Below are 72,089 nucleotides of genomic sequence, written 5' to 3'. Positions count from 1 at the left end.
GATACTGGTGCATCGCATTCATACATATCAAGGGGATTCGTAAACAAGTTTAAGATGTCCACCCAAGTTCTCAAAAGCCCCATGTTAGTAACCTCGCCAGGAGCAGAGTATATGGCCATCGAAGGATGTTTTAAGATACTGTTGGCCATTGGAAGGCATGTTTTCCCCTCAGACCTCATTGTTTTGGAATCGCAAGGTTTGGATGTGATTTTGGGAATGGATTGGCTATCGTTGTATGGAGGAAACATCGATTGTGCCAACAAGACTACTTTTCTTACCACCCCGGAAGGGAAAAGGATCAAGTATGTATCCAGGCATATGCCGAAGAGGACTCAAGTGAATTCCTTATCAGGAGTTCTACAGGAGGAAGTACCAGTGGTGAAGGATTATCCGGATGTATTTCCAGAAGAGTTGCCAGGCATGCCACCAGATAGAGACATTGAGTTTTTGATTGAACTTTTGCCAGGCACAGGGCCAATATCTAAGAGACCGTACAGGATGCCCGCAAAGGATTTGGAGGAAATTAAGAAGCAAATCAAGGAGTTACTGGATAAAGGCTATATTCGCCCAAGTTCGTCACCTTGGGGATCACCAGTACTTCTAGTAGAGAAGAAAGATGGATCACTAAGGATGGTTGTTGATCACCTAGGATTGAATGAAGTGACCATCAAAAACAAGTACCCACTGCCGATGATCAATGATTTGTTTGACCGCCTGCAAGGAGCTAAAGTATTTTCCAAGATCGATCTACGATCAGGATACCATCAGTTAAAGATTCGAGAGCAGGATATACCCAAGACAGCATTTACCACCAGATATGGATTGTATGAGTATACCGTTATGTCATTTGGACTGACTAACGCACCGGCCTATTTCATGAACCTGATGAACAAAGTGTTTATGGAGTTTTTGGATAAGTTCGTCGTGGTGTTCATTGATGATATTTTAATCTTTTCCAAGGATGAAGAAGAGCATGAGGAGCATTTACGATTGGTACTTGAGAAGCTCAGGGAACATCAGTTATATGCCAAGTTCAGCAAATGTGAGTTTTGGTTGAAGGAAGTTGGATTCCTTGGACATGTTATTTCTGGAGAAGGAATAGCAGTAGACCCTGCCAAGGTTGACACAGTGACAAGTTGGGAATCGCCCACGACAGTTGGAGAAATCCGGAGTTTTCTTGGACTTGCAGGATACTACCGGAGATTTATCGAGAATTTCTCAAGGATTGCTAAGCCCATGACTGAGCTATTGAAGAAGGACACCAAATTTAGTTGGACTGAGGAATGTGAAGCTAGTTTCCAGGAGTTGAAGAAACGATTGGTTACATCACCAGTGTTGATTCTGCCAGATCCACGCAAGGACTATGAAGTTTATTGCGACGCTTCTCATCGAGGACTTGGAGCAGTGCTTATGCAGGAAGGAAGAGTTGTTTCGTATGCTTCACGACAACTTAAACCCCATGAGAAGAATTATGCTACGCATGATTTGGAATTAGCAGCCGTGGTGCATGCATTGAAGACATGGAGACATTTTCTCATCGGAAACCATTGTGAGGTGTACACGGATCACAAGAGTTTGAAGTATATTTTCACGCAGAAGGAGTTAAATCTCAGACAGAGGAGATGGTTGGAGCTCATCAAAGACTATGATATGAGATTGCATTATCACCCCGGAAAGGCTAACGTAGTAGCAGACGCGTTGAGCCGCAAGAGTCATATCAACACCCTCATGACAGGAGAGTTACCTCAGGAGTTAGCCGAGGACATACACGAGCTATGTTTGGAGATAGTCCCTAGAGGCTATTTAGCGACATTGGAGATTCAGCCTACCTTGATGGAAAAGATCAGAGAAGCTCAGAAGACAGACAAGGAGATTAAAGAGATAAAGGAGAAGATGAGCAAAGGAAAAGCCAAGGGATTTCGTGAGGATGAGCACGATACCTTATGGTTCGAGGACCGCGTATATGTGCCAAATGATCCGGAGATCAGGAAGTTGATTTTGCAGGAAGCCCATGATTCACCGTACTCGATTCACCCAGGGAATACCAAGATGTATTTGGATTTGGAGAATACTTTCTGGTGGACCAGAATGAAGAAGGATATTGCGGAGTTTGTAGCAGTTTGTGATGTATGTCAGAGAGTGAAGGCAGAGTATCAGAAGCCAGCAGGATTGCTGCAGCCATTGCCGATACCCGAATGGAAGTGGGATAAAATAGGCATGGATTTTATCACAGGATTGCCCAGGACCCGTTCAGGCTATGACTCGATATGGGTTGTAGTCGACCGTTTGACGAAAGTGGCTCATTTCATTCCAGTAAAGACCACTTACACCAGTGCTAAGTTGGCAAAGATATACATGACCAGGATAGTATGTTTGCATGGAGTTCCGAGGACCATTGTATCAGACAGAGGAACCCAATTTACCTCGAAGTTTTGGAAGCAGTTACATGAAACATTGGGAACCAGGCTGGAATTTAGTACGGCATTTCACCCGCAGACAGATGAACAGACCGAGAGAGTCAACCAGATTTTGGAGGACATGTTGAGAGCATGTGCGCTAGATTATGGATCAAGTTGGGACGACAATTTGCCATATGCGGAGTTTTCTTATAACAACAGTTATCAAACCAGTTTGAAGATGGCCCCTTTCGAAGCTTTGTACGGAAGGAGGTGTAGAACACCGTTGTTGTGGGACGAAGTTGGAGACCGTCAGTTGTTTGGACCAGATTTGATTAAGGAGTCTGAACAAAAAGTGAAGTTGATTCGCGATAGGCTCAAGGTAGCCCAGTCCAGGCAGAAGAGTTATCCTGATTCTAAATGCAAGGAGACAGTTCACGAAATCGGAGACAGAGTGTATCTTCGAGTATCACCACTACGAGGAGTAAAGCGATTTGGAGTTAAGGGAAAGTTAGCGCCTCGTTTTATCGGACCATACAGAGTGTTGGAACGTATGGGAGAAGTTGCCTACAAGCTGGAATTGCCCGAAGGATTGTCTGAAGTACATGATGTATTTCACGTTTCGCAGTTGAAGAAGTGCCACGCAGATATGGTTGAGATACCACTGAGAGATACCGTGCCACTGGAAGCGATTCAGTTGGAAAGTGATTTGACTTATGAGGAGAAGCCAGTTAAGATTCTCGAGTATGCCAGCCGAGTTACCCGCAGCAAGGTTATCAAGTTTTGCAAAGTCCAGTGGAGTCACCACACAAAAGATGAGGCCACCTGGGAGCGAGAGGAAGATCTACGGAAAAACCACTCCCACCTGTTTTCTAGCCAACCCGATTCTCGAGGGCGAGATTCATCTTAAGGGGGGTAGGTTTGTAACATCCCAAATTTTCAATTTGGAATGTTATACATAGATCATCATTTGCATATCATGTTTTGTTGTATTTTGACAAATCCTCGATAAATCCTAAGCAACTCAAGGACCCTCGGAGAGAGTTGGGGATTTTCTCGAATTTTCTTATTTGATTTTTCAAACAAGGATTGGGATTTTTAATTATTTTCCTCTCCGAAAAAATATTTCATTTTAAATAAACGAGAGGAGAAAATATGACTTCTCCAAAATATTGAAATACTGGAGGAAAAATGTTAAAAATCATTATTTGGAATTTATCGGATTTTATTTGCAATTTTTATTGCATTTAAAAATATGCATGTTTTCAAAATATTTATTTTTGATTTTAAAAATGTTCACCCTATTCTAGATTTTCTAACCAGACGGGGAAAATTTATTTCATATTTTTTTGATTTTTATTTATTTTTCTACGCAATATTTTCCACGAAACATATTTAAAAAAAAATACGCACCCGCGCCGACTGGGCCAAAGGCCCAGCCGACGGCCCGCCCCGTCGCCTTCCTCCTCCCGCACGCCGACCGCCCGCCGGAGTCCGCTCGCCGCACGCCGCCTCGTCCGGCCCCTTCCCCAAGCCCCCCTAGCCCCCCCTCCTATATATATAGCCGCACCCCCCTCTTTCCTCACCCCGCGCCGCCGCCGGAGGAGCACGCCGCCGCCGCCCGCAGGAAGCCGCCGCCGCCGCCGCCTTTTGCCTCGCCGCCGCCGCCGGGAAGCCGCCGCCGCCGCCCCCTCGCGCCCCTCCCCGAGCCCGAGCCCGCCGCCTAGCCCCGCGCCCGCCGGAGCCCTCGCCGGAGCGAGCCCCGTCGAGGTACCGCCGCTGCCTCGTCTCGTGTTGACCGGTTTTCTGAAAAAAAAACCTTTTGTTTTTAAAAAAAAACCCTAGATCGGTTTTTTTTCGGTTTTCTTATTTCACGAGCGTTCACCGAACCGTTCGTTTTAACGAACGCGTTCGTCGGTTTTTTTTCTCTGTTAACGAACGTCCGTTATTTAACCGTTCGTCCGTTTTTCTTTTTCGTCGGATTTTCTCGTTATTTTCTCAGATTCGATTTCCGATCGAATTTTCGAATCTGTTTAACTTCTCGCTCGTTTATCGGAATCAGGTGATTCAAGCGCCTAGAGTTTCGTCTCGAAATTCTCTTTCCGTTTAACCTACTCAAACAATTTTTTGCTACAGTAAAATTTGACCTAGATCCAGATTAGCAAACGAAGTTTCTTTCTTTCGCCGTTTGACTTTCGTTGCTTCTTTCGAGTTGATTCTTTTTGCAAACCGGAGTTCTTAAGTTGAACTTTCTGGTTGGATCTTTCTTTCGAGTTTTACCTGTGCATTAGATGAGTACTGATTGTATGCTTGTTTGTTTGCGATAGAGTACCCGGAGTGTGCCGCTTGTTACTTCGACTCGCTAGGTTTTGCGGATCATCAGCAAGGCAAGTAACACTTTGATCATACCCCGTTCATACCCAGTTTTATTGCATTAGATCTATTTCCTCAAACACATTGCATGATTAGGATCTAAATAAACTGTGGGTATTGGGAAGTAGTTGAGGTAGTACCTATTACCTGTTCTTTATCAAACCCTTGGGAGTTACTTCTACGTTGCTTTTATTATCGCCATGCTATGCTCGTAGACGTGGATTGGGTTTGAGCGATATTCATGACAGATGTGAGATGTTAATTAATGGTTCAACTTAAGGTGGCAACTAAAACTCACATCTGGGTGGATTGAGGCACCTGGAGAACCCAGTGTTGTCTGTATGTATAAGGTCCGCCACCCAGGCTCAAAGGGATCAGAAGATTATTCATGCTAGAAACTTCCGTGTGCAGCCGCAAGCTATTATGGGCTCTAGCATAGCTGAGTAGGTTACAGGATCTCTTGAAGAGGTGGACTAGCAGATGTAGGGGAAAGTAGGTGTACCGGTCCATCCAGAGTAGAGAGTGACTGTTTCTGAAAGACTGTGTCTCGGTCATCCGTTTCTCAAACAACATGTAGTGCGAGAATCAAGCGGAGGCGATCGAGTCTTGTGGGGAAAAGTGCACAAACCTCTGCAGAGTGTACAAACTGATCATGATTAGCCATGTCCCCGGTTATGGACAACTTGAGTATCTAGTACCTGGATTATCATTTGAATCTCATCACCGTGATACTTATAATTAATTTTGTTGGGTTAATGATGTTACTTAATTGGGATTGAGTTGGAGGTACCTTCTCAATGTTTCAACCACCATGATAGTTAAATAAAATTTATTCCTTTGAAGTAGGGAAAAATTGGCTTTTCGCAAAAACTGTAACCATAGAGCCTTTACACCAGCCATATATGCATATAGTATAGCATTATCATTGTTCATTGTTCTCTATGTGTTGCTTTGCCAGCATATTCTATGTGCTGACCCGTTTTCGGGCTGCAACGTTTCATGTTGCAGACTTTTCAGACGACGAGTAAGGAGCCTTAGGTCGTGGTCTTATACTCAGTGATGCCGCTGGAGTTGATGGACTCACTTATCTTCCAAGTCTTCCGCTGTTATCGTTATTAGATGGCCTTAAGCCATGTTTATCATACTTAATCTCTTCAGAGATTTTCGATGTAATAAGTGTGTGATTGCTACTCTGTTATAAATCCTCCATTTGTACTGTGCGTGTCAGCATTACTGATCCAGGGATGACACTGGTGCACAGCAGCACAGGCCATTTGAGGTCTGGTCGCTACAGACACACATTCTAATTAAAAGAAGTGTGCGCGATGGTAATAACGAGCGCGCACGGTTGATGAAACAAGACGTGTGCTGACATCGCCTATTGCGGTGCACCCTATGGTGCAAATGCCACGTACGCGGCCGAGAAGGCATGCCCATGTTAGGCCGTTCGAGAATAGTGCCACAATTAGAAATTATAGAACCGTCAATAAATTTTGAGCCCGCGTCCCGTCACATTCCAAATTACTACCACGCTATATTTAATTGCAAACCATTCACACCGATCAAAACCTAAACGGTTTCCCACTTAGGAGCGTATTAGTACTCGGTTATAAATACTACCTACTCCAAGATGACTGCACATTCTTCCTCAACTCCTCATCCACAAAAACAAACAAGTGATTCATCATTGTTCCCTTGCGTCTGCCATGGCCCGCATGAGTTCTGGGTCGAGAGATTACTACCAGGGAGAGGCGAGCATGGAAGCGGAAGCACGAGAGATGTCCTGCCTTGCCGCGAAAGCAACTGACATGTCCCGCCGCGCTACCGTAGCAGCACAGAGGTCCCGCCGCACCGCCGAAGTAGCATAGAGATCCCGCCGCACCGTCGATGCAGCAGACTGGTCCGGCCGCGCAGCGGAAGCAGCAAAGATGTCCCGCCGCATCGCCAATGCAGCAGAGATGTCCTCCCGCACCGTGGCGGCATGGGCAAATGTCTCGCGGGCAGGCGAGTACTCTCACAGGCACATGCGAGCTATGCTCGATGACCTGATGGGTCGGATCTCCGACTGGATGAAGCTGCAGGATGAGATGAATGCCTCATTTGAAAATGCTACCAGCGTCATCCGGGGACTAGGGGAGGACAAGGTAAAGCTCCGCACCGAGCGCGACCTGAGGACACGAAAGAGCTCATCGCTGCTCGCTGCGGGAACTAGTCTCCGTGGCCTGCATCAACGCATCAAGAAAGTAGAGATCAACGAGCCAAATCGTTGTCTGTGTCTTCCTTCTTCTTTTGCCCTTGTGTATTTCGGGTGTTGCTGCATGTGGCTTTTTTAGTTATCTTCCTAAATATGTAAGACAATTATTATCCACTTTCATCGTCCTTATATTCATCAGTCTTGCTATAACTCGCAGTCGATGCTATATAGGTCCGTCGGATCTTACATCAAGATCTGTGCAAAACTTTCTTTTCAGATTTTCTTTTCTCTCTCTTAAACCTCAGTTGAGTGAGAAATGGCCACGCCATTAAACAGGGGCTCGGGCGCCATTAATGGAGACGTTCGGAGAGAGGTGGGCGGCGGATAGAGGTCAAAGGGCTCTCCTCCCGATGAGCACGCGCAGGGATCTGATCGCATGCCTCCCGTACTAAAATAGCTACCCCGCACGTCACCTCCTAGCCAATAAAAAAGGGAACGCGTGGAGGCACGTAAATGGTAAGTAGAACGCCCACGGTTTCGATAATACTTGTGTTTCCGATTGTAACATGACAACACTTGTTCCAAAATGACTTTGTTGATTGTTAATGTGTGCGCCTTCGCAAATCGGACAAAAAATTTACCACAGCATGTTGGTGCCATGTCATGACAGCATGCCAAGTTTCATGATTTTCAGGCGAGTTTTCGATTTACGGGAATTTTAAAACTAAGTTTCTCGATGTTTCCGGTCGAGCCAAGACGCCCAGATGTTTGAATTTCATTCCCATTTCTTGCATGGGACCTAGAAATTCGCCCAAGTACACATAAATGATTTTTCAACTAACTTTAGCGCACTGGAGCATGTGCTTGTAGTTCAAATTTGAATTATGTGCATTAAATGCCTGGAAATTCAATTAATGTATAAAAAAGGCCAAGCGAACCCAGAATAATTCCACAATTTAGCACGAAACTCCTATTGGTCTAAGCTGCCCGTGTAAAAAAATCCAGGCGGGAGAAGGCAGTGTATGTCATTTCACGCACGGAGGTGACACGTTCTGTCGGGGATATACCCCGCAGTATGACCCGACCGGATATATGACCCGGCCGGGACTTGGCGACTCATTGGTGACCCGCCCGGAGCTTCGCAAGTCACTGTTGACCCGGCCGAGTCTGGCGATGAAGGAAATATGCCCTAGAGGCAATAATAAAGTTGTTATTTATATTTCCTGATATCATGATAAATGTTTATTATTCATGCTAGAATTGTATTAACCGGAAACTTAGTACATGTGTGAATACATAGACAAATAGAGTGTCACTAGTATGCTTCTACTTGACTAGCTCGTTGAATCAAAGATGGTTAAGTTTCCTAGCCATAGACATGAGTTGTCATTTGATTAACGGGATCACATCATTAGAGAATGATGTGATTGACTTGACCCATTCCGTTAGCTTAGCACTTGATCGTTTAGTATGTTGCTATTGCTTTCTTCATAACTTATACATGTTCCTATGACTATGAGATTATGCAACTCCCGAATACCGGAGGAACATTTTGTGTGCTACCAAACGTCACAACGTAACTGGGTGATTATAAAGGTGCTCTACAGGTGTCTCCGATGGTACTTGTTCAGTTGGCAAAGATCAAGATTAGGATTTGTCACTCCGATTGTCGGAGAGGTATCTCTGGGCCCTCTCGGTAATGCACATCACTATAAGCCTTGCAAGCAATGTAACTAATGAGTTAGTTGCGGGATGATGCATTACGGAAACGAGTAAAGAGACTTGCCGGTAACGAGATTGAACTAGGTATTGAGATACCGACGATCGAATCTCGGGCAAGTAACATATCGATGACAAAGGGAACAACGTATGTTGTTATGCGGTTTGACCGGTAAATATCTTCGTAGAATATGTAGGAACCAATATGAGTATCCAAGTTCCGCTATTTGTTATTGACCGGAGATGAGTCTCGGTCATGTCTAAATAGTTCTCGAACCCGTAGGGTCCGCACGCTTAACGTTCGGTGACGATTGGTATTATGAGTTTATGTGTTTTGATGTACCGAAGGTAGTTCGGAGTCCCGGATATGATCACGGACATGACGAGGAGTCTCGAAATGGTCGAGACATAAAGATCGATATATTGGAAGACTATATTTGGACATCGGAATAGTTCCGGGTGAAATCAGGATTTTACCGGAGTACCGGGAGGTTACCGGAACCCCCCGGTAAGTGTATGGGCCTTATTGGGACATAGTGGAGAGAGAGAGAGGAGACTAGGGCAGGCCGCGCGCCCCCTCTCCCTCTTTTCCGAATTGGACTAGGAGTGGGGTGGCGCCCCCCTTTCCTTCCTCCCTCTCTCCCCCTTCCTTCTCTCCTAGTCCAACTAGGGAAGGGGGGATCCTACTCCCGGTGGGAGTAGGACTCCTCCAGGGCGCGCCATAGAGGACCGGCCCTCCCCCCCTCCACTCCTTTATATACGGGGAGGTGGGCACCCCATAGACACACAAGTTGATCATTGATCTTTTAGCCGTGTGCGGTGCCCCCCTCCACCATAGTCCACCTCGGTCATATCATAGCGGTGCTTAGGCGAAGCCCTGCGTCGGTAGCTTCATCATCACCGTCATCACGCTGTCGTGCTGACGGAACTCTCCCTCGAAGGTCTACTGGATCATGAGTTCGTGAGACGTCACCGAGCTGAACGTGTGCAGATCGCGGAGGTGACGTATGTTCGGTACTAGGATCGGTCGATCATGAAGACATACGACTACATCAACCGCGTTGTCATAACGCTTCTGCTTACGGTCTACGAGGGTACGTGGACGACACTCTCCCCTCTCGTTGCTATGCATCACCATGATCTTGCGTGTGCGTAGGAATTTTTTTGAAATTACTACGTTCCCCAACAGTGGCATCCGAGCCAGGTTTATGCGTAGATGTTATATGCACGAGTAGAACACAAGTGAGTTGTGGGCAATACAAGTCATACTGCTTACCAGCATGTCATACTTTGAATCGGCGGTATTGTTGGATGAAGCTGCCCGGACGGACATTACGTGTACGTTTACGCGAGACTGGTTCTACCGACGTGCTTCGCACACAGGTGGCTGGCGGGTGTCAGTTTCTCCAACTTTAGTTGAATCGAGTGTGGCTACGCCCGGTCCTTGTGAAGGTTAAAACAACACATACTTGACAAAATATCGTTGTGGTTTTGATGCGTAGGTAAGAACGGTTCTTGCTCAGCCCGTAGTAGCCACGTAAAACTTGCAACAACAAAGTAGAGGACGTCTAACTTGTTTTTGCAGGGCGTGTTGTGATGTGATATGGTCAAGACATGATGCTAAATTTTATTGTATGAGATGATCATGTTTTGTAACGGAGTTATCGGCAACTGGCAGGAGCCATATGGTTGTTGCTTTATTGTATGAAATGCAATCGCCATGTAATTGCTTTACTTTATCACTAAGCGGTAGCGATAGTCGTAGAAGCAATAGTTGGTGAGACGACAACGATGCTACGATGAAGATCAAGGCGTCGCGCCGGTGATGATGGTGATCATGACGGTGCTTTGGAGATGGAGATCAAAGGCACAAGATGATGATGGCCATATCATATCACTTATATTGATTGCATGTGATGTTTATCTTATGCATATTATTTTTCTTAGTACGGCGGTGGCATTATAAGATAATCACTCTATAAATTTCAAGGTACAAGTGTTCTCCCTGAGTATGCTCCGTTGCGAAAGTTCGTCGTGCCGAGACACCACGTGATGATCGGGTGTGATAAGCTCTACGTTCACATACAACAGGTGTAAGCCAGTTTTGCACACGCAGAATACTCGGGTTAAACTTGACGAGCCTAGCATATGCAGATATGGCCTCGGAACACTGAGACCGAAAGGTCGAGCGTGAATCATATAGTAGATATGATCAACAGAGTGATGTTCACCATTGAAAACTACTCCATCTCACGTGATGATCGGACATGGTTTAGTTGATATGGATCACGTGACCACTTAGATGATTAAAGGGATGTCTATCTAAGTGGGAGTTCTTAAGTAATATGATTAATTGAACTTTAATTTATCATGAACTTAGTCCTGGTAGTATTAGCATATCTATGTTGTAGATCAATAGCTCGCGTTTAGCTCCCCTGTTTTTTATATGTTCCTAGAGAAAACTAAGTTGAATGATGTTAGTAGCAATGATGCGAATTGGATCTGTGATCTGGGGATTATCCTCATTGCTGCACAGAAGAATTATGTCCTTGATGCACCGCTAGGTGACAGACCGATTGCAGGAGCAAATGCAGACGTTATGAACGTTTGGAAAGCTCGGTATGATGACTACTTGATAGTTTAGTGCACCATGCTTTACGGCTTAGAACCGGGACTTCAAAAATGTTTTGAAACGCCACGGAGCATATGAGATGTTCCAAGAGTTGAAATTAGTATTTCAGACTCATGCCCATGTCGAAAGGTATGAGACATTTGACAAATACTTTGCCTACAAGATGGAGGAGAATAGCTCAGCTAGTGAGCATGTGCTCAGAATGTCTGAGTACTACAATCACTTGAATCAAGTGAGAGTTAATCTTCCAGATAAGATAGTGATTGACAGAGTTCTCTAGTCACTATCATCAAGTTACTAGAACTTCGTGATGAGCTATAATATGCAAGGGATAACGGAAATGATTCCCAAGCTCTTCGTAATGCTGAAATCGACGAAGGTAGAAATCAAGAAAAGCATCAAGTGTTGACAAGACCACTAGTTTCAAGAAAAAGGCAAAGGGAAGAAGGGGAACTTCAAAAAGAACGGCAAGCAAGTTGCTGCTCCCGTGAGGAAGCCCAAAGCTAGACCGAAGCTTGAAACTGAGTGCTTCTACTGCAAAGGAAATGGTCACTGGAAGTGGAACTGCCCTAGATACTTGGCGGATAAGAAGGATGGCAAAGTGAACAAAGGTATATTGGATATACATGTTATTGGTATGTACTTTACTAGTGTTTATAGCAACCTCTCGGCATTTGATACTGGTTCAGTTGCTAAGAGTAGTAAATCGAAACGAGAGTTGCAGAATGAATAGGAACTAGTTAAAGGCGGGGTGACGATGTGTGTTGGAAGTAGTTCCAAGATTGATATGATCATCATCGCACACTCCCTATACTTTCGGGATTAGTGTTGAACCTAAATAAGTGTTATTTGGTGTTTGCGTTGAGCATGAATATGATTTGATCATGTTTATTGCAATACGGTTATTCATTTAAGTTAGAGAATAATTGTTGTTTTGTTTACATGAATAAAACCTTCTATGGTCATACACCCGATGAAAATGGTTTGTTGGATCTCGATCGTAGTGATACACATATTCATAATATTGAAGCCAAAAGATGCAAGGTTAATAATGATAGTGCAACTTATTTGTGGCACTGCCATTTAGGTCATATTGGTGTAAAGCACATGAAGAAACTCTGTGCTGATGGGCTTTTGGAATCACTTGATTATGAATCACTTGATGCTTGCGAACCATGCCTCATGGGCAAGATGACTAAGACTCCGTTGTCCGGAACAGTGGAGCGAGCAACTGACTTGATGAAAACAATACATACTGATGTATGCGGTCCGATGAGTGTTAAGGCTCGCGGCGGGTATCGCTATTTTCTGACCTTCACAGATGATTTGAGCAGATATGGGTATATCTACTCGATGAAACATAAGTCTGAAATGTTTGAAAAGTTCAAAGAATTCAGAGTGAAGTAGAAAATCATCGTAACAAGAAAATAAAGTTTCTACGATCTGATCGCGGAGACGAATATTTGAGTTATGAGTTCGGTCTTCATTTAAAACAATGTGGAATAGTTTCACAACTTACGCCACCTGGATCACCACAGCGTAATGGTGTGTCCGAACGTCAAAACCGTATTGGATATGGTGCGATCTATGATGTCCCTTACCGACTTACCACTATCGTTTTGGGAATATGCATTAGAGACAGCTGCATTCACGTTATATAGGGCACCATCTAAGTCCGTTGAGACGACACCGTATGAATTGTGGTTTAGCAATAAACCTAAGCTGTCGTTTCTTAAAATTTGGGGTTGCGATGCTTATGTGAAAAAGCTTCAACCTGATAAACTCGAACCCAAATCGGAGAAATGCGTCTTCATAGGATACCCAAAAGAAACTGTTGGGTACACCTCCTATCACAGATCCGAAGGCAGATCTTTGTTGCTAAGAATGGATCTTTCTAGAGGAGTTTCTCTCAAAAGAAGTGAGTGGGAGGAAAGTAGAACTTGATGAGGTAATTGTACCTGCTCCCTTATTGGAAAGTAGTTCATCACAGAAATCTGTTCCTGTGACTCCTACACCAATTAGTGAGGAAGCTAATGATGATGATCATGTAACTTCAGATCAAGTTACTACCGAACCTCGTAGGTCAACCAGAGTAGGATCCGCACCAGAGTGGTACGGTGATCCTGTTCTGAAGGTCATGTTACTTGAGCATGACGAACCTACTGAGGGAGTCCTGGACTAAGGGGTCCTCGGGCGTCCGGCCTGTTATCTATGGGTTGGACTGATGGGCTGTGAAGACACGAAGACCGAAGACTATACCCGTGTCCGGATTGGACTCTCCTTGGCATGGAAGGCAAGCTAGGCGACCTATTATGAAGATTTCCTCCTATGTAACCGACCTCATGTAACCCTGGATCTCTCCGGTGTCTATATAAACCGGAGAGCATAGTCCGGATAGGACAGATTCATTACCATATTCACATAGGCTAGACTTATAGGGTTTAGCCATTACGATCTCGTGGTAGATCAACTCTTGTAACACTCATATTCATCAAGATCAATCAAGCAGGAAGTAGGGTATTACCTCCATAGAGAGGGCCCGAACCTGGGTAAACATTGTGTCCCCCGTCTCCTGTTACCATCGATCCTAGACGCACAGTTCGGGACCCCCTACCCGAGATCCGCCGGTTTTGACACCGACATTGGTGCTTTCATTGAGAGTTCCACTGTGCCGTCGACGAAATGTTTGATGAACCCTTCAATTGTCAATAATGACGCTATCCAGGGAGGGACCTTCCTCCCCGGACAGGTTTTTGTGTTCGGCGGCTTCGCACTGCGGGCCAACTCGCTTGGCCATCTAGAGCAGATCGATAGTTACGCCCCTGGCCACCAGGTCAGGTTCAGAAGCTTGAACTATGTCGCGGATATCCGTGGAGACTTGATCTTCGAGGGATTTGAAACCGCGGCGATCGCTCCCCCTTTCCCCGATGAACATGACTTAAATCTGTCATCGGAGCACACCCAGGAGATGGATCCTGTTGCTGCAACGGCCTCAGTACCGAAGCAGATCATCCCCTCCGAGGCCATAAAGTCCGCGGCGTTGAAGCCACACACGGACTCGACATCCTGCAATGCTGGCATCAATGGAACTCCGGACTCATCTCCGGCTACATGTTCCGGATCAAGTGCGCCTGCGGATACCGAGCTGGATCGGTTATCGATTTTCGAATTTAGCCCCGCAGACATCTTCTAGCATTCGCCTTTGGGTGACGTACTAAATTCTTTGAAGAACTTGTCCTTGGAGGAAGACTCACAGCCGAACTATGTTTGGTTCGAGCTAGAGGCGGACGACGAGGAATTTTGCTTCCCACCCGCCACCCACTTCATAGCCACCGTCGACGACTTAACCGACGTGCTTGACTATGGCTCTGAGGACATCACCGGTATGGACGACGATGCCGACAATGAGCAAGGCCAAGACCCGCCATTCACTGGACGTTGGACGCCCACCTCTTCGTACGATGTATACATGGTTGATACACCCAAAGGATCTGGCGACGACAAAGAAGAGCCAGATAAGGATAAACCTTCTGAGACGCAGTCCAAGTGCCGACACCCCAAACGCCGTTCTAAGCCTCGCCGCTCAAAACATAGCAACACTGGTACCGGAGAAAATAGCACTCCGGGCGACGCCGAAAACAATGAAGACCCTGTCGGTGCTGCATCCGAACAGGAGGAACATGACGAAAGGCAAGACAACCCTGATGAGCAGGCCATAGAAGATGACTTGGGGGACGATAGTTACCGTCCACCCTCCGAAGAGGAGACAAGCCCCGGCAACAAAGATTTCATCGTGCATGAGGACCCTCTGGAGCAGGAGCGCTTTAAGTTTCAACTCATAGCCACCGCAAGGAGCCTGAAAAAGAAACAACAGCAGCTTCAAGCTGAACAAGATCTGCTCGTCGACAGATGGACTGACATCCTGACAGCGGAAGAATACGGCCTCAAGGGCCCAGCCAAGAGCTACCCGAAACGCAGACTGCTACCTCAATTTGAGGAGGAGGCACCGGAGCACACATCTCCCTCGCGTAATGCGGAATGACCACCACGTGGTCGAGATAGGGCGGCCAACCGGCCACCACGCGGTCGGGATAAAGCGACAACTCAGGTCGAACAGCAGCCTGCCCAACCGCCCCGCAAAAATAAAGACGGAAGAGTTCGGGGTCACACGTATGACCTCCGGCAGACCCTGGACAGTAGAGCAGGACATACAAGATCGATCTACGGATCGCGAGGATGTGCCTCGAGGCACGAAGACAGCTACCTATTCGGACGTGACAAACCTAACCACGCCCGGTCCGAATGCCGCAGACGGACTCCATCAGAGCTACGCCACGACACGGCCCGGTACAGAGGTGCCACACACCCTCTCTACTTCAGAGACGAGGTACTGGATCACGAATTCCCCGAGGGATTCAAGCCCGTCAATATCGAATCATACGACGGCACAACCGATCCCGTAGTATGGATCGAGGATTTCATTCTCCATATTCATATGGCTCGAGGAGATGACCTCCACGCCATTAAATACCTCCCACTCAAGCTCAAAGGGCCAGCTCGGCACTGGCTTAACAGCCTGCCTGAAAATTCTATCGGCAGCTAGGAGGACTTGGAAGAAGCTTTCCTAGACAACTTCCAAGGAACCTATGTCCGGCCACCAGATGCCGATGAATTAAGCCACATAGTTCAACAACCCGGAGAATCGGCTAGGAAATTCTGTACTAGGTTCCTAACCAAAAAGAACCAGATCGTTGACTGCTCGGATGCCGAGGCCTTGGCAGCATTTAAGCATAGCATCCGGGACGAATGGCTCGCCCGCCACCTCGGCCAAGAAAAGCCAAGGTCCATGGCAGCCCTCATGGCACTCATGACCCGCTTTTGCGTGGGAGAGGACAGTTGGCTGGCTCGCAATACAAACACGGCCAATGAAACAAGCCCCTTCGAGGTAAAAAACTGCGTCGGCAAGCTACGGCGCAACAGAAACAAACGCCGAAGCAATGGCGATAACACCGATGACACAATAGTTCATGCCGGATTCAGTGCCTCCAAGTCCGGCCAACGAAAGAAGCCCTATAAAAGGAGCAGCGGAAAACCATCCAGCTTGGACCGCATACTCGATCGTCCCTGCCAAATACATGGCACCCCAGACAAACCGGCCAACCATACTAACAGAGATTGCCGGGTCTTTAAACAAGCCAGCAAGGTAAATAGCAGAAACAAAGAAGGGGAATCGCAGAGTGAGGACGATGACGAAGAGCCCCGGCAGCCAAACACCGGGGGGCAAAAGAAATTTCCCCCTGAAGTCAAAACGGTGAACATGATATATGCTACACATATCCCCAAAAAGGAGCGCGAACGCGCACTCAGGGACGTCTACGCGGTAGAGCCCGTTGCCCCGAAGTTTAATCCGTGGTCATCATTCCCGATCACCTTCGACCACCGAGACCATCCGACTAGCATCCGGCATGGAGGTTCAGCCGCACTGGTCCTTGACCCAATCATCGATGGATTTCACCTGACTCGAGTCCTAATGGACGGTGGTAGCAGCCTCAACCTGCTCTATCAGGATACAGTACGTAAAATGAGCATTGACCCCTCATGAGTCAAGCTCACGAAGACTACCTTTAAAGGAGTCATACCAGACGTAGAGGCCCGTTGTACGGGCTCAATAACACTAGAGGTAGTGTTCGGTTCCCCGGATAACTTCCGAAGCGAAGAACTAATCTTCGATATCGTCCCATCTCGCAGTGGCTATCATGCACTGCTCGGACGAACCGCATTCGCTAGATTCAACGCGGTGCCGCATTATGCTTATCTCAAGCTCAAGATGCCCGGTCCACGTGGCGTCATTACGGTAAACGGAAATACGGAACGCTCCCTCCGTACAGAGGAGCACACCGCCGCCCTAGCAGCAGAAGTACAGAGTGGCCTTCTCAAGCAGCACTATAATCCGGCTGCCGAGCCCCTGGACATCATTAAGAGGGTCCGGACTACACTACAGTAGGACAGCTCGGCTAGTCACAAGCCAAACTAGCAATTTGGCCTCCGTCCCAGCCCTGACGAGGCAATGGTGTTAGTACCACGCACATTTAAACTACGCACTCGAAACCCCATGGGTACGGACGGAGGCACAACTCGCTCGCGATCCACAGTACGGCTTGATAGACCCTGGGATTCGCACGCTCCTGCTTTTTCTTTTTACGGGTTTTTCTTTTCTTTTTCAAGGTCTATACGGACGACCCGTTTGCAGAACACACCATGGAGGCCACGAGCTCTGGCGTATAAGGGAACCCCCAGGTGGTCTCTAATAAATGATTAATATACTCATACCTGCATGCAGCTCGCCCTTGGTTATGGCATGTTAAATAGCCTTACTTGCTTATCGCATTACTGGTACAAAGTACGCCTCGACGTACTGATTACATCACAACGGTGAATAAATGGTGGCGTCAGCTCATTACTTAATCCTTTCTGTTTCCTCACCTCAGTATCTATTACTCATTGCACACGTACATCATGGTACAGACTAGTACGCCAGGGGCTTCATTATACCCCGCATCACGGCAATAAAAGTCTGAACACTTTTTCAGTATAGTTCGGCACCCCGAACTTATAGCATTATATGCATCGGCTCCGAATCATGTCTTTGGTCAATAATTGGGTTGCCCGGCTCCTGTGCTTACTACCTTACGTTCCGCTATATCGGCTAGGGTAGTAAAGGGAGAACTACTACGATTGTGTCCCGGTTCTTCCGACGAGCACCTCAGTAGAGAAAGCCGAAAACTGACTGTCATGATGCGGCGAGAGCCGGTCAGCTGTTCGTGAGGTTCCAAATTGTTGGAGATTTTTTCCGCTTCTTGTGAAGAATCGGTTCTTCCGATTTGGCGTGTATAGCGCCCCTAATTCAGCCTTCCGAACACCAGGGGCTCCGCCAACTTTATTAATTGTCAAACTCCTATGGCTAAGTGGGGGCGGTAAAGGCCGCATAGTCTGATTGCCTTGTTCGTTGCGCTAAACACCTCCTTTAAGGACCAGAATGTGGAGTAAAGAGTGTTTAGATTTATCCCGAACACCCCCGTACTATCTACGTGGGGGCAGAAGCCGACGACTGGTCATCCCTCAGATTAATAAATGGCCGCACATGACGTAAAATTTAAAATCATAAACATTATACTACATAACATCTTTGTTCCATATTACATGGCAAGATAATACACATGTTCTTATGGGAATATAATATCCTTCGAACATTGCTCCACCGCAAGGCGGGACCCCTCCAGGACACCATCAAAATAGTGCTCAGGTCGACGATGCTCCTTGCCCTCCGGCGGTCCTTCGGCCATTAGCTTCTTGGCATCCAGCTTCGCCCAATGCGTCTTGACGCGGGCAAAAGCCATACGTGCACCTTCAATGCAGACCGACCGCTTCACGGCTTCGAGCCACGGACAGACACTCACACGCCGCTGCACAAGTCCGAAATAGCTGCCGGGTGTAGGATTGGCAGGCCACAGCCGGACTATCAGGTCCTTCATGGCCAGCTCTGCCAACCTGTGCAGCTCGACCAACTGCTTTAGCTGGTTGCTGAAGGGCACCGGATGTTCGGATCCCAGATATTGGGACCAGAACAGCTTCTCCGTAGACATCCCTTCTTCGGCTCTATAATGCTCGGCCGCGTCCAACACACTGTGCGGCAGACCTACAAATGCCCCTGGAAAACCAAAATTCAGGACAAGTACAAGGGACGTTTTCTCTACATACTTGCTCGGCATGGTGAAAGACTCACCCGCCGCAATTTTCTGGGCCACTTGAATCTCCTGGAGGGCGCTCTGGGCTTCGGCTCGTGCATCCTGCGCGCTCTGGCGAGCCTTCGCCAATTCGGACTCCTACGCCTTAAAATCGCGCTCCAAGGACCCAAATTTCTCTATCGCGCCTTGGAGCTGTTGCTGCGCCTCGCCAATCCGGGCCTCGTGCTTCTCGCGCAAAGCTCGTTCCTTGGCCGCTTTGTCCTCGGCCTCGGCTAGCGCCTTCTTAAGGGTTGCCACCTAGGCCATGGCCCCTAATAAAGTTTATGACACTTTCAGTCCGGTAGGACTATTCATTTTTTCGAAATGTACCCACGGGTTACTGCATACCTTGGCTATCCTCCAACTGCTTCTTCACGCGATCGAGCTCCTCCTTGGCCCGCTCCAATTTCTGCTTCAGTCCGGAGACCTCCGCAGCATGAGCAGTGGCAGCCTGCAGCGATACCTGCTTATTCACATAGACAACTCATGTTAGACTCCTGCGATTTTTTGATCCTCTGTTAGACTTTTCTTCCCGAACACCAAACAGAGTATCAGGGGCTACTGTCTATACTGTGATATTTTTCCTATAATCACATTACTTACCTCAAAGACTGTTAGAAGGCTAGTGCAGGCTTCGGTCAGTCCGCTTTTAGCGAACTGAACCTTCTCTATTACCGTGTCCATAAGGACACGATGTTCATCCACGATAAAGGCGCCTCGCAGCGCCTCCAGCAGATTATCCGGTGCCTCTGGTTGGACAGAGGTCACCGGTGGAACATGTTGGGGAACGTAGTAATTTCAAAAAAATTCCTACGCACACGCAAGATCATGGTGATGCATAGCAACGAGAGGGGAGAGTGTTGTCCACGTACCCTCGTAGACCGAAAGCGGAAGCGTTTAACACAACGCGGTTGATGTAGTCGTACGTCTTCACGATCCGACCGATCAAGTACCGAACGCACGGCACCTCCGAGTTCAGCACACGTTCAGCTCGATGACGTCCCTCGAACTCCGATCCAGCCGAGTGTTGAGGGAGAGTTTCGTCAGCACGACGGCGTGGTGACGATGATGATGTTCTACCGACGCAGGGCTTCGCCTAATCACCGCTACGATATTATCGAGGTGTAATATGGTGGAGGGGGCACCGCACAGGGCTAAAAGATCGTAGATCAATTGTGTGTAGAGAGGGGCCCCCTGCCCCTGTATATAAAGGAGAAAGGGGGAGGCCGCCGGCCAAGGAGGAGAGGCGCGCCTAGAAGGAGTCCTACTCCTACCGGGAGTAGGACTCCCCCTTTTTCCATGTTGGATTAGGAGTGGAAGGGGGAAGAGGTGGAGGGGAGGAAGGAAGGGGGGGCGCCGCCCCCCTCTCCTTGTCCTATTCGAACTGGGGGGAAGGGGGGCACGACCCTGCCCTGGCCTCCTCTCCTCTCTTCCACCTAGGCCCACTAAGGCCCATTAAGTTACCGGGGGGTTCCGGTAACCTCCCGGTACTCCGGAAAAATCCCGATTTCACCCGGAACACTTCCGATGTCCAAACATAGGCTTCCAATATATCAATCTTTATGTCTCGACCATTTCGAGACTCCTCGTCATGTCCGTGATCACATCCGGGACTCCGAACAACCTTTGGTACAGCAAAACATATAAACTCATAATATAACTGTCATCGTAACGTTAAGCGTGTGGACCCTACGGGTTCAAGAACTATGTAGACATGACCAAGACACCTCTCCGGTCAATAACCAATAGCGGAACCTGGATGCTCATATTGGTTCCCACATATTCTACGAAGATCTTTATCGGTCAAACCGCATAACAACATACGTTGTTCCCTTTGTCATCGGTATGTTACTTGCCCGAGATTCGATCGTCGGTATCTCGATACCTAGTTCAATCTCGTTACTGGCAAGTCTCTTTACTCATTCCGTAATACATCATCCTGCAACTAACTCATTAGTCACAATGCTTGCAAGGCTTATAGTGATGTGTATTACTGAGTGGTCCCAGAGATACCTCTCCGACAATCGGAGTGACAAATCCTAATCTCGAAATACGCCAACCCAACAAGTACCTTTGGTGACACCTGTAGAGCACCTTTATAATCACCCAGTTACGTTGTGACGTTTGGTAGCACACAAAGTGTTCCTCCGGTAAACGGGAGTTGCATAATCTCATAGTCATAGGAACATGTATAAGTCATGAAGAAAGCAATAGGAACATACTAAACGATCGAGTGCTAAGCTAACGGAATGGGTCAAGTCAATCACGTCATTCTCCTAATGAAGTGATCCCGTAAATCAAATGACAACTCATGTCTATGGCTAGGAAACATAACCATCTTTGATTAACGAGCTAGTCACGTAGAGGCATACTAGTGACACTCTGTTTGTCTATGTATTCACACATGTATTATGTTTCCGGTTAATACAATTCTAGCATGAATAATAAACATTTATCATGATATAAGGAAATAAATAATACTTTATTATTGCCTCTAGGGCATATGTCCTTCAGTCTCCCACTTGCACTAGAGTCAATGATTATACTGTAATGATTCTTACACCCATGGAGTCTTGGTGCTGATCATGTTTTGCTCGTGGAAGAGGCTTAGTCAACGGGTCTGCAACATTCAGATCCGTATGTATCTTGCAAATTTCTATGTCTCCCACCTGGACTAAATCCCGGATGTAATTGAAGCGTCTTTTGATGTGCTTGGTTCTCTTGTGAAATCTGGATTCCTTTGCTAAGGCAATTGCACCAGTATTGTCACAAAAGATTTTCATTGGTCCCGATGCACTAGGTATGACACCTAGATCGGATATGAACTCCTTCATCCAGACTCCTTCATTTGCTGCTTCCGAAGCAGCTATGTACTCCGCTTCACACGTAGATCCCGCCACGACACTTTGCTTAGAACTGCACCAACTGACAGCTCCACCGTTCAATGTAAACACGTATCCGGTTTGCGATTTAGAATCGTCCGGATCAGTGTCAAAGCTTGCATCAACGTAACCATTTACGATGAGCTCTTTGTCACCTCCATAAACGAGAAACATATCCTTAGTCCTTTTCAGGTATTTCAGGATGTTCTTGACTGCTGTCCAGTGATCCACTCCTAGATTACTTTGGTACCTCCCTGCTAAACTTATAGCAAGGCACACATCAGGTCTGGTACACAGCATTGCATACACGATAGAGCCTATGGCTGAAGCATAGGGAACATCTTTCATCTTCTCTCTATCTTCTGCAGTGGTCGGGCATTGAGTCTTACTCAATCTCACACCTTGTAGTACAGGCAAGAACCCTTTCTTTGCTTGATCCATTTTGAACTTCTTCAAAACTTTGTCAAGGTATGTGCTTTGTGAAAGTCCAATTAAGCGTCTTGATCTATCTCTATAGATCTTGATGCCCAATATATATGCAGCTTCACCGAGGTCTTTCATTGAAAAACTCTTATTCAAGTATCCCTTTATGCTATCCAGAAATTCTATATCATTTCCAATTAGCAATATGTCATCCAAATATAATATCAGAAATGCTACTGAGCTCCCACTCACTTTCTTGTAAATACATGCTTCTCCAAAAGTCTGTATAAAACCAAATGCTTTGATCACACTATCAAAGCGTTTATTCCAACTCCGAGAGGCTTGCACCAGTCCATAAATGGATCGCTGGAGCTTGCACACTTTGTTAGCTCCCTTTGGATCGACAAAACCTTCCGGTTGCATCATATACAACTCTTCTTCCAGAAATCCATTCAGGAATGCAGTTTTGACATCCATTTGCCAAATTTCATAATCATAAAATGCGGCAATTGCTAACATGATTCGGACAGACTTAAGCATCGCTACGGGTGAGAAGGTCTCATCGTAGTCAATCCCTTGAACTTGTCGAAAATCTTTCGCAACAAGTCGAGCTTTATAGACAGTAACATTACCGTCAGCGCCAGTCTTCTTCTTGAAGATCCATTTATTTTCAATGGCCTGCCGATCATCGGGCAAGTCAACCAAAGTCCATACTTTGTTCTCATACATGGATCCCATCTCGGATTTCATGGCTTCAAGCCATTTTGCGGAATCTGGGCTCACCATCGCTTCTTCATAGTTCGTAGGTTCGTCATGGTCTAGTAACATAACCTCCAGAACAGGATTACCGTACCACTCTGGTGCGGATCTTAATATGGTTGACCTACGAGGTTCAGTAATAACTTGATCTGAAGATTCATCATCATTATCATTAACTTCCCCACTAATTGGTGTAGGTGTCGCAGAAACTGGTTTCTGTGATGATCTACTTTCCAATAAGGGAGCAGGTACAGTTACCTCATCAAGTTCTACTTTCCTCCCACTCACTTCTTTCGAGAGAAACTCCTTCTCTAGAAAGGATCCATTCTTAGCAACGAATGTCTTGCCTTCGGATCTGTGATAGAAGGTGTACCCAACAGTCTCCTTTGGGTATCCTATGAAGACACATTTCTTCGATTTAGGTTCGAGCTTATCAGGTTGAAGTTTCTTCACATAAGCATCGCAACCCCAAACTTTAAGATACGACAACTTTGGTTTCTTGCCAAACCATAGTTCATAAGGTGTCGTTTCAACGGATTTTGATGGTGCCCTATTTAGAGTGAATGCAGCCGTCTCTAAAGCATAACCCCAAAACGATAGCGGTAAATCAGTAAGAGACATCATAGATTGCACCATATCTAGTAAAGTACGATTACGACGTTCGGACACACCATTACGCTGTGGTGTTCCGGGTGGCGTGAGTTGCGAAACTATTCCGCATTGTTTCAAATGTAGGCCAAACTCGTAACTCATATATTCTCCTCCACGATCAGATCGTAGAAATTTTATTTTCTTGTTACGATGATTTTCAACTTCACTCTGAAATTCTTTGAAATTTTCAAATGTTTCAGACTTATGTTTCATTAAGTAGATATACCCATATATGCTCAAATCATCTGTGAAGGTGAGAAAATAACGATATCTGCCACGAGCCTCAATATTCATCGGACCAGATACATCTGTATGTATGATTTCCAATAAATCTGTTGCTCTCTCCATAGTTCCGGAGAACGGTGTTTTAGTCATCTTGCCCATGAGGCACGGTTTGCAAGTACCAAGTGATTCATAATCAAGTGGTTCCAAAAGTCCATCAGTATGGAGTTTCTTCATGCGCTTTACACCGATATGACCTAAACGGCAGTGCCACAAATAAGTTGCACTGTCATTATCAACTCTGCATCTTTTGGCTTCGACATTATGAATATGTGTGTCACTACTATCGAGATTCATTAAAGATATACCACTCTTCAAGGGTGCATGACCATAAAAGATATTATTCATATAAATAGAACAACCATTATTCTCTGATTTAAATGAATAACCGTCTCGCATCAAACAAGATCCAAATATAATGTTCATGCTCAACGCTGGCACCAAATAACAATTATTTAGGTCTAATACTAATCCCGAAGGTAGATGTAGAGGTAGCGTGCTGACGGCGATCACATCGACTTTGGAACCATTTCCCACGCGCATCGTCACCTCGTCCTTAGCCAATCTTCGCTTAATCCGTAGCCCCTGTTTCGAGTTGCAAATATTAGCAACAGAACCAGTATCAAATACCCAGGTGCTTCTGCGAGCATTAGTAAGGTACACATCAATAACATGTATATCATATATACCTTTGTTAACCTTGCCATCCTTCTTATCCGCCAAATACTTGGGGCAGTTCCGCTTCCAGTGACCAGTCTGCTTGCAGTAGAAGCACTCAGTTTCAGGCTTAGGTCCAGACTTGGGTTTCTTCTCCTGAACAGCAACTTGCTTGCTATTCTTCTTGAAGTTCCCCTTCTTCTTCCCTTTGCCCTTTTTCTTGAAACTAGTGGTCTTATTGACCATCAACACTTGATGCTCCTTTTTGATTTCTACCTCCGCTGCCTTTAGCATTGCGAAGAGCTCGGGAATTGTCTTATTCATCCCTTGCATGTTATAGTTCATCACGAAGCTCTTGTAGCTTGGTGGCAGTGATTGAAGAATTCTGTCAATGACGCTATCATCCAAAAGATTAACTCCCAGTTGAATCAAGTGATTATTATACCCAGACATTGAGTATATGCTCACTGACAGAACTATTCTCTTCCATCTTGCAGCTATAGAACTTATTGGAGACTTCATATCTCTCAATCCGGGCATTTGCTTGAAATATTAACTTCAACTCCTGGAACATCTCATATGCTCCATGACGTTCAAAACGTTGTTGAAGACCCGGTTCTAAGCCGTAAAGCATGGCACACTGAACTATCGAGTAGTCATCAGCTTTGCTCTGCCAGGCGTTCATAACTTCTAGCATTGCTCTTGCAGCAGGCCTGGCACCCAGCGGTGCTTCCAGGACGTAATTCTTCTGTGCAGCAATGAGGATAATCCTCAAGTTACGGACCCAGTCTGTGTAATTGCTACCATCATCTTTCAACTTTGCTCTCAAGGAACGCATTCAAATTCAACAGAACAACAGCACAGGCCATTTATCTACAATTAACATAGACAAGCAAGATACTATCAGGTACTAAGTTCATGATAAATTCAAGTTCAATTAATCATATTACTTAAGAACTCCCACTTAGATAGACATCCCTCTAATCATCTAAGTGATTACGTGATCCAAATCAACTAAACCATGTCCGATCATGACGTGAGATGGAGTAGTTTCAATGGTGAACATCACTATGTTGATCATATCTACTATATGATTCACGCTCGACCTTTCGGTCTCTGTGTTCCGAGGCCATATCTGCATATGCTAGGCTCGTCAAGTTTAGCCTGAGTATTCCGCGTGTGCAACTATTTTGCACCCGTTGTATTTGAACGTAGAGCCTATCACACCCGATCATCACGTGGTGTCTCAGCACGAAGAACTTTCGCAACGGTGCATACTCAGGGAGAACACTTTTATCTTGAAATTTTAGTGAGAGATCATCTTATAATGCTACCGTCAATCAAACCAAGATAAGATGCATAAAAGATAAACATCACATGCAATCAATATAAGTGATATGATATGGCCATCATCATCTTGTGCTTGTGATCTACATCTCCGAAGCACCGTCATGATCACCATCGTCACCGGCTCGACACCTTGATCTCCATCGTAGTATCGTTGTCGTCTCGCCAACTATTGCTTTTACGACTATCGCTATCACTTAGTGATAAAGTAAAACAATTACATGGCGATTGCATTGCATACAATAAAGCGACAACCATATGGCTCCTGCCAGTTGCCGATTACTCGGTTACAAAACATGATCATCTCATACAATAAAATATAGCATCATGTCTTGACCATATCACATCACAACATGCCCTGTAAAAACAAGTTAGACGTCGTCTACTTTGTTGTTGCAAGTTTTACGTGGCTGCTACGGGCTTAGCAAGAACCGTTCTTACCTACGCATCAAAACCACAACGATAGTTTGTCAAGTTGGTGCTGTTTTAACCTTCGCAAGGACCGGGCGTAGCCACACTCGGTTCAACTAAAGTGAGAGAGACAGACACCCGCCAGTCACCTTTAAGCAACGAGTGCTCGCAACGGTGAAACCAGTCTCGCGTAAGCGTACGCGTAATGTCGGTCCGGGCCGCTTCATCTCACAATACTGCCGAACCAAATTATGACATGCTAGTAAGCAGTATGACTTATATCGCCCACAACTCACTTGTGTTCTACTCGTGCATAACATCAACGCATAAAACCTGGCTCTGATACCACTGTTGGGGAACGTAGTAATTTCAAAAAAATTCCTACGCACACGCAAGATCATGGTGATGCATAGCAACGAGAGGGGAGAGTGTTGTCCACGTACCCTCGTAGACCGAAAGCGGAAGCGTTTAACACAACGCGGTTGATGTAGTCGTACGTCTTCACGATCCGACCGATCAAGTACCGAACGCACGGCACCTCCGAGTTTAGCACACGTTCAGCTCGATGACGTCCCTCGAACTCCGATCCAGCCGAGTGTTGAGGGAGAGTTTCGTCAGCACGACGGCGTGGTGACGATGACGATGTTCTACCGACGCAGGGCTTCGCCTAAGCACCGCTACGATATTATTGAGGTGTAATATGGTGGAGGGGGGCACCTCACACGGCTAAAAGATCGTAGATCAATTGTGTGTAGAGAGGTGCCCCCTGCCCCCGTATATAAAGGAGCAAGGGGGAGGCCGCCGGGCAAGGAGGAGAGGCGCGCCTAGGAGGAGTCCTACTCCTACCGGGAGTAGGACTCCCCCTTTTTCCATGTTGGACTAGGAGTGGAAGGGGGAAGAGGTGGAGGGGAGGAAGGAAGGGGGGCACCGCCCCCCTCTCCTTGTCCTATTCGGACTGGGGGGAAGGGGGCGCGGCCCTGCCCTGGCCTCCTCTCCTCTCTTCCACCTAGGCCCAGTAAGGCCCATTAAGTTACAGGGGGGTTCCGGTAACCTCCCGGTACTCCGGAAAAATCCCGATTTCACCCGGAACACTTCCGATGTCCAAACATAGGCTTCCAATATATCAATCTTTATGTCTCGACCATTTCGAGACTCCTCGTCATGTCCATGATCACATCCGGGACTCCGAACAACCTTTGGTACATCAAAACATATAAACTCATAATATAACTGTCATCGTAACGTTAAGCGTGCGGACCCTACGGGTTCGAGAACTATGTAGACATGACCGAGACACCTCTCCGGTCAATAACCAATAGCGGAACCTGGATGCTCATATTGGTTCCCACATATTCTACGAAGATCTTTATCGGTCAGACCGCATAACAACATACGTTGTTCCCTTTGTCATCGGTATGTTACTTGCCCGAGATTCGATCGTCGGTATCTCGATACCTAGTTCAATCTCGTTACCGCCAAGTCTCTTTACTCGTTCCGTAAGACATCATCCCGCAACTAACTCATTAGTCACAATGCTTGCAAGGCTTATAGTGATGTGTATTACTGAGTGGGCCCAGAGATACCTCTCCGACAATCGGAGTGACAAATCGTAATCTCAAAATACGCCAACCCAACAAGTACCTTTGGAGACACCTGTAGAGCACCTTTATAATCACCCAGTTATGTTGTGACGTTTGGTAGCACACAAAGTGTTCCTCCGGTAAACGGGAGTTGCATAATCTCATAGTCATATGAACATGTATAAGTCATGAAGAAAGCAATAGCAACATACTAAAAAATCGAGTGCTAAGCTAACGGAATGGGTCAAGTCAATCACGTCATTCTCCTAATGAAGTGATCCCGTTAATCAAATGACAACTCATGTCTATGGCTAGGAAACATAACCATCTTTGATTAACGAGCTAGTCACATAGAGGCATACTAGTGACATTCTGTTTGTCTATGTATTCACACATGTATTATGTTTCCGGTTAATACAATTCTAGCATGAATAATAAACATTTATCATGATATAAGGAAATAAATAATACTTTATTATTGCCTCTAGGGCATATTTCCTTCAGAACATGCACGCTCCCTCCTTGGGGGGAATGCCGTTCGCTGGACCCCGGAGCCGTATAGATTTTCGGAATGGTATCCGGCTGAGGTCCGAAGGGAACTCGGACCCCGTCACTAGTCTCCATGGGGGCTTTTTCCCCCGTGTCTTCGGCGTCCGAGGAGTCATCCTGGAGCGTCACCCCGATGATCTCCGGAACCTCCCCCCGGCCTGGGAAGGCCTTTTTGGACACCACCTCGTCATCACCCCTGGGTGAGACGGAATGAGCAGGTGGCGGAGATATGCTAGCCATCTCCTCTGTGTCCAGCGAATCCTCTGTCGAGGATCGCGGGGAGTCACCGCGCGCCGGACTGCAATGAAAAAAGTTTACAATATCTCAATATTACAAACCAGGAAGGCCAGACTTTTGCGAATTCTGGTACTTACGAAGCGGCCCGAGGCTTGGTCCGGCGAGGTCGTTCCGGACTGTTGTCGATGTCCCACGCGGAGTTATCCGCGAGGGCGCCTTTAACCCTTTTAGGCGCTTCCGCCTCCGGGCTTGTGGGGGCTGCTCTCTTCTTCCTCCCCGCTTCAGGTGGGGAGTCATTTTCTTCTTCCTCTTCATCGCCGTCGTCAGCGGACGAAGAGGAAGTCTCGCATTCGGACGTCTCGTCCGAAGTGCTTCTCCGGCGAAGGCTCTCCTTGGCCCCTTGGGCCGCCTTTTTAGCCATCTTCTCCGACACCTCATAAGGTGCAGGGAACAACATCTTCTCCAATAATGGAAATTCTTGGTCCTCGGGCAGCGGAGCCGGACAGTTAATCTCCTCGGCCAACTTAATCCAGGCCTGAAAATAGGGGAAGGAAGCTTAAATTTCCTCTCAAAATATGCTAGTAGGGGATGCTCCTTGAAAACATTAAAGGAACTGACCGGGTTGGGCTGGCGCTTTAAACTAAGCCCGCGGTCTTCGGTCGTAGGCGGTGGCGTCTCGCCGGCCTTGAAGAGCACCTTCCAGATTTCTTCGTGTGTCGTGCCGAAGAGCTCCAGTAGTGTCTGGTGCTTGGCCGGCTCGAACTCCCACAAATTACAAGATCGGCATTGGCACGGAAGGACCCAACGAACAAGCATGACCTGGACCACGTTGACGAGCTTGATTTTCCTTTCTATCATGTTCTGGATGCACGTCTGGAGCCCAGTCAGCTCGTCTGAGGGACCCCAGGTTAGGCCCCTCTCTTGCCAGGAGGTGAGCCGCATCGGGATTCTGGATCGGAATTCGGGGGCCGCCAACCAGTCAGCATCGCGCGGCTCGGTGATATAGAACCACCCCGATTGCCACCCCTTCACCGTCTCCGCAAACGAACCTTCGGGCCAGGTGACGTTGGGCATCTGGCCCACCATAGCGCCTCCACATTCTGCTTGCTGGCCGCGCACAACTTTCGGCCTCACATTGAAGGTCTTCAGCCACAGGCCGAAGTGAGGCGGGATGCGGAGAAAAGCCTCACAAATGACGATAAACGCCGAAATGTTGAGGATGAAGTTGGGGGCTAGGTCAGGAAAATCCAGCCCATAGTAAAACATCAACCCGCGAACGAATGGGTGAAGAGGGAACCCAAGCCCGCAGATGAAATGTGTAAGGAACACAACCCTCTCGTGGGACTCGGGAGTGGGGACGATCTGTCCCTTGGCCGGGAGTCGATGAGCGATCTCTTTGGCCAGATATCCGGCCTCCCGGAGCTCCTTGATGTCCTTCTCTACTTACCTCCAGCTCCGGATCCGGACATCTTTGGAGTATTTTATCGAATGGGAGAGAAGCTAAGGCTTGGGCGCTCGAGCTCAAGGACGGAAGGGCTGAGGAAGAGAAAGGGCATGAGAAGAGGAAGGGGGAATCCTTATCCCCTTATAAAGGCAGCAAATATAAAACGCCTCCTCACTCGCCTTGAGATTCGCCTATTCCCAAGGGCTGTGTAAACGGCACGGTTGGGTTACCCATGCCCGCATGGATGAGAATCCCGCAATAGGGGGACACGATCTCTGCTTTGACAAGACGTGCCAGTAGCAACCGCGTTTTGAAACGTGGGATGGCAGAAGAAAAACGGTTCGAAATTATGACCGGACGGGCGTGATGTCACGTTGCAGGAAGCTGTCTGCGGATAGAACTCATGTGAAATATATATATTCTCTCTGCGGTGGAATATGGTGTGTAATAGGTCCGGATACAATCATCACATCCGAAGACTATCTTGGAGTTCGGGAGAAGGGGAACCCGCCTTGCAATGCCGAAGACAATCTGCGCGCCGGACTCCTCGTCATTAAAGCCAGATTCAGGGGCTACTGAGGGAGTCCTGGACTAAGGGGTCCTCGGGCGTCCGGCCTGTTATCTATGGGCCGGACTGATGGGCTATGAAGACACGAAGACCGAAGACTATACCCGTGTCCGGATTGGACTCTCCTTGGCGTGGAAGGCAAGCTAGGCGACCTATTATGAAGATTTCCTCCTATGTAACCGACCTCATGTAACCCTGGATCTCTCCGGTGTCTATATAAACCGGAGAGCATAGTCCGGATAGGACAGATTCATTACCATATTCACATAGGCTAGACTTATAGGGTTTAGCCATTACGATCTCGTGGTAGATCAACTCTTGTAACACTCATATTCATCAAGATCAATCAAGCAGGAAGTAGGGTATTACCTCCATAGAGAGGGCCCGAACCTGGGTAAACATTCTGTCCCCCGTCTCCTGTTACCATCGATCCTAGACGCACAGTTCGGGACCCCCTACCCGAGATCCGCCGGTTTTGACACTGACACCTACGAAGTATGAGGAAGCGATGATGAGCCCAGATTCTGCGAAATGTCTTGAGGCCATGAAATCTGAGATGGGATCCATGTATGAGAACAAAGTGTGGACATTGGTCGACTTGCCCGATGATCGGACAACCATCGAGAATAAATGGATCTTCATGAAGAAGACTGACGCTGACGGTAATGTTACTGTCTACAAAGCTCGACTTGTTGCGAAAGGTTTTCAACAAGTTCAAGGAGTTGACTACGATGAGACTTTCTCACCCGTAGCGATGCTTAAGTCCGTCCGAATCATGTTAGCAATTGCCGCATTTTATGATTATGAGATTTGGCAAATGGATGTAAAGACTGCATTCCTGAATGGATTTCTGGAAGAAGAGTTGTATATGATGCAACCTGAAGGTTTTATCGAACCAAAGGATGCTAACAAAGTGTGTAAGCTCCAGCGATCCATCTATGGACTGGTGCAAGCATCTCGGAGTTGGAATAAACGTTTTGATAGTGTGATCAAAGCATATGGTTTTATACAGACTTTTGGAGAAGCCTGTATTTACAAGAAAGTGAGTGGGAGCTATGTAGCATTTCTAATATTATATGTGGATGAAATATTGTTGATTGGAAATGATATAGAATTTCTGGATAGCATAAAAGGATACTTGAATAAGAGTTTTTTAATGAAAGACCTCAGTGATGCTGCTTATATATTGGGCATCAAGATCTATAGAGATAGATCAAGACGCTTAATTGGAATTTCACAAAGCACATACCTTGATAAAGTTTTGAAGAAGTTCAAAATGGATCAAGCAAAGAAACGAGTTCTTGCCTGTGTTACAAGGTGTGAAATTGAGTAAGACTCAAAGCCCGACCACGGCAGAAGATAGAAAGAGAATGAAAGTCATTCCCTATGCCTCAGCCATAGGCTCTATAAAGTATGCCATGCTGTGTGACAGATCTATTGTATACCCTACACTGATTTTGGCAAGGGAGTACAATAGTGATCTAGGAGTAGATCACTGGACAGCGGTCAAAATTATCCTTAGTGGAATAAGGATACGTTTCTCAATTATGGAGGTGACAAAAGGTTCGTCGTAAAGGGTTACGTCGATGCAAGTTTTGACACTGATCCAGATGACTCTAGGTCGGTAATGAACTCCTTCATCTAGATTGCTTCATGTGCCGCCTCCGAGGCTGCCATGTACTCCGCTTCACATGTAGATCCCGCCACGACGCTTTGCTTGCAACTGCACAGCTGACTGCCCCACCATTCAAAATATACACGTATCCGGTTTGTGACTTGGAGTCATCCAGATCTGTGTCGAAACTAGCATCGACGTAACCCTTTACGACAAGCTCTTCGTCACCTCCATAAACGAGAAACATATCCTTAGTCCTTTTCAAGTACTTCAGGATATTTTGACCGCTGTCCAGTGTTACATGCCAGGATTACTTTGGTACCATCCTACCAAACTTACGGCAAGGTTTACATCAGGTCTGGTACACAGCATGGCATACATAATAGACCCTATGGCCGAGGCATAGGGGATGACACTCATCTTTTCTCTATCTTCTGCCGTGGTCGGGCATTGAGCGAATAAGATGTAAAACATGATAAACATCACATGCAATCAAATAGCGACATGATATGGCCAATGTCATTTTGCTCCTTTTGATCTCCATCTTCGGGGCGCCATTATCATCATCGTCACCGGCATGACACCATGATCTCCATCATCATGATCTCCATCATCGTGTCTTCATGAAGTTGTCTCGCCAACTATTACTTCTACTACTATGGCTAACGGTTAGCAATAAAGTAAAGTAATTACATGGCGTTTTCATTGACACGCAGGTCATACAATAAATTAAGATAACTCCTATGGCTCCTGCCGGTTGTCATGCTCATCGACATGCAAGTCGTGATTCCTATTACAAGAACATGATCAATCTCGTACATCACATATATCATTCATCACATCCTCTTGGCCATATCACATCACACGGCATATGCTGCAAGAACAAGTTAGACGTCCTCTAATTGTTGTTGCAAATTTTACGTGGCTGCTATAGGTTTCTAGCAAGAACGTTTCTTACCTACGCCAAAACCACAACGTGATATGCCAATTTCTATTTACCCTTCATAAGGACCCTTTTCATCGAATCCGATCCGACTAAAGTGGGAGAGACAGACACCCGCTAGCCACCTTATGCAAGTAGTGCATGTCAATCGGTGGAACCTGTCTCACGTAAGCGTACGTGTAAGGTCGGTCCGGGCCGCTTCATCCCACGATGCCGCCGAATCAAGATAAGACTAGTTACGGCAAGTAAATTGGCAAAATCGACGCCCACAACAATTTGTGTTCTACTCGTGCATAGAAACTACGCATAGACCTAGCTCATGATGCCACTGTTGGGGATCGTTGCAGAAATTAAAAAAATTCTACGCATCACCAAGATCAATCTATGGAGTTTACTAGCAACGAGAGGGGAGTGCATCTTCATACCTTTGAAGATCGCGATGCGGAAGCATTGCAAGAATGCGGTCGGTGTAGTCGTGCACGAAGCGATTCAGATCGCGGCCGATTCTGATCTAAGCACCAAACAACGGTGCCTCCGCGTTCAACACACGTGCAGCCCGGTGACGTCTCCCGCGCCTTGATCCAGCAAGGAGAGAGGGAGAGGTTGGGGAAGACTCCGTCCCACAGCAGCACGACGGCGTGGTGGTGGTGGAGGAGCGTGGCACTCCAGCAGGGCTTTGCCAAGCACTGCGAGAGACGAGGAGGGAGAGGGGTAGGGCTGCGCCAGGAGAAGGGGTGCGGTTGCCCTCCCATCCCCCCCCACTATTTATAGGGGGAAGGGGAGAGGGGGCCGGCTCTAGAGGGGGGGGGCGGCATCCCCTCGGGGGGGGGGGGGGCAGCCCCCTTAGGGTTTCCAACTAGGGGGCGCCCGCCCCCCCGGGGGCGGCAGCGTCCCCCTAGGGTTTCCAACCCTAGGCGCCTTGGGCCCTTGCGGGGCGCACCAGCCCACTAAGGGGCTGGTTCCCACCCAACTACAGCCCATTAGGTCCTTCGGGGCAGTTGGACCCTCCCGGTGGACCCCCGGAACCCCTTCGGTGGTCCCGGTACAATACCGATAAACCCCGAAACCTTTCCGGTGACTGAAACTGGACTTCCCATATATAAATCTTTACCTCCGGACCATTCCGGAGCTCCTCGTGACGTCCGGGATCTCATCCGGGACTCCGAACAACATTCGGTAACCACGTACATCTATAACCCTAGCGTCATCGAACCTTAAGTGTGTAGACCCTACGGGTTCGGGAGGCATGCAGACATGACTGAGACATCTCCCCGGCCAATAGCCAACAGCGGGATCTGGATACCCATGTTGGCTCCCACATGCTCCACGATGATCTCATCGGATGAACCACAATGTCAAGGATTCAATCAATCCCGTATACGATTCCCTTTGTCTACCGGTATAGCACTTGCCCGAGATTCGATCGCCGGTATACCGATACCTTGCTCAATCTCGTTACGGCAAGTCTCTTTACTCGTTCCGTAACACATCATCCCGTGATCAACTCCTTGATCACACTGAGCTCATTATGATGATGTCCTATCGAGTGGGCCCAGAGATACCTCTCCGTCATACGGAGTGACAAATCCCAGTCTCGATTCGTGCCAACCCAACAGATACTTTCGGGGATACCCGCAGTGTACCTTTATAGCCACCCAGTTACGTTGTGACGTTTGGCACACCCAAAGTACTCCTACGGTATCCGGGAGTTGCACAATCTCATGGTCTAAGGAAAAAGACACTTGACATTAGAAAAGCTTTAGTAGACGAACTACACGATCTTGTGCTATGCTTAGGATTGGGTCTTGTCCATCACATCATTCTCCTAATGATGTGATCCCGTTATCAATGACATCCAATGTCCATGGTTAGGAAACCGTAACCATCTATTGATCAACGAGCTAGTCAACTAGAGGCTCACTAGGGACATGTTGTGGTCTATGTATTCACACATGTATTACGATTTCCGGATAACACAATTATAACATGAACAATAGACAATTATCATGAACAAGGAAATATAATAATAACCATTTTATTATTGCCTCTAGGGCATATTTCCAACAGTCCGCACGCTTCACGTTCGGTGACGATCGGTATTATAAGTTTATGTGTTTTGATGTACCGAAGGTAGTTCGGAGTCCCGGATATGATGACGGACATGACGAGGAGTCTCGAAATGGTCGAGACATAAAGATCGATATATTGGAAGCCTATATTTGGACATCAGAATAGTTCCGGGTGAAATCGGGATTTTACCGGAGTTCCGGGAGGTTACCGGAACCCCCCGGTTAGTGTATGGGCCTTATTGGGCCATAGTGGAGAGAGAGGGGAGACCAGGGCAGGCCGCGCGCCCCCTCTCCCTCTGGTCCGAATTGGACTAGGTGGAGGGGCGGCGCCCCCCTTTCCTTCCTCCCTCTCCCCCCTTCCTTCTCTCCTAGTCCAACTAGGGAAGGGGGGGATCCTACTCCCGGTGGGAGTAGGACTCCTCCAGGGCGCGCCATAGAGGGCCGGCCCTCCCCGCTCCTCCACTCCTTTATATACGGGGGAGGGGGCACCCCATAGACACACAAGTTGATCATTGATCTTTTAGCCGTGTGCGGTGCCCCCCTCCACCATAATCCACCTCAGTCATATCATAGCGGTGCTTAGGCGAAGCCCTGTGTCGGTAGCTTCATCATCGCACCGTCGTGCTGACGGAACTCTCCCTCGAATCTCTACTGGATCGTGAGTTCGTGGGACGTCACCGAGCTGAACGTGTGCAGATTACGGAGGTGCCGTACATTCGGTACTAGGTTCGGTCGATCGTGAAGACGTACGACTACATCAACCGCATTGTCATAACACTTCCGCTTACGGTCTACGAGGGTACATGGACGACACTCTCCCCTCTCGTTGCTATGAATCACCATGATCTTGCGTGTGCGTAGGATTTTTTTGAAATTACTACGTTCCCCAACAGGCGACTCACCGGTGACCCGGCGGGCGGGTTAGTCTAATGACAAAGCCCAAGGCCCATAAGGCGGCTCGTGAGAAGACTGGCTCAAGGTACGGTGTCCGGTGGGCCAGCTTAAGGGGAAAGACATAAGGAATATTTTCCAATAAGGGAAGCAAGACTAGGATTCACTTGTACTTGAGTAGTCCTAATCCTACTAGGACTCCACATGTAACCCGCCCCTCCAACTTATATAAGGAGGGGCAGGGCACCCCAAGAGGGACAAGTTTCACAAGTTTTAGACAGACAAGTCAATAGCTCTCGAGAGAGAGGTAGCCAAAGAGCACCCTTGTAATTGTGAGCATCACCATGATCAATATCAATGAAGCAGGACGTAGGCTTTTACCTCCACCGTGAGGGGCCAAACCTGGGTAAAACCTCGCGTCTCTCGTCCCACTCAACCCCTCTCAAGCTATCACATAGATGCGTTGGCCTCACGACTAAGTCCTCACACTAAGGACATCTTCCGTGACAAATCCACGATAGTTAGCGCCCACCATGGGGCTCGCGCACGATGGTATTGTGTTCTTGGAGGGATTTCTCTCAAGGATCGAGAAAGCTCGCGATTTATCAGATGAAGAAGAAGTTTAAGAGGATTAAGTGTTTTGCGTCCAGTACGGATGCCGCCGCCGCGATCTGGCGGTTCATCAATATGCACCCGTGGAAATTGCCAAAGCCGCCGAAACAGCAAAAAGAAGAGAAGAAACAAAGACTACGAACCGCACGAGGAGTCAAACCTACCAGGGTTGACCCACCTCGCCGAATCCGAGTTACCATCGCGTTCTCATTGAGCCGCTCCTATTGACTCGCCATCTGCCGGCAAGTCGCCATCACCTTCACCGACCCGGATTCCTCCAGCCCCCGCGACCTCATTTGCGCCGAGCCGCCAGATGTTGCCATTGTGTTTGCAGCCGTCGCGGAGCTGCTTCAAGCCGCTTCGAGCCCTCGTGGTTCGTTCCGCCGAGTCACACCTCAACCACAAGAGTTGGAAGTCACCACCGAGTTTTGCCACGGCTGCAAGTCACCGCGTGCCTCCTCTGTCCTCTGCCATGGCTTCGGTCCACTGCTCCGAGTCAGCCACGAGCCGCCCGAACTCCACGACCGCGTCAAGATCAACACCTCTTCTACAACTTCGAGCGCCCGTTGCTTTTTGCCGCTTCATCCTAAGCCGCTGCTACGGTCAAACTTTGGCACTACGAGCCGCCACTTCCTCGACCCACCGTGGATCTGGGGCCATCGTGAGTCGGCTTCGCCGCTTCATCCCTCTTGGAACCACGAGCCTTCTTGAGAGAAGCTCCCGTTTGCAAGAAGCTTATACCAAAGCTTGTCCCAATTCAGCCAAAAAAATACCACAGCATGTTGGTGCCATGTCATGACACCATGCCAAGTTTCATGATTTTATGCGTCTTTTGGATTTACAGGAATTAAAAAACCAAGTTTCTCAATATTTCAACTCGAGCCACGACGCCTAGATGTTTGAATTTCATTCCCATTTCTTGCATGGGACCTAGAAATTCACCTAAGGACACACATGTGATTTTTCAACCAACTTTGGTGCACTGGAGCATGTGCTTCTAGTTCAAATTTGAAATATGCACATTAAATGCCCCAAATCTCAATTAATGTATAAAAAGGCCAAACGAACCCGGAATAATTCCAAATTTTAACACGGCACTCATATAGTTCTATGTTGCCTCTGTAAAAAAATCAAGGGGGGGAGGCAGCGTATATTATTTCGCACACAAATGTGACACGCTCCCCCTTGGAACCACAAGTCTTCTTGAGAGAAGCTCCGGTTTGCAAGAAGCTTATGCCAAAACTTGTCCCAATTCGGCCAATTTTTTTACCACAGCATGTTGGTGCCATGAATGACACCATGCCAAGTTTCATGATTTTCAGGCGAGTTTTGAATTTACAGGAATTAAAAAAAACAAGTTTCTCAATGTTACCGGCCGAGCAACGACGCCCAGATGTTTGAATTTCATTCTCATTTCTTGCACGGGACCTAGAAATTCACCCAAGGACACACATTTGATTTTTCAACCAACCTTGGTGCACTGGAGCATGTGCTTGTAGTTGAAATTTGAATTATTCACATTAAATGCCCAGAAACTCAATTAATGCATAAAAGGGCCAAACTAACCCGGAATAATTCCAAATTTTAACGCGACACTCATATAGTTCTATGTTTGCTCTATAAAAAAATCAAGAGGGGGGCAGTGTATGTCATTTCGCACACAAAGGTGACACGTTCCCTCTCAAAACCACACGCCTTCTTGATAGAAGCTCCAATTTGCAAGAAGCTTATACCAAAACTTTTCCCAATTCGGCCAATTTTTTTTACCACAGTATGTTGGTGCCATGAAATGACACGATGCCAAGTTTCATGATTTTCGGGCGAGTTTGGATTTACATGTATTTAAAAACCAAGTTTCTCAATGTTTCCGGCCGAGCCACCATGCCTAGATATTTGAATTTCATTCCCATTATTTCATGGGACCTATAAATTCACCCAAAGACACACATGTGATTTTTCAACAAACTTTGGTGCACTAGAGCATGTGCTTGTAGTTCAAATTTGAATTATGCATATTAAATGCCTAGAAACTCAATTAATGCATAAAAATGCTAAACGAACCCGGAATAATTCCAAATTTTAACACGATACTCATATAGTTGCATGTTAATTGTAGATAAGTGTTCTAGCAATTCAAACACTATCCTTTCCCTCTGTAACACCATTTTGTCTTAAGCAGAATGAAAAAAATTAGGTATACCACAAACAGTTTACTAGCAAGAATTGTGTGGGATGCGATATAAAATATCTTGGCACACCGTCTTGTCTGGCTTATGCAGGAAGCTTCGTCATCTACAATCCACCGCCACGCTTCAACCACACTTGCGCGCCAGTTTCTCGCGGTATCGAGTGGAATTTTTCTACCACCGCAGAAATATCTATCTCCCCCACCAAAATCCACATTTCCACTGTTCCTCCTTGCTTTCCAAGTTCAAACCTTCACTGCTACTTACTGGCAGCGCCGCCTCCTTGCCGGCGATCCTTCTTCTTGCAGCGCCACCTCCTCGCCGGCGACCCTTCTTCTTGTAGCGCCACCTTCTTGCCGGTGACCCTTCTTCTTGCTGCGCGGCCTCGTCGATATGGTCAGGTAATCCACACCCCACCCACACCATCCTCCTCCTTCCCCATCCCACATGCCCCGACCGACGGTGCGACACCTTCCGCCGAAATCACTGGCCCCGTCCTCCAATTAAGCGCCACCCACAACCATTTTGCACGCAGTATAACATGGAGCTCAGTAGCATCTGGCAACGGAGAAGCCAATCGCGGCCGCACGCACGGACGAGGTCGCTATGGCTGCCATGTGTGCCGACCGCCAGATCTTGGAGGAGCACATTGTTTTTTAGGCCACCGTCAATGCCGCCACGTGGTTGTCTACTTTAAAATACAGTTCGTGTTGTTTTCTCAAGGCCACCGCCAGTGCCTTCTAGTGATTTGTCCTCTATAATGTTAATATGCAATCTGATATTTTGAAATGTAATGTTCAGTAACAGTTTAGTCCAACAATTGCTACATTTCGTAGTACTGTCCTCAAGCATTCTTGGTTTCGTTAACTGTCTTATCTTCTAGTATATGTTCTATTCTGCAATGCCGTGCTCAGTCAACTATTTTGGTTCATTTGGTCTGCTGTCTAGTTAACTGTTTGGTTCAATTCTGCAATTTGATTTTCATTTGTTGTGGGTACAATTTTGTACTGTTATGCATGTGAGAAATAAATCGAATTTGGCTGTACTCAATACATATTCTACTGATAGTATTGCAACTCTCAGTTAACCTGATCAAGATCTCCCTTATATGTGTTGCAGGGAAACAATGGGAGACACTGCGGTTTACCAACGAGGTTTGCTCATGCATGGTCCTTTCGCTAATAGCACATTCTTGTGCAGTTGCAGGAATCATTCTAATATTTACGTTTCTTATAATTTGGTCTTGCAGATGTAGGTCCTGTTGTCAGAGGCTTAGACCCACGGTTCGACCCATTTTGCATATGGCGAAATGAGATGTCCATGAATATCAGTCAAGTCAAGAAACACAGAAAGATTGTTAGGATAAAGAAACTTGCGACGAATAACAGCAAAATCTTTGTTTGCACAATGAAGAAGACAACAGTCAATTATAGGATGGTACTAACTCTTTTACCTTATTTTTACCCCTTGCGCCATTTCAAAATTTATAATAGCAATTTATGCATATCTTTATTTTTAGTACTTTTCAAAGCAGTTCATCGATGATTACCTCTCAAACCACCTGCATGGTCAAGAGGCAAGGAAGGTATTCATTCAACACCCACGATACAATATTGAAGTCTTCTTGAAGAGGACGAAGGTTGGGCGGGCAATTATCCATAGCCACTGGCCTAAAGTTGCAAGGACATTCAACGTCACTGAAGGCTCAATATTCGCCTTCCGCTTCTGCAGTTTCCCAGATGAGATTCATCTATATACTTACTGTGCATGATGTTACTTTTCTAAAGGTTTTCGATGTTGCATGTGAAACTTGGTGCTGTTGTGTAATGGCGTAGCTAGCTATATCCCTCTTTGGTGTAATTGAGTGCTGAAGTTATCTGATGTAATTCAATTATGAAATCCTGGTTGCCGTTATACAGATATGAAATATCTGGTGTGTTTTATAAGAAATGTCAATTTGATTACTACATGGATTATCAATAATAGGCTAATTACCCTGCTTATTGGGGTTTTCTATTGCAGACGGTTACTCAGACAACACCGTGGGCGATGAACTCAAACAACCCACACGATTTCTAGAAAGTAGGCGTGTTGGATCAACTAAAAATCACACACAGCTTCCGGCAGACAACGGTTTGCGTTAGGCCACCTTGCACAAACCTTTCCACACACAAAACGGTGTTTGATATACATACAAACGGAAAGGTTTTTCTGGGATTCACTGTGTGGGATGTACATACGAATGGAAATGATTGGGTTTCGATGCCTCTCCCGATCGCACACGAGCTCATTTTGCCCCCGCGTGTGTGGCCGGAGGGCCTATCCCGGACGGTTTCTGGGTCATGTGGGAAGGACCCCTTATCGCACACACTCACTTGGCGATGGTTCAAAATGCCGTTGCGGGAAGGGGTTAAAAACCGTTTGTATAGCACGTCTCTGTACCAGTGAGACTCTCCAAGTAAAACTCATATCATGTGATGAATAAAAATATAGCTCCGAGTAATCATACTGATGAATTGTGGATGAAAGAGAGGATGCCATCCTGGGCATCCCCAAGCTTAGACGCTTGGGTCTTCCTTGAATATTACCTTGGGGTACCTTGGGCATTCCCAATCTTAGGGTATTGCCGCTCCTTATTCCTTTATCCATCGTAAACGCAACCAAAACTTGAAAACTTCAGCACACAAAACTTAACAAAACCTTGTGAGATCCATTAGTATAATCGATAAACCATAAACTTAGGTATTGTTATAAACCAATTCATAATTGTTATTGCATAATATCTACTGTATTCTAACTTATCCATGACTTATACCCCATGATATAATCCATAGCACCACTAAAACAAGCACACTATGCAATAAAAAATAGAATATGTCTAAAACATAAGAGTTTGTAATTATCTAAAATAAAACCGTACTTCTATAACTCAAAAAATTCTAAAAAATTAGTAAAAATTAGAAGATTATTATCACAATATTGTGTAAAAATTTCAGATCAAGATCCCATTCCAGTAAAAAATGTAAATTCAAACACTGAGCGCGTAAGTTTCTGTTTTTGCACAGAATCGATTCAACTATCAGCCAAATCATCCCAAAGACTTTACTTGGCTAAACACTAATTAGAAGATAAAAATACAATCATTACAGTCGCAATAATCATGTCATCACACCAAAACACAAAATAAAAGGCAAAAACAAAGATAACTATTGGTTGCCTCCCAACAAGCGTTATTGTTTTATGCCCCTAGCTAGGCATAATGCATAGTTTCAGGTGTTATCATCCTTTGAAGCATGCTTAACCATCTCTTTCACAATAATCATGTCATCACACCAAAACACAAAATAAAAGGCAAAAACAAAGATAACTATTGGTTGCCTCCCAACAAGCGTTATTGTTTTATGCCCCTAGCTAGGCATAATGCATAGTTTCAGGTTTTATGCCCCTATTTTTGGTTATCCTGGCATACTTCTCATCTTTTCATAAGGGTCAAAGGCATTATTCCCAATGAAATCTCTCTCAAATATTAAATCCAAAACATGTTTATGATGGAGAGATAAACCAACATAAAATCTTGAGAAGTAGTTTAATGTGACATTTGGGATTAGCCCTCGCTTGCATCTCTAACAGTCTATCCCGGGCTTCTTTTAAAGATTCATCACTTAACTGTTTAAATTTTAAGATTTCAGAACTCTCGCCAAGGTAAGGAGGACGGGGAACTTCCAGTGAAAAACTAGCCATAGCAACAAGCAAATAAAGCACACAAGATATTTTTGGTATTTTATTTTTTTAACAAAATTAATAAAGGCAAATAAAAGCAAGTAAGAAAGTAGAACAAGTAAATGATAATGTGTATGAAGGAACCTTGATTTGTTTGATGAAGTCTCCCCGGCAACGGCGCCAGAAATTCTTATGCTACTTGTGATAAGGGTTGGGATTTTCACAAAGAGGAAGGATGAAGTAGTATAGTAGCAGAAAGTATTTCCCTCAGTAAAGAACCAAGGTTTATTGAACCAATAGGAGACTAAAACAAATGACCTTTAGCAGTACCTACACACACAAGAGCAAATACCTGCACCCAACGAGGGCAAGAGGGTTGTCAATCCCATTATAGTCATTATTTGCAAGGATCAAATCTGATGGTAGGATATATAAATTGCAAAATAAAAGTAAAGTAAATAAATTGCAGCAAGGTATTTAGGGTTTTATTAATATGATTTAAATAGACCCAGGGGCCATAGCTTTCACTAGAGGCATCTCTCTCAAGAACATAACAAACGGTGCGTACACAAATTATTGTAGGGCATCTGATAGAATAGCGCATAGTTATGATTTTATTCATGGCATGATCAGTACATAGGCATTACGTCCATGACAAATATACCGCATCGATTCTGCAATTGCTACTGTTACTCCACCATGTTAGTGTCAAAACCGGGGAATCTCGGGTAGGGGGTCCCGAGTTGTGGATCTTGGATCAATGGTAAACAGGAGACGAAGGGGGCGATGTTTACCCAGGTTTGGGCCCTCTCGAAGAGGTAAAACCCTACGTCCTGCTTGATTGTATTGATATGTGTATGATGGTTACAGAGTCGATCTACCACGAGATCTGATGAACTAACCCTAGATGAGTAGCATGATGGTTTTTCTTCTAGCCTCTACGGACTAAACCCCTTGGTTTATATAGACACCAGAGGCCCTAGGGTTACACATGGTCGTTACAACAAAGAGATAAACATGTCGATTCTCCTATCTTGACTTGGAGGACACACCAAGGCTTCGAAGATTTCCTGTCCGGACACGAAGTCGCCCTATAGCTCGGCCTTCCGATAGTAGTCATAGAGCATCCCACCTGTCCGACCTACGAGAGCTAGGCCGGCAGCCCGAGGACCCCGTAATCCCGGACTCCCATAGTAGCCCCCGAACTAGTCTCCGATACCGGTGTCTCATGATCCCTGATGGCTTCGCGCGCCTGAAGTCTCCTACTTGCGGGGCGAGTTCTTCTCCCCTTCTATGTTCGGCTGACCATAGTTTAACTTTCCCAGTTCTTCGATGCATCATAGGGCCCATAGTACCAATTTTTCGCTCAGGGTTAATGACACCCCTCGATTTCTGTGTGCCAGAAGGAGGTGGACGATCCAGTAATTTACAGAAATGCCCCTCATGGGACAGGGAGGAAGCACCTATTAAACAGGCGAGGAGCATGGCGGGTAGCCCATTCCATCCCCAAATCAAAAATTCTGGAAAAATGGCGAGCGCCCCAAGCTCCTCCTCACGCCACCACGGTCCTCTCCCGGGCGACTGGGAAAGCTGCTCAGTCTCCCACCTTCAACTTAGCAGACTTGAGATGCAAGGATATCTTCCCACTTCAGATCTCACATCCACTCGCCCCGGATTAACTTCCATGAACGGCGAAACCCTTGTAGAGAACTTCCCTGCTCCAAGCAAGGAAGAGAGGGTATGTTTCATGCCCTTCCTCTTACGAGGCCTGGGCTTTCCCATTCACCCTTTCCTAAGGGGTTTGTTATAGTTTTACGGGATCCAGCTCCATCACCTCACCCCTGGACCCATTCTGCATATCTCGGGCTATGTCGCCCTTTGCGAGATGTTTTTGGGCTGCGAGGCCCATTACGAATTATGGATAAAGTATTTCTGCCTCGTCCCCCGCACCAGAGGAGGGACAATCTTTGAAGTAGGCAGGGTCGAAGTATGGCGCATAGCCGGGATGGGGTACCCTATTGGGACCCCAAAGGACTCCAAAGAATAGACCTCGAAGTGGTTTTATATTGAAGACGCCCCCCTATTCGAGCTAGCTCAGAGGGGTCTGCCCGAATACTTAGACGCTCCTTTAAAGAAGCAGTTTAATTAGCTGCCAAAAAGCCCTTCTCAAGAGGAAAGTACCGAAGTACAGCATCTGGCCGCTAAGGTGAGGTTGTTAGCTCCCAGTAAGTTAACCATCATTGACTTGATGGCCGCCGCCATTACCGATGTGTTCAACCTCTTCAACAAAGGATGCACCCCCTATGGTTTTATAATGGTACAAATGACGCGACTCGTTATAAACGAAAGGGGCCTGACAACCAGGCAGCAATGGCAGACATACTGGCCGATCTCTTCAAAGGAGAAGAAGGAGCCCGCCTTAAGAACAGGGATGGCTATTCGAGCTATAATCCCGTTGAATGGGTGAGTTCAGATCCATTTTCATAGTTCGGATGGTATGTTCATTTTTTTGTTTGATCAAACTTCTGAACCTTCCAAACAGAACTGGAGGCGCTGGATCGAGACAGTCAGCTGCCCCTCTCCTCAACCGGAGAGCTATTCCCGTGATGTCGACCCAGGATTCCATGACGATCTGGAGACGTCGATCGATTTTGAAGACGGAATCTTTTACCAGGAGAGTCTTGATGACTCTAAGGTGGCCCTCTTGGCCGATCACCCTAGGACACTCCCTTCATCCGTTTTAAGTAACAAGAAGGCCTTTTCCCGAAAGGGGCGTTCATCTCCCGTCGTTCCAAGTATGCTAACTTCCACTCTTAATGACCGTCGCACCACACGCCGAACACCGGCGAGAGCGATGATGGCTGCGTTAGCGCCAAACGACGGTAGAGCTCCCAAATGTGCATCGGCTATGGGATCTACATCAACCGCGCCCTCGACTCAGAGGTAATACCTTGAGATGATAATTTTGTCACTGTTATAGCCACTGTAAGCACTCGTAATCTTTGTTGACATCCGCAGGATACGTGTACAGCCATCCTCGTCTGAGGACGTCAAAGAGGTGCCAGGTAGTAATCCTAAGCCGAGGTCTCCGGCAAGGGCTGGAGGTACTGCAGAGGTCCCTGCCACAGACCAGCTTCCAGAGGATCCCGACGATGTCTCAGTTACCAATTATGAAGTCGAAAGTGTGATGAATCATCGATGATGGAAGGAGTCATGATACGTCCATTTTGCATCATGTTTTACTACTATTATTATAATGTTTTTATGCATAATAATGCTTTATGGAGTAATTCTAATGCCTTTTCCCTCATAATATGCAAGGTTTACACAAAGAGGGAGAATGCCGGTAGCTGGAATTCTGGACCTAAAAAAGCTATGTCAGAGTTACCTATTCTGCACATCTCCAAATGAGCCAGAAAATTTACGAAGAATTGTTTTGGAATATATAAAAAATACTGGAGCAAATAACTATCGGAGGGGGCCACCCTGGTGAGCAAAAGACACCAGGGCGCGCCTTGGCCCCCAGGCGCACCCTGGTGGGTTGTGCCCTCCTCGGCCCACCTCCGGTGCCCATCTTCTTGCATATAGGTCATTTTGACCTAGAAAAAATCAGAGGGGGACTTTCGGGATGAAGCGCCGCCGTCTCGACGCGGAACTTGGGTAGGAGCACTTTTACCCTTCTGCGGAGCGATTCCGCCGGGGGAACTTCCCTCCCGGAGGGGGAAATCATCGTCATCGTCATCACCAACAACCCTCTCATCTTTGGGAGGGCAATCTCCATCAACATCTTCAACAGCACCATCTCCTCTCAAACCCTAGTTTATCTCTTGTGTTCAATCTTTGTACCGGAACCTCAGATTGGTACTTGTGGGTGACTAGTAGTGTTTATTACATCTTGTAGTTGATTACTATATGGTTTATTTGGTGGAAGATTATATGTTCATATACATTATGGTATTTAATACCCCTCTGATCTTGAGCATGATTATCATTTGTGAGTACTTACTTTTGTTCTTGAGGTCACGGGATAAGTCATGTTGCAAGTAATCATGTGAACTTGATATGTGTTCAATATTTTGATGATATGTATGTTGTGATTCCCTTAGTGGTGTCATGTGAACGTCGACTACATGGCACTTCACCATATTTGGGCCTAAGGGGATGCATTGTGGAGTAGTTATTAGATGATGGGTTGCTAGAGTGACAGAACTTAAACCCTAGTTTATGCGCTACTTCGTAAGGGTCCGATTTGGATCCAAAAGTTTAATGCTATGGTTAGATTTTATCTTAATACCTTTCTCGTAGTTGCGGATGCTCGCGAGGGGTTTAATAATAAGTAGTAGGTTTGTTCAAGTAAGAACAACACCTAAGCACCGGTCCACCCACATATCAAATTATCAAAGTAGCAAACACGAATCAAACCAACATGATGAAAGTGACTAGATGAAATTCCCGTGTACCCTCAAGAATGCTTTGCTTATCATAAGAGACTGTTTTGGCATGTCCTTTTCCACAAAAGGATTGGGCTACCTTGCTGCACTTTATTTGCCGTTACCGTCACTTGCTCTATACAAATTATCTTGCTATAGAACTACCTGTTACCGACAATTTCAGTGCTTGCAGAAAATACCTTGCTGAAAACCACTTGTCATTTCCTTCTGCTCCTTGTTGGGTTCGACACTCTTATTTATCTAAAGGAGTACGATTGATCCCCTATACTTGTGGGTAATCAAGACTCTTTTCTGGCACCGTTGCCGGGGAGTGAAGCGCTCTTGGTAAGGGAAAATTATTACTACGTGTCGAAATTTACTGTTGCTTGTTACTATGGAGAATGATACTTTGAGGGGTTTGTTCGGGGTATCTTCACCTCGACCAGAACCACAATTAGTTGCCCCTCAACCTACTTCACCTACTGAAAATATAGGTTATGAAATCCCTTCGGGTATGATAGAACAACTGCTAGCTAATCCTTATGCAGGAGATGGAACTGAACACCCTGATATGCACTTGATATATGTCGATGAAATTTGTGGATTATTTAAGCTTGCAGGTTTATACATTGATGAAGCTAAGAAGAAGTTCTTCCATTTATCTTTGAAGGGACAAGCATTGACATGGTATAGGCTATGCGTTGATATTGGATCTTGGAACTGGAATCGATTGAAAGTGGAATTCCATCAAAACATTATCCTGTGCATCTAGTTCATCGTGATTGGAATTATATATATAATTTTTGGCCTCGTGAAGGAGAAAGTATCACTCTAGCTTGGGGGAGTCTTAAGTCAATGTTATATTCATGCCCCAATCAAGAGCTCCTGAGAGAAATTATTATTCAGAACTTTTATGCTTAGCTTTCTCGTGATGATCAATCCATGCTCGATACTTCTTTTACTGGTTCTGTTATGAAGAAGACTATTGAATTCAGGTGGGATCTTTTAGAAAGAATTAAATGCAACTCTGAATATTGTGAACTCGACAAAGGTATAGAGTCAGGTATTAAGCTTGAGTTTGATTGTGTTAAATATTTTATGAATACCGATGCTTTTCATAAGTTTAGCACTAAATATGGACTTGACTCTTAGATAGTAGCCTCCTTTTGTGAATCTTTTGCTACTCATGTTGATCTCCCTAAAGAGAAGTGGTTTAAATACCATCCCCCTATTAAAGAAGAAATTAAAGAACCAGTCGTAGTTAAAGATGAAACTATCATTTACAATGTTGATCCAGTTGTGCCTACTGCTTATATTGAAAACCCACCTTTCCCTGTTAGGATAAAGGAACATGCTAATGTTGGGGAACGTAGTAATTTCAAAAAAAATCCTACGCACATGCAAGATCATGGTGATGCATAGCAACGAGAGGGGAGAGTGTTGTCCACGTACCCTCGTAGACCGATAGCGGAAGCGTTATCACAACGCGGTTGGTGTAGTCGTACGTCTTCACGATCCGACCGATCAAGTACCAAACGTACGGCACCTCCGAGTTCTACACACGTTCAGCTCGATGACGTCCCTCGAACTCCGATCCAGCCGAGTGTTGAGGGAGAGTTTCGTCAGCACGACGGCGTGGTGACGATGATGATGTTCCACCGACGCAGGGCTTCGCCTAAGCTCCGCAACGGTATTATCGAGGTGTAATATGGTGGAGGGGGCACCGCACACGGCTAAGAGATCTCAAGGATCAATTGTTGTGTGTCTGGGGTGCCCCCTGCCCCCGTATATAAAGGAGCAAGGGAGGAGGAGGCCGGCCCTAGGAGGGGGCGCACCAAGTGTGGAGTCCTACTAGGACTCCCTAGTCCTAGTAGGATTCCACCTCCCATATGGAATAGGAAAAGAGGAAGGGAAAAAGAGAAGGAAGGAAGGGGGCGCCCCCTTTCCCTAGTCCAATTCGGACCAGACCAAGGGGAGGGGTGCGGCCACCCTTGTGGCCCTTTTTCTTCTTTCCCGTATGGCCCAATAAGGCCCAATACGTATTCCCGTAACTCTCCGGTACTCCGAAAAATACCCGAATCACTTGGAACCTTTCCGAAGTCCGAATATAGTCGTCCAATATATCGATCTTTACGTCTCGACCATTTCGAGACTCCTCGTCATATCCCCGATCTCATCCGGGACTCTGAACTACTTCGGTACATCAAAACTCAATAAAACTGTCATCGTAACGTTAAGCGTGCGGACCCTACGGGTTCAAGAACTATGTAGACATGACTGAGACACGTCTCCAGTCAATAACCAATAGCGGGACCTGGATGCCCATATTGGCTCCCACATATTCTACGAAGATCTTTATCGGTCAGACCGCATAACAACATACGTTGTTCCCTTTGTCACCGGTATGTTACTTGCCCGAGATTTGATCGTCGGTATCTCGATACCTAGTTCAATCTCGTTACCGGCAAGTCTCTTTACTCGTTCCGTAACATCCCGCAACTAACTCATTAGTCACAATGCTTGCAAGGCTTATAGTGATGTGCATTACCGAGTGGGCCCAGAGATACCTCTCTGACAATCGGAGTGACAAATCCTAATCTCGAAATACGCCAACCCAACAAGTACCTTTGGAGACACCTGTAGAGCACCTTTATAATCACCCATTTACGTTGTGACGTTTGGTAGCACACAAAGTGTTCCTCCGGTAAACGGGAGTTGCATAATCTCATAGTCAGAGGAACATGTATAAGTCATGAAGAAAGCAATAGCAACATACTAAACGATCGGGTGCTAAGCTAACGGAATGGGTCAAGTCAATCACGTCATTCTCCTAATGAGGTGATCTCGTTAATCAAATGACAACTCATGTCTATGGCTAGGAAACATAACCATCTTTGATTAACGAGCTAGTCAAGTAGAGGCATACTAGTGACACTCTGTTTGTCTATGTATTCACACATGTATTATGTTTCCGGTTAATACAATTCTAGCATGAATAATAAACATTTATCATGATATAAGGAAATATATAATACTTTATTATTGCCTCTAGGGCATATTTCCTTCAGTCTCCCACTTGCACTAGAGTCAATAATCTAGTTCACATCGCCATGTGATTTAACATCAATAATTCACATCACCATGTGATTAACACCCATAGTTCACATCGTTATGTGACCATCACCCAAAGGGTTTACTAGAGTCAGTAATCTAGTTCACATTGCTATGTGATTAACACCCAAAGAGTACTAAGGTGTGATCATGTTTTGCTTGTGAGATAATTTTAGTCAACGGGTCTGTCACATTCAGATCCGTAAGTATTTTGCAAATTTCCATGTCTACAATGCTCTGCATGGAGCTACTCTAGCTAATTGCTCCCACTTTCAATATGTATCTAGACCGAGACTTAGAGTCATCTAGATTAGTGTCAAAACTTGCATCGACATAACCTTTTACGACGAGCCTTTTGTCACTTCCATAATCGAGAAACATATCCTTATTCCAGTAAGGATAATTTTGACCGTTGTCCAGTGATCTACTCCTAGATCACTATTGTACTCCCTTGCCAAAATCAGTGTAGGGTATACAATAGATCTGGTACACAGCATGGCATACTTTATAGAACCTATGGCCAAGGCATAAGGAATGACTTTCATTCTTTTTCTATCTTCTGCCGTGGTCGGGTTTTGAGTCTTACTCAATTTCACACCTTGTAACACAGGCAAGAAACTCTTTCTTTGACTGTTCCATTTTGAACCACTTCAAAATCTTGTTAAGGTATGTACTCATTGAAAAAACTTATCAAGCGTCTTGATCTATCTCTATAGATCTTGATGCTCAATATGTAAGCAGCTTCACCGAGGTCTTTCTTTGAAAAACTCCTTTATGCTTTGCAGAATAATTCTACATTATTTCCGATCAACAATATGTCACTTACATATACTTATCAGAAATGTTGTAGTGCTCCCACTCACTTTCTTGTAAATACAGGCTTCACCGCAAGTCTGTATAAAATTATATCCTTTGATCAACTTATCAAAGCGTATATTCCTACTCCGAGATGCTTGCACCAGTCCATAGATGGATCGCTGGAGCTTGCATATTTTGTTAGCACCTTTAGGATTGACAAAACCTTCTGGTTGCATCATATACAACTCTTCTTTAATAAATCCATTAAGGAATGCAGTTTTGTTTATAAATTTGCCAGATTTCATAAAATGCGACAATTGCTAACATGGTTCGGACAGACTTAAGCATCGCTGCGAGTGAGAAAATCTCATCGTAGTCAACACCTTGAACTTTGTCAAAAACCTTTTTCCGACAAGTCTAGCTTTGTAGATAGTAACACTACTATCAGCGTCCGTCTTCCTCTTGAAGATCCATTTATTTTCTATGGCTTGCCGATCATCGGGCAAGTCAACCAAAGTCCACACTTTGTTCTCATACATGGATCTCATCTCAGATTTCATGGCCTCAAGCCATTTCGCGGAATCTGGGCTCATCATCGCTTCCTCATAGTTCGTAGGTTCGTCATGGTCTAGTAACATAACCTCCAGAACAGGATTACCGTACCACCCTGGTGCGGATCTTACTCTGGTTTACCTACGAGGTTTGGTAGTAACTTGATCTGAAGTTACATGATCATCATCATTAACTTCCTCACTAATTGGTGTAGGAGTCACAGGAACAGATTTCTGTGATGAACTACTTTCCAATAAGGGAGCAGGTACAGTTACCTCATCAAGTTCTACTTTCCTCCCACTCACTTCTTTTGAGAGAAACTCCTTCTCTAGAAAGGATCCATACTTAGCAACGAATGTCTTGCCTTCGGATCTATGATAGAAGGTGTACCCAACTGTCTCCTTTGGGTATCCTATGAAGACACATTTCTCCGATTTGGGTTTGAGCTTATCAGGATGAAACCTTTTCACATAAGCATCGCAACCCCAAACTTTTAAGAAATGACAACTTTGGTTTCTTGCTAAACCTCAGTTCATAAGGCGTCGTCTCAACGGATTTTGATGGTGCCCTATTTAACGTGAATGTAGCTGTCTCTAATGCATAACCCCAAAACGATAGTGGTAGATCGGTAAGATACATCACATATCGCACCATATCTAATAAAGTACGGTTACGATGTTCGAACACACTATTACATTGTGGTGTTCCAGGTGGCGTGAGTAGTGAAACAATTTCACATTGTTTTAACTGAAGGCCAAACTCGTAACTCAAATACTCTTCTCCACGATCAGATCGTAGAAACTTTATTTTCTTGTTACGATGATTTTCCGCTTCACTCTGAAATTATATGAACTTTTCAAATGTTTCAGACTTCTGTTTCATTAAGTAGATATACCCATATCTGCTCAAATCATCTGTGAAGGTCAGAAAATAATGATACCTGCTACGAGCCTCAGTATTCATCCGACCACATACATCTGTATGTATGATTTCCAACAAATCTGTTGCTCTCTCCATAGTTCTGGAGAACGGTGTTTTAGTCATCTTGCCCATGAGGCACGGTTCACAAGCATCAAGTGATTCATAATCAAGTGATTCCAAAATCCCATCAGTATGGAGTTTCTTCATGCGCTTTACACCAATATGACCTAAACGGCAGTGCCACAAATAAGTTGCACTATCATTATTAACTTTGCATCTTTTGGCTTCAATATTATGAATATGTGTATCACTACGATCGAGATCCAACAAACCATTTTCGTTGGTGTGTATGACCATAGAAGGTTTTATTCATGTAAACAGAACAACAATTGTTCTCTAACTTAAATGAATAACCGTATTGCAATAAACATGATCAAATCATATTCCTGCTCAACGCAAACACTAAATAACACTTATTTAGTTTCAACACTAATCCCGAAAGTATAGGGAGTGTGCGATGATGATCATATCAATCTTGGAACTACTTCCAACACACATCATCACCTCTCCTTTTACTAGTCTCTGTTTATTCTGCAACTCCCGTTTCGAGTTACTACTCTTTAGCAACTGAACCAGTATCAAATACTGAGGGGTTGCTATAAACACTAGTAAGTACACATCAATAACATGTATATCCAATATACCTTTGTTCACTTTGCCATCCTTCTTATCCACCAAATACTTGGGGCAGTTCCGCCTCCAGTGACCAGTTCCTTTGCAGTAGAAGCACTTAGTCTCAGGCTTAGGTCCAGACTTGGGTTTCTTCTCCTGAGCAGCAACTTGTTTGCTGTTCTTCTTGAAATTCCCCTTCTATCCCTTTGCCCTTTTCTTGAAACTAGTGGTCTTGTTAACCATCAACACTTGATGCTCTTTCTTGATTTCTACCTTCGTCGATTTCAGCATCGCGAAGAGCTCGGGAATTACTTTCGTCATCCCTTGCATACTATAGTTCATCACGAAGTTCTACTAACTTGGTGATGGTGACTAGAGAATTCTGTCAATCACTATTTTATCTGGAAGATTAACTCCCACTTGATTCTAGCGATTGTAGTACCCAGACAATCTGAGCACATGCTCACTAGTTGAGCGATTCTCCTCCATCTTTCAGCTATAGAACTTGTTGGAGACTTCATATCTCTCAACTCGGGTATTTGCTTGAAATATTAACTTCAACTCCTGGAACATCTCATATGGTCCATGACATCAAAACGTCTTTGAAGTCCCGATTCTAAGCCGTTAAGCATGGTGCACTAAACTATCAAGTAGTCATCATATTGAGCTAGCCAAACGTTCATAACGTCTGCATCTGCTCCTGCAATAGGTCTGTCACCTAGCGGTGCATCAAGGACATAATTTTTCTGTGCAGCAATGAGGATAATCCTCAGATCACGGATCCAATCCGCATCTTTGCTACTAACATTTTTCAACATAATTTTTCTCTAGGAACATATCAAAAATAAACACAGGGAAGTAACAACGCGAGCTATTGATCTACAACATAATTTTCAAAATACTATCAGGACTAAGTTCATGATAAATTTAAGTTCAATTAATCATATTACTTAAGAACTCCCACTTAGATAGACATCCCTCTAATCCTCTAAGTGATCACGTGATCCATATCAACTAAACCATGTCCGATCATCACGTGAGATGGAGTAGTTTCAATGGTGAACATCACCATGTTGATCATATCTACTATATGATTCACGCTCGACCTTTCGGTCTCCGTGTTCCGTGGCCATATCTGTTATATGCTAGGCTCGTCAAGTTTAACCTGAGTATTCCGCGTGTGCAACTGTTTTGCACCCGTTGTATTTGAACGTAGATCCTATCACACCCGATCATCACATGGTGTCTCGGCACGAAGAACTTTCGCAACGGTGCATACTCAGGGAGAACACTTATACTTTGATAATTTAGTGAAGGATCATCTTATAATGCTACCGTCAAAACAAAGCAAGATAAGATGCAAAAAGGATTAACATCACATGCAATCAATATAAGTGATATGATATGGCCATCATCATCTTGGGCTTGTGATCTCCATCTCCGAAGCACCGTGCTTGTGATCTCCATCTCCGAAGCACCGTCATGATCACCATCGTCACTAGCGCGACACCTTGATCTCCATCGTAGCATCGTTGTCGTCTCGTCAATCTTATGCTTCTATGACTATCGCTACCGCTTAGTGATAAAATAAAGCATTACATGACGATTGCATTGCATACAATAAAACGACAACCATATGGCTCCTGCCATTTGCCGATAACTCGGTTACAAAACATGATCATCTCATACAACACATTATATCACATCATGTCTTGACCATATCACATCACAACATGCCCTGCAAAAACAAGTTAGACGTCCTCTACTTTGTTGTTGCAAGTTTTACGTGGCTGCTACGGGCTTAGCAAGAACCGTTCTTACCTACGCATCAAAACCACAACGATAATTTGTCAAGTTGGTGCTGTTTTAACCTTCGCAAGGACCGGGCGTAGCCACACTCGGTTCAACTAAAGTGAGAGAGACAGACACCCGCCGGTCACCTTTAAGCAACAAGTGCTCGCGACGGTGAAACCAGTCTCGCGTAAGCGTACGCGTAATGTCGGTCCGGGCCGCTTCATCTCACAATACCGCTGAACCAAAGTATGACATGTTGGTAAGCAGCATGACTTATATCGCCCACAACTCACTTGTGTTCTACTCGTGCATAGCATCAACGCATAAAACCAGGCTCTGATACCACTGTTGGGGAACGTAGTAATTTCAAAAAAATTCCTACGCACACGCAAGATCATGGTGATGCATAGCAACGAGAGGGGAGAGTGTTGTCCACGTACCCTCATAGACCGATAGCGGAAGCGTTATCACAACGCGGTTGATGTAGTCGTACGTCTTCACGATCCGACCGATCAAGTACCGAACGTACGGCACCTCCGAGTTCTACACACGTTCAGCTCGATGACGTCCCTCAAACTCCGATCCAGCCGAGTGTTGAGGGAGAGTTTCGTCAGCACGACGGCGTGGTGACGATGATGATGTTCCACCGACGCAGGGCTTCGCCTAAGCTCCGCAACGGTATTATCGAGGTGTAATATGGTGGAGGGGGCACCGCACACGGCTAAGAGATCTCAAGGATCAATTGTTGTGTGTCTGGGGTGCCCCCCTGCCCCCGTATATAAAGGAGCAAGGGAGGAGGAGGCCGGCCCTAGGAGGGGGCGCACCAAGTGTGGAGTCCTACTAGGACTCCCTAGTCCTAGTAGGATTCCACCTCCCATATGGAATAGGAAAAGAGGAAGGGAAAAAGAGAAGGAAGGAAGGGGGCGCCCCCTTTCCCTAGTCCAATTCGGACCAGACCAAGGGGAGGGGTGCGGCCACCCTTGTGGCCCTTTTTCTTCTTTCCCGTATGGCCCAATAAGGCCCAATACGTATTCCCGTAACTCTCCGGTACTCCGAAAAATACCCGAATCACTTGGAACCTTTCCGAAGTCCGAATATAGTCGTCCAATATATCGATCTTTACGCCCTGACCATTTCGAGACTCCTCGTCATATCACCGATCTCATCCGGAACTCCGAACTACTTCGGTACATCAAAACTCAATAAAACTGTCATCGTAACGTTAAGCGTGCGGACCCTACGGGTTCGAGAACTATGTAGACATGACCGAGACACGTCTCCGGTCAATAACCAATAGCGGGACCTGGATGCCCATATTGGCTCCCACATATTCTACGAAGATCTTTATCGGTCAGACCGCATAACAACATACGTTGTTCCCTTTGTCACCGGTATGTTACTTGCCCGAGATTTGATCGTCGGTATCTCGATACCTAGTTCAATCTCGTTACCGGCAAGTCTCTTTACTCGTTCCGTAACACATCATCCCGCAACTAACTCGTTAGTCACAATGCTTGCAAGGCTTATAGTGATGTGCATTACCGAGTGGACCCAGAGATACCTCTCCGACAATCGGAGTGACAAATCCTAATCTCGAAATACACCAACCCAACAAGTACCTTTGGAGACACATGTAGAGCACCTTCATAATCACCCATTTACGTTGTGACGTTTGGTAGCACACAAAGTGTTCCTCCGGTAAACGGGAGTTGCATAATCTCATAGTCAGAGGAACATGTATAAGTCATGAAGAAAGCAATAGCAACATACTAAACGATCGGGTGCTAAGCTAACGGAATGGGTCAAGTCAATCACGTCATTCTCCTAATGAGGTGATCTCGTTAATCAAATGACAACTCATGTCTATGGCTAGGAAACATAACCATCTTTGATTAACGAGCTAGTCAAGTAGAGGCATACTAGTGACACTCTGTTTGTCTATGTATTCACACATGTATTATGTTTCCGGTTAATACAATTCTAGCATGAATAATAAACATTTATCATGATATAAGGAAATATATAATACTTTATTATTGCATCTAGGGCATATTTCCTTCAGCTAAGGTCTCAACTATGGTTCGCAAAAGCAATATTAGAGCACCTAAACCTGCTGAATAAATTAAAGTAGAATCTAGTGTTGCTATGGTTAAAGATCTCCTGGCAGAAAATATTGATGGGCATGTTATTTAGTTCTATGATGCTGCTGCTAGAATTGCTAAACCCAATAAAAAAGATAAACATAGACGTGTTAATGGCATGCCTGTTGTCTTAGTTAAAATAGGAGATCATTGTTATCATGGTTTATGTGACTTAGGTGCTAGTGTGAGTGCCATTACTTTTACCTTATATCAAGAAATTATGAATGACATAGCACCCGGTGAAATAGAAGACATAGATGACTATTAAACTTGCTAATAGAGACACTATCACACCACTTGGGATTGTTAGAGATGTTGAAGTCTTGTGTGGGAAAATAAAATACCCTAATGATTTTCTTGTTCCTTGGTTCCCCACAAGATGGCGTTTATCCCACTATCTTTGGTAGACCTTTCTTGAACATTGTCAATGCTACTATAGATTATCATAAACAAACTGTCAGTGTTAGCTTTGATGATGAGTCTCATGAATTTAATTTCTCCAAGTTTAGTAGACAATCTCATAAGAAAGAGTTACCTAATAAGGATGAAATAATTGGTCTTGCTTCTATTGCCCTGCCTCCTACTGATCCACTAGAACAATATTTGCTAGACCATGAAAATGATATGCATATGCATGAAAGGAATGAAATAGATAAAATTGTCTTTGAACAACGAACCCTGCTGAAACACAATTTTCCTATTGAAACTCTAGTAGGTCCTCCTCCACCTAAAGGTGATCCAGTGTTTGAATTAAAACAGTTGCCTGACACTTTCAAATATGCTTATCTTGATGAGAAAATGATATATAAGTTTATTATTAGTGCTAACCTTTTAGAGCATGAAGAAGAAAGATTATTGAAAATTCTGAAGAAGCACCGGGCTGCCATTGGATATACTCTTGATGATCTTAAGGGCATTAGTCCCACTCTTTGTCAGCACAAGATTAATATGGAACCTGATGATAAACCCGTTGTTGATCATCAATGACGTTTGAATCCTACGATGAAAGAAGTAGTAAGAGCTGAAATACTAATGCTTCTGGAAGTATGTTTACTCTATCCCATAGCTGATAGTAGATGGGTAAGTCCTGTTCATTGTGTCCCTAAGAAGGGAGGTGATACGTCCATTTTTCATCATGCTCTTATATTGATATTTATTGCATTATGGACTGTTATTGCACATTATATCACAATACTTATGCCTTTTCTCTCCTATTTTATAAGTTTACATGAAGAGGGAGAATGCCGGCAGTTGGAATTCTGGGCTGGAAAAGGAGAAAATATTAGAGACCTATTCTGCACAACTCCAAAAGTCCTGAAACTTCAAGGGGAATATTTTTGGAATATATATAAAATATTGGGCGAAGAAAGTACCAGAGGAGGGCCACCTGCCATCCACAAGGGTGGAGGGCACGCCCTACCCCCTGGGTGCGCCCCTCGTCCTAGTGGGTCCCCTGGCAGGCCCCCGACGCCCATCTTCTGCTATATGGTGTGTTTTGACCTGGAAAAAATAAGAAGGAAGTTTTCGGTATGAAGCGCCGCCGTCTCGAGGCGGAACTTGGACACAACCAATCTAGGGCTCGGACAGAGTTGTTCTGCCAGGGAAACATCCCGCCGGGAGGGGGAAATCGAAGCCATCATCATCACCAACGATCCTCTCATCGAGAGGGGGTCAATCTTCGTCAACATATTCACCAGCACCATCTCCTCTCAAACCCTAGTTCATCTCTTGTATCCGTTCTTTGTCTCAAAACCTCAGATTGGTACCTGTGGGTTGCTAGTAGTGTTGATTACTCCTTGTAGTTGATGCTAGTTGGTTTATTCGGTGGAAGATCATATGTTCAGATCCTTAATGATAATTAATACTCCTCTGATTATGAACATGAATATGCTTTGTGAGTAGTAGCATTTGTTCCTGAGGACATGGGAGAAGACTTGTTATAAGTAATCATGTGAATTTGGTATTCGTTTGATATTTTGATGAGATGTATGTTATCTTTCCTCTAGTGGTGTTATGTGAACATCGACTACATGACATTTCACCATTGTTTGGGCCTAGGGGAATGCATTGGGAAGGAATAAGTAGATGATGGGTTGCTAGAGTGACAGAACCTTAAACCCTAGTTTATGTGTTGCTTCGTAAGGGGCTGATTTGGATCCATATGTTTCATGATATGGTTAGATTTATCTTAATTCTTCTTTCGTAGTTGCTGATGCTTGCGAGAGGGGTTAATCATAAGTGGGAGGCTTGTCCAAGGAAGGGCAGCACCCAAGCACCGGTCCACCCACATATCAAATTATCAAAGTAACGAACGCGAATCATATGAGCATGATGAAAACTAACTTGACAACAATTCCCATGTGTCCTCTGGAGCACTTTGCATTATATAAGAGTTCGTCCAGGCTTGTTCTTTGCTACAAAAAAGATTGGGCCACCTTGCTGCACCTTGTTTACTTTTGTTACTTGTTACCCGTTACGAATTATCTCATCATACAACTATCTGTCACCGATAATTTCAGTGCTTGCAGAGAATACCTTGCTGAAAACTGCTTGTCATTTCCTTCTGCGTCTTGTTGGGTTCGACACTCTTACTTATCTAAAGGACTACGAAAGATCCCCTATACTTGTGGGTCATCAAGACTTTTTTCCGGCGCCGTTGCCGGGGAGTGAAGCGCATTTGGTAAGGAAACATTTATATAGTGTGCTGACATTTACTGTCACTTGTTACTACGGAAAATAATCCTCTGAGGGGCTTGTTTGGGGTATCTTCACCTCAACCGGAGGAGCAAAGAGTTGCTCCTCAACCTACTGCACCTACTGAAAATATTTATTATGAAATTCCTTCGGGTATGATAGATAAACTGCTAGCTAATCCTTATGCAAGAGATGGAACATTACATCCTGATATGCACTTAATCTATGTGGATGAAGTTTGTGGATTATTTAAGCTTGCAGGTATGCCCGAGGATGTTGTCAAGAAGAATGTCTTCCCTTTATATTTGAAGGGAAAGGCATTGACATGGTATAGGCTATGTGATGATATTGGATCATGGAACTACAACCGATTGAAATTGGAATTTCATCAGAAGTTTTATCCTATGCATCTGGTTCATCGTGATCGGAATTATATATATAATTTTTGGCCTCGTGAAGGAGAAAGTATCGCTCAAGCTTGGGGGAGGCTTAAGTCAATGTTACATTCATGCCCCAATCATGAGCTCTCAAGAGAAATTATTATTCAAAAAATGTATGCTCGACTTTCTCATAATGATCGATCCATGCTCGATACTTCTTGTACGGGTTCTTTGATGAAGAAGGATATTGAATTCAAATGGGATTTATTGGAAAGAATGAAACGCTACTTTGAAGATTGGGAACTCGACGAGGGTAAGGAGTCAGGTATAAACCTTAAGTTTGATTGTGTTAAATCTTTTATGGATACCGATGCTTTTCATGATTTTAGCACTAAATATGGACTTCACTCTGAGATACTTCTTTCTGTGAATCTTTTGCTACACATGTTGATCTCCCTAAGGATAGGTGGTTTAAATATCATCCTCCCATTGAAGTGAAAGTAGTAGAACCTATTAAAGTTGAAGAAGAAACGTAATGTTGATCCTATAGTTCCTACTGCTTATATTGAGAAACCACCTTTTCCTGTTAGAATAAACGATCATGCTAAAACTTCAACTGTGGTTTGTAAAGTTATACTAGAACAGCTACACCCCCTGAACAAATTAAAGTTGAACCTAGTATTGCTATGGTTAAAGATCTCTTGGTCGATAATACTGAAGGGCATGTTATTTATTTCTGTGATGAAGCTGCTAGAATTGCTAAACCCGATACTAAAGATAAACATAGACATGTTGTTGGCATGCCTGTTGTTTCCGTTAAAATAGGAGATCATTGTTATCATGGCTTATGTGATGTGGGTGCTAGTGTGAGTGCAATTCCTTATACCTTGTATCAAGAAATTATGAATGATATTGCACCTGCTGAGATAGAAGATATTGATGTTACTATTAAGCTTGCCAATAGATATACTATATCACCAATGTTGGGAATCGTTGCATGGAAAACAAAAAATTTCTATGCACACACAATGATCTATCCATGGATATGCATAGCAACGAGGGGGAGAGTGTGTCTATGTACTCTCATAGACCATAAGAGGAAGTGTTTCACAACGCGGTTGATGTAGTCGAACTTCTTCGCGCTTCAACCGATAAAGTATCGAACGCACGACACCTCCATGTTCTGCACACGTTTAGCTCGGTGACGTCCCTCGCCTTCTTGATCCAGCAAGACGTCAAGGTAGTAGATGAGTTCCGTCAGCACGACGGCGTGGTGACGGTGATGGTGAAGTGACCTCCGCAGGGCTTCGCCTAAGCACTACGAAAATATGACCGAGGGTGTAAACGGTGGAGGGGGCGCCGCACACGGCTAGGCAAATTGTCTGGTGTGTGCTAGGCGCCCCCCTCCCACATATATATAGGTGGGAGGGAGGAAGGAGCAGCCAAAGGAGGCGCCCAAGTAGGCGGAATCCTACTTGGGGTCCCTCCCAAGCCGCGCCCCCTTTTTTCCTTATTTGGAGTGCGGGGAAAGGCAGGGGAGGGTGGCGCCCCTCCCTTTCCTTTCTCCCATGAGAGGGAAAGGCAGGAGGGGCTAGCCCTCCCACGTTTCCTTCCCTAGGGCTGTCCAAACAAGTGGAGGGGCGCACCAGCCCCTTAGTGGGCTGGTCTGTCCCTCCCTTTGGCCCATTAAGCCCAGAACTTGCCGGGGGGGTGCCCGGAACCCCTCCCAGTGACCCGATTCCTTCCCGGTACGTCCCGAAACACTTCCGGTGTCCAAATACAATCGTCCTATATATGAATATTTACCTCTCAACCATTTCGAGACTCCTCGTCTTGTCTGTCATCTCATCCGGACTCCGAACAACATTCGGTCACCAAATCATATAACTCATATAACACTATATCGTCAACGAACGTTAAGCGTGCGGACCCTACAAGTTCAAGAACTATGTAGACATGACCGAGACACCTCTACAGTCAATAACCAATAGCGGAACCTGGATTCCCATATTGGCTCCTACATATTCTATGAAGAACTTTATCGGTCGAACCGTTATGGCAACATACGTAATTCCCTTTGTCTATCGGTATGTTACTTGCCCGAGATTCGATCGTCGGTATCTTCATACCTAGTTCAATCTCATTACCGGCAAGTCTCTTTACTCATTCCGTAATACATCACCTTGGGACTAACTCCTTAGTCATTTGCTTGCAAGCTTATGATGTGCATTACCGAGAGGGCCCAAAGATACCTCTCTGATACTCGGAGTGACAAATCCTAATCTCGGTCTATGCCAACTCAACAAACTCCTTCGTAGATACCTGTAGAGCAACTTTATGATCCCCCAGTTACGTTGTGATGTTTGATAGCACATAAGGTATTCCTGCGGTATCCGGGAGTTGCATAATCTCATAGTCGAAGGAATATGTATTTGACATGAAGAAAACAATAGGAACAAATTGATCGATCATTATGCTAAGCCAACAGATGGGTCTTGTCCATCACATCATTCTCCTAATGATTTGATCCCGTTATAAAATGACAACTCATGTCTATGGTTAGGAAACCTTAACCATCTTTGATCAACGAGCTAGCCTAGTAGAGGCTCACTAGGGACACGGTGTTTGTTTATGTATTCACACATGTATTTAAGTTTCTGATCAATACAATTCTAGCATGAAAAATAAAACTTCATCATGATTTAGGAAATATAATAATAACCATTTTATTATTGCCTCTAGGGCATATTTCCATCAGTCTTCCACTTGCACTAGAGTCAATAATCTAGTTCACATCACCATGTGATTTAACACCCATAGTTCTCATCGCCATGTGACCAACACACAAAGAGTTTACTAGAGTCAATAATCTAGTTCACATCACCATGTTATTAACACCCAAAGAGTACTAAGGTGTGATCATGTTTTGCTTGTGAGATAGGTTTAGTCAACGGATCTGTCACATTCAGATCCGTATGTATTTTGCAAATTTCTATATCTACAATGCTCTGCATGGAGCTACTCTAGCAAATTGCTCCCACTTTCAATATGTATCCAGATTGAGACTCATAGTCATCCGAATCGGTGAAAAAACTTGCATCTACGTAACCCTTTACAAATAACTTTTTATCACCTCCATAACCGAGAAATATTCCCTTAGTCCTCTTAGGCAACTAATGATAATTTTGACCATTGTCCAGTGATCTACTCCTAGATCACTATTGTACCCCCTTGTCAAACTCATGGCAAGGTACACAATAGGCCTAGTACACAACATGACATACTTTATAGAACCTATGGCTGAGGCATGGGGAATGACTTTCATTCTCTCTCTATCTTCTGCCGTGGTCAGGCTTTGAGTCTTACTCAACTTGACACCTTGCAACACAGGCAAGAACACTTTCTCTGACTGGTCTATTTTGAACTTCTTCAAAATTTTGCCAAGGTATGTACTTTGTGAAAGTCCTATTACGTGTCTCGATCTATCCCTATAGATCTTGATGCTCAATATGTAAGTCGCTTCACTGAGGTTTTTATTGAAAAATTCTTATTCAAGTATCCTTTTATGATATCCAGAAATTTTATATCATTTCCAATCAACAATATGTCATCCACATATAATATCAGAAATGTTACACAGCTCCCACTCACTTTCTTGTAAATAGGCTTCACTATAAGTCTGTATAAAATCATATGCTTTGATCACCTCATCTAAGCGTATATTCCAACTCTGAGATGCTTGCACCAATCCATAGATGGATCATTGGAGCTTGCACACTTTGTTAGCACCTTTAGGATCGACAAAACCTTCTGGTTGTATCATATACAATTCTTCTTTAAGAACGCCATAAAGGAATGCAGTTTTGACATCCATTTGGCGGATTTCATAAAAATGCGGCAACTGCTAACATGATTCGGACAGACTTAAGCATTGCTACGGGTGAGAAAGCCTCATCATAATCAACTCCTTGAACTTGTCGAAAACCTTTCGTGACAAGTCGAGCTTTGTAGATAGTAACATTACGATCAGTGACAGTCTTCTTCTTGAAGGTCCATTTATTCTCTATGGCTTGCCGATCATCGGGCAAATCCATCAAAGTCCACACTTTGTTCTCATACATGGATCCTATCTTTGATTTCATGGCCTCACGCCATTTATCGGAATCTGGGCTCATCATCGCTTCTTCATAGTTCGTAGGTTCGTCATGGTCTAGTAACATGACTTCCAGAACAGGATTACCATACCACTCTGGTGCAGAACGTGCTTTGTTCGACCTACGAGGTCCAGTAGTAACTTGATCCGAAGTTTCATGATCATCATCATTAACTTCCTCTCTAGTTGGTGTAGGCATCATGAGAACGGATTTATCTGATCTGCTACTTTCCAATTTGAGAGAAGGTACAATTGCCTCATCAAGTTGTACTTTCCTCCCACTCACTTCTTTCGATAGAAACTCCTTCTCAAGAAATGTTCCATTCTTGGCAACAAAGATCTTGCCTTCAGATTTGTGGTAGAAGGTGTACCCAATAGTTTCTTTAGGGTATCCTATGAAGACATACTTCCCCGATTTTAGGTTCGAGCTTATCAGGCTGAAGCCTTCTGACATAAGTGTCGCATCCCCAAACTTTTAAGAAATGAAACCTTAGGTTTCTTGCCAAACCACAGTTCATAGGGTGCCATCTCAGTGGATTTAGACGGTGCCCTATTTAATGTGAATGCAGTTGTCTCTAATGCATAACCCCAAAATGATAGTGGTAAATCGGTAAGAAACATCATAGAACGCACCATATCAAATAAAGTACGGTTACGACATTCGGACACACCATTACATTGTGGTGTTCCAGGTGGCGTGAGTTGTGAAACTATTCCACATTGTTTTAAATGAAGGCCAAACTCGTAAATCAAATATTCGCCTCCGCGATCAGATCGTAGAAACTTTATTTTCTTGTTACGATGATTCTGCACTTCACTCTGAAATTCTTGGAACTTTTCAAATGTTTCAGATTTGTGTTTCATTAAGTAGATATACCCATACCTACTCAAATCATCTATGAAGGTCAGAAAATAACGATACCCGTCGCGTGCTTCAACACTCATCGGACCGCATACATCAGTATGTATTATTTCCAATAAGTCATTAGCTCGCTCCATTGTTCCGGAGAACGGAGTTTTAGTCATCTTGCCCATGAGGCATGGTTCGCAAGTATCAAATGATTAATAATCAAGTGATTCCAAAAGTCCATCTGCATGGAGTTTCTTCATGGGCTTTACACCAATATGACCTAAACGGCAGTGCCACAAGTATGTTGCATTATCATTATCAACTTTGCATCTTTTGGCATCAATATTTGAATATGTGTATCACTACGATCGAGATTCAATAAACCATTCACATTGGGTGTATGACCATAGAAGGTTTTATTCATGTAAACAGAACAACAATTATTCTCTGACTTAAATGAATAATCGTATTGCAATAAACATGATCAAATCATATTCATGCTCAACGCAAACACCAAATAACATTTATTTAGGTTCAACACTAATCCCGAATGTAGCGGGAGTGTGAGATGGTGATCGTATCAACCTTGGAATCACTTCCAACACACATCGTCACCTCGCCCTTAACTAGTCTCTGTTTATTCTGCAACTCCTGTTTTGAGTTACTAAACTTAGCAACTGAACCGGTATCAAATACCCAGGGGCTACTACGAACACTAGTAAAGTATACATCAATAACATGTATAGCAAATATACCTTTGTTCAGTTTGCCATCCTTCTTATCCGCCAAGTATTAGGGGCAGTTCCACTTCAAGTGACCATTTCCTTTGCAGTAGAAGCACTCAAGTTCAGCCTGGGTCTAGCTTTGGGCTTCTTCATGGGAGCGGCAACTTGTTTGCTGTTCTTCTTGAAGTTCCCTTTCTGTCCCTTGCCCTTTTTTCTTGAAACTAGTGGTTTTGTTAACCATCAACACTTGATGCTCTTTCTTGATTTTTACCTTCGTCGATTTCAGCATCGCGAAGAGCTTGGGAATTGTTTTCATCATCCCTTGCACATTATAGTTCATCACGAAGTTCTAGTAGCTTGGTGATAGTGACTAGAGAACTTTTGTGAATCACTATCTTATCTTGAAGATTAACTCCCACTTGATTCAAGTGATTGTAGTACCCAGACATTCCGAGCACATGCTCACTGGCTGAGCTATTCTCCTCCATCTTGTAGGCAAAGCGTTTGCTAGAGGTCTCATACCTCTTGACATGGGGATGAGTCCGAAATACCAATTTCAGCTCTTAGAACATCTCATATGCTCTGTGGCATTCAAAATGCTTTTGAAGTCCCGGTTCTAAGCAGTAAAGCATGTCGCACTAAACTATCAAGTAGTCATCATATCGAGCTTCTCAAACATTCATAACGTTTGCATCTGCTCCTACAACAGGTCTGTCACCTAGCGGGTGCATCAAGGACATAATTTTTTTGTGCAACAATGAGGATAATCCTCAGATCTCAGAACCAGTCTGCATCATTGCTACTATCATCTTTCAACATATTTTTCTCTAGGAACATATCAAAAATGGGGAAGATATATCGCGAGATATTGATCTACAACATAGATTTGCAAATACTATTAGGACTAAGTTCATAATAAATTAAGTTCAATTAATCAAATTACTAATGAACTCCCACTTAAATAAACATCCCTCAAGTTATCTAAGTGATACGTGATCCAAATCAACTAACCCATGTCCGATCATCACGTGAGATGGGGTAGTCATCAATGGTGAACATCTCTATGTTGATCATATCTACTATATAACTCATGTTCGACCTTTCGGTCTCCAGTGTTCCGAGACCATGTATGTACATGCTAGGCTCGTCAAGTTTAATCCAAGTATTCACACTTGAGGCATTGCACGACAGAGTCATATTGGGAGTGGTAAAGGAGGAATCACCCTCGATGACCATGACCGAATAGCTACACTACAGAGTCATCATCAGGAGTGCGTTGCGAGGTATCACCCTCGACACTCGATAGTAGCTCTGCAGAGTCGGGCAACAAAAGGGCGTGATGTGATGTGAGGTGTTGGGCTCTGGTCGTGGATTAGGTGATTGAGTCGTCGATGATGAAGCAGGGGCAACAAGGACAAGGTGGGGGGTCACTGATGGATCACTAATCAACCTATACTAAGCAGTCTAGAATAAGCAGGTAGGTAACAATAAGCAGGCTATAAAAGCAGGCAATGCATCAGAACATGAGCAATCAATTATAGTAGCAAAATCTAATGCAAGCATGAGAGAATGGAATGGGCGATATCGGGATGATCAAAGGGGGGGCTTGCCTGGAAGCTCCGCTGAAAGGGAAGAAGAGTCGTCGTCGATGTAGTTAATCACAGTAGCATCAACAGCGGTCTCGGGGCTACCAGAGAGAAGAGGGGGAAGAAACAGTAAATACAAAGCACATAGATGCATGAAATGACAATAAGCGGTGCTAGGGGTGTTCTAACGCGGCACTTCACGCTACCGGCGACAACAGCCGAGAATGCTTTCCCGAAGTTTGGCATTTTTGGACAGACGAACTAGAGGGGGATGGTTGCATGTTCTCTATAGTAGGGACATGTGGCAGACAAACGGACTACATATTCGGATTCGCCTCGTCTTTCTGAGCAACTTTCATGTATAAAACTTTTTCATTCGAGTTACGGACTATTTTCTATGATTTTTCCAAGTTTTAGCAATATTTTGAAATTATTATTATTTCGAAACTAAATAACAAATTGCTACGCGTACCCAGCTCTGTGTACACAGTAGTGTACAGAGAGGATGACAGGTGGGACAGGGGGACCCAGTTGACCAGTCAATGTTTGACTAGTCAACAGGGGGTGAGGCCCTCCTCTCATACACTGATTAGTCTAGTCTAACAGTTTAGTTAACTAAATTAGGTGATTAGGCTAATTAAGTTAATTAATCATTTAACTAATTAATTAATTATTTCTAGTAATCTTTTTTACACATTTTTTTAAGAAAAAGGGGCTGGGGGCCCCATTGGGCGGTGGTACAGGGCCTAGCGGGCGTGTTGTCGGGCGCACGGGTGCGGGCGTGGGTGCCCACCCGAATGCACGGGCGCGGCTGATGAAGGCCGCCGGGGCGCAGCGGGCCCCAGCTAGGGGGAAGCGGGGCCGCGGCTGGGACTTGTGGCAGCCGGAGGGGGGAGGGGCCCTCGATGGCTGGAGCGGGCGGCGAGGGGCAGCAGTGGCTCATGGGTCGCGCATGGCGCGGGGCGCCATCGGGCGCCGGTCGGCGCGGTAGCCGGCCGTAGCAACAGCAGCTCGGCATCGAGAGGCTGCATGGACGGCGAGCAGTCTAGGCAGGAGCGAGAGAGCCGGGCGGGGCTTGGCGCGCATGCGAGATTGTGGGGTGGCGTGCGCTAGGCAGCGGCAGGAGCCAGAGGCGCGGGGCGGGCGCGACGAGCGTCGTGCGGAAGGGGGCGCGGCGGCCAGCGTAGCACAGCAGCGCGGGTGGGTGGCAACCGCAGCAGGGCAGGGGAGCGGGGCTGCACGGCGAGGCCGGTCGGGGCCAAACATAGCGGTGGGCAGTGGCGATGGCAGCGGAGCAGCAGCAGCACGCGCAGTGCAGAAACATCTCACAATAGGCGAGCGGCGGTAGGGGAAGGACAGGGCACGCGGGAGCGCGGCCTCGCGATGCGGGGCGGCCAAGAACGGCTAGAGAGTAGACGAGGCGGCGAGCGCGGCCAGAGCCGGGGCGAACGCGAGCTGCGATGGCTCCGGGCGCGGGCTGATAGCGACCTACGGCGCTGTTTCGAGGCCGGGAGAAGGAGAGAGAGAGTGATGCTCACCGAGCAGGCACAAGGAGGCCCGTCGAGTGGCTTAGGAGCAGTAGTGGCGAGCGATTCGTCGAAGGAGTGTCGGCGATGGGGGGAGGAAGAAGCAGTCGATCCGCACGAAACAGAGGCGTTGAGGTCAACCCCGCGGTCGTAGATGACGTAGCGGAGGTATACGGGGCGCCTGGATGGCGGAGGCCATGGCGACGACGGCGTCGGGCTCGACCAGATCGAGAGCAGGGAGCGAGGAGAGGGGCGAACGCGAGTGGGAAGGGGGGAAGATCCTGGGGAGCTAACGAGGCCGAGGGAGGCTCGGGCTTATCCATCGGGGCGGTGCCGGCGAGGGGGTCGGACGGGGACAGCTCGGGCGCGTACCTCGGTCGCACGCACAGTGGGGAGGAGGAGGCAACCGGTGAGGGAGGCTAGTAGGAGTGGGGTGGGCTGGCCTGGTGCGCACCTTGGTTGGTCCAGGAGGTTGGGTGGGCTAATGCCCAGGCAGAGGGGGGTCCCTTTTCTGTTTATCTTTTTCATTTACTTTTTCTTTTATAGTTTTCTATTTTGTAATTATTTTAGATAGCAAAAGACTTTTATGTAATATGGAACTTTGTCCATAAATCACATTGCAGCTTTAGGCATTGCCACAGAAGTTTGGGGATGGATTTAAAATAGTTTGAAATTGTTTAATAATTAAAAAGCATTTAATAATTGTTTCTAGCCACTGTTATATTCACAAAAGGGCATTTCAATATTTTTACAAAAGTGTTGGGTCACCACCATAATTAGTTATGGAAAATTTTCCACACTTTGATCATTTTAGTTTGCATGTTTAAGAAATTTGAATCTGGCCTTTAATTTGAATTTGAATTTGGACCGGATTCGAACCAACGCGAGTTTAACAACAGTAATCGTGATGACGTGGCATCATTATCAGGGAATTACTGCAGTTTAATTATCCGGGCGTCACAATTCTCCTCCACTACAAGAAATCTCGTCCTGAGATTTAGGAGGTAGAGTAAGGGGGAAAGACTTGGGAAGGACAAAGTTCAACAGAAGATAGGTACCTGGGGGCTATCTCGGTGAACGTGGCATAGAGGTATCTCTCGAGTTGAAATTCAAGAAAGTGATCGAGAGCAAGGTAAGAAGGTGCAATAAGAAGCTTCAAGTGGGTAGGCAATCGTTCGTTAATTGAAACAGAGGGTGAAAGGGGTTCAGAGCAATGGGAATAAGTATTACGTCTGATACCAGAATAGATCACTAGGAAGGTGGCTCATGATTTTCATACGAAGCCAAGCGTGAGGAATAACTTTAGAAACAGGGGTGTACAGGAGAGTCAGGTTTCGATCCTATGGAACTATGGGTTATGGGCCCACCATGTGGGTTTAACAACAGTAATTGTGATGGCGGGGCATCATTATCAGGGAATTACTGTAGCTTAATTATCTGGGCGTCACAATTCTCCTCCACTACAAGAATTCTCGTCCTGAGATTTAGGAGGTAGAGTAAGGGGGGAAGACTTGGGAAGGACAAAGCTCAACAGAAGATAGGTACCTGGGGGCTATCTCAGTGAACGTGGCATAGAGGTATCTCTCGAGTTGAAATTCAAGAAAGTGATCGAGAGCAAGGTAAGAAGGTGCAATAAGAAGCTTCAAGTGGGTAGGCAATTGTTCGTTGCCTGAAACAGAGGGTGAAAGGGGTTCAGAGCAATGGGAATAAGTATTGCGTCTGATACCAGAATAGATCACTAGCAAGGTGGCTCATGATTTTCATACGAAGCCAAGCGTGAGGAATAACTTTAGAAACAAGGGTGTACAGGAGAGTTAGGTTTCGATCCTATGGAACTGTGGGTTATGGACCCACTATGTGGGTTAAAAGCTAGAAGGCGTTAACATTTTGCACGGTCATGATAGCAAGGCATGTCAGAGAGTAGCCTGCCAGTTATGTTGGCAATAACGTTGGTACCAAGGGCGAGGGACAAAGAGAACCATTTTCCTACTCGTTAAGATGAGGCGGACCAATAGGCAAAGTTCTCGTCCATCGGTGGCTACCAAAATGTCATCAACAATAGTAACAAGGTCTTACTGACAGGGTTTGTACACTGAGGTGTTTACATAAGCAGGGAATTATCACTGCTGAGATATGTTAGGTTACAAGAAAGGTTAAACAAAACAATGGAAAGGAAAGTGTAGGCTCGAATCAGCTATCGGTGTTGTCGAGCGTCTAAACTCAGAACCCGTGAAAAATTGTAAACGGCGAGAAATAATAGTTGACGAAGAACTCATAAGAAGTTAAGTAGTTCTGTGATATTCTCGAGATTCCATAGGGTAATACTCGAGGTAGAACAGCATAGAGGTTGGACAGGTGAAAAGATCTACAGAAGACAAGTACTTTAACTTGCCCGAGAAATGGGATCAAAGAAGAACAATATGGTCGGAACCCAGTTGCAAAGGACCAAACATAGATACTAGATGAACTTATCACAAGGGGATTATTATTATTACAAGAAGCTTCCATGATAAGTTCCACATCGGGTCCATGGGCATGAACACAAAGGTTTAAGGTCGACTCCGACTTCATCAATGCATAACCTTCCGTTTACTTCTCGTCTTCGAAGAAGTTGTAGTGTTGAAATGTTATCTGAAGAAACGCTAGTAGATATAACCCGCATAATCTTCGGGTTCACGCGGATTTAGGGAAGACATAGGTTCAACCCATCGGGGCAACTTAGGAGCATATACCACAAACTTCACAAGTAAATAACTCAAGCCCAGAAGCAGAGTATGGTTGACAAGAGCAGGGGATACCATTTACCAGAGGCATCTTGTATCCGAGGAAAAG

This window comes from Aegilops tauschii, chromosome 7 (genome assembly GCF_002575655.3).
Source record: "Aegilops tauschii subsp. strangulata cultivar AL8/78 chromosome 7, Aet v6.0, whole genome shotgun sequence".
Taxonomy (NCBI): domain Eukaryota; kingdom Viridiplantae; phylum Streptophyta; class Magnoliopsida; order Poales; family Poaceae; genus Aegilops; species Aegilops tauschii.
This window is presented reverse-complemented; position numbering follows the sequence as displayed.